This window comes from Gymnoscopelus microlampas (assembly GCF_963454915.1).
Source record: "Gymnoscopelus microlampas genome assembly, chromosome: 18".
Classification (NCBI taxonomy): Eukaryota; Metazoa; Chordata; class Actinopteri; order Myctophiformes; family Myctophidae; genus Gymnoscopelus; species Gymnoscopelus microlampas.
The window spans coordinates 39779998-39850963 of NC_139955.1; the positions used below are offsets into that span (position 1 = coordinate 39779998).

Consider the following 70966-nt stretch of genomic DNA (forward strand, 5'->3'; position numbering starts at 1 on the left):
CCAAAATTAGCTGCTCACTGTCAGACAGACAGTTAGACAGACAGACAGACAGACAGACAGACAGACAGACAGACAGACAGACAGACCTTTATTGATCCCCATTGGAAAATAAAGGTGTCCTAGTAGCAGCATCATGGAAGACCAATACACAAGACATATAAAGCCAAGAGTAAAGTTATACATAAAACAAAACAAAAAGTAAAGATGTAGTGATTTGACTGTGATTGACTGTGATTAACAGCTCTTGGAGTCTGGCTCTTTTGGCTCATGGTTGTTTTCTCTCATCTAATCTTCTATGACCTGATAATGAATGTTGTTGTTGTGACAGAGGAGCCTGTGGTCCTTAATGGAGTGGATGCATTTGTTTGCACAACTTCCTCCTTTGCTCTGCTCTGCGGTGTCAAATTATAAAGTCTTCTCTCTGCCGTTAATTTCACCCACATAAATGAATTAGACGAGAGCTGAAACTCCTGTAGGGACACTCATTATAATATATGCCATTCCCCAAGTCTTTGATCAAAATGTACGTGTTTTTTCTTAAACCTTTTCAGCTGAGACCCAGAAGATAAATGGGCCATTTCCCCAGGACCTGAATGAATTAACCACTTAAGCACTATTTAATAGTGAAAACACATTAGCAGATTTTTTGCTCTTAAATGATTTAATTTTTGATAAAAATTACAAAAATAATTGTCTCAGCCCACTGTTTAGGAACCACTGGTGGTACATAGCCTACTGTACAGCAGGTGTACATGTATTTGTGTTCCTGAGTCTGCATATTTATAAATACAAACTTGACCTTGACGGCAAGACATTTAAACGACGACCATTTCCCTGGACATGGATGCTCATCCAATTTCCATCAAAATGTTACAGCGACCCGTTCAATCCTCGTTTCTTGACAAAGTGACAAGGCTGACTGTGGAGCCAGTGAATCTAACAGAATAGCCTGCAGGTACACAGAGCAGTGTGGAGATGAGAGATCTGCCCAGGGCCGCAGAGCTGTTCCTGCAGGGAACTAGCTGTTCAAATCCTCCCCCTGGAGGAACAACCTGTCACAAACCTTTGAAAAGATGAGCTGTCAGCATCGGACGCCCCAGCTGGGACCAGATTAACCCACAATGCAGCAGAAAGAGAAGGAACACGGCTTTTCCAATGCTGCTGGAGAACAAACTGAAAATACTATATAGTATGTCGTTGCTGTCGGGCAGAAACCTCCTATCGCCATATTTTAACTTTACGTCACACAAAAGCATCAAAAGTAGAAGATCTACAAGTTCAAAACAGTTTTGAGCTTGTTGATCTGCTAATTTTGCCATTTTTTTATTTGAATCCTGGTTCCTGAAAAGTAACAGTTTTGGACATATGAGGTTTCCACCCGACAGAGATGACAATATTGTGTTGCTCATGATGAGGCATTTTAGAAGCAGCATCATCATATCAGTACATGGTGTAAAAAGTATTATATCATGTACAGTACTGCATGTGTTTGTTGCTGTAGTATTTAGCCTATGCTACTCCAGGAACTCCCACTGACACTGATACACTCAAAATATGAACATAATGTTCATACTGTTATGAACATAATGTTCATACTGTGCTTTAGTACTATACCATTTGTCTTGATAAAAAAAAGGGACAAACAATATTGAGAACATACGGGAGACAATACATCTTGAGTTGCATGTCAAGATATCTATGTGAAAAACATGTCAGGCTAACCAGTAACATTTGCAAGATTACAAAATTGAGGTAAAACGATAAATGACAGAATCATTGATGGAAAGCATAAGCACATACAGTAAGTGGACAACTTCCCAGGTACATACTGTATAACGAACCAAACTAAATAAAAAGGGTACATGGTCATATTTTGAGAATTTAGAGACATATTTGTTGTTCTTTTTTCACCACCTCTACCTTTATTTAGATCAGGGGTGTCAAACACCCATGTGGGCCTAATGCAGCCCTTGAATCGCCGCGCTTCGAGCTCGTAGATAATTTTCGAAAAACACAAACATTTAGAATATTATAGAATATGGATGTTTCTGCCCGACAGCAACGATATGTATTTTTTTTTCTAAGGACTTAAGTCGGCAGGTGTAAGCGGGGCTTAAAAGTCAGTACAGGTGTTGTCGTGGGACATGTCGACTAGATCCCGAGGCAGTGGCGACCGGGTGAACGCTCCTCCTCGGACGGAGCGGAAGACGTAGTACTGACCCACGGCGAACGCAACCTCCAGCAGGATCTTGAAGAGCAGCTGCGCCAGGTAGCAGCGGAGGAGGACGCCTTTGATCTTCACCTTCCCCCTGTCATCCGTGTACTTGGGTTTCTTCAGGTTTCTTCCGTCTGTCAGAGGTGGAAAGCAATTTACTGAAGTACTGTAATTAAGTAACATTGTTAGGTACATTTACTTGATTGTTTTCTTTAAACTTGTACTCCACTGCATTTCGGAGGCAAATATTGTACCTTACTCTACAACAATGATTTGAAAATGTTAGTTACCAGTTACTATATTTAGATTATGTAACCACATCAAAAACGTAAGCCCTAATTTATACTTAATCTATTCAAAAATAGGACCATTCATAACGAGTACTTTTACTTTCGTACTGTCTGTAAGTATGCCAATTCTACTTTCTCTCAGTACATTTTTGAATAAATCAAATAAATAAATGGTGCATTTATATAGCGCCTTACATTCACCCATTCACAGCGGAGGAAACCATGCAAGGCACCAACCTGCTCATCGGGAGCAATTAGGGGTTCAGTGTCTTGCTCAAGGACACTTCGACACCGACTCTGGGGGAGCTGACATCATTCACGGGGGCCAGTTCAGTGTGTAGGGGATAGTTTAACACTGAAATGTAACTCTGGAAGTATCAAAATGGTCCTGTGAATCTGGAATGTTAATTTAACGCTCTCCTTTTTAAAAGGAGTAATAAGTAGTAAGAGTGACTTATTACACTTACAGAGAAAGTTGCCCAACACTGGTTAAATGCCTATTCTGTAACAACCTTTGTGTTGTGTCTGGTGAAGGGAAAATAGACTAACATGTAAAATGGTATCCCTATTAGGTTTTGCTGGGCTGGAACGGAGAGCTCAGACTCATGGAGAATGACAAGCAGCCGTCTGGCTAGCCCTCTCCCCAGGATTATACAGTAACAACAAACTGAAATGACTTCAAAGGAGAAAGCATCTTCTTAGTGTGCACTTTCTGACACTTCTGCTAAAGGATACGATATTGTATCTGCAATTGTATCTGATATTGTATCTTTTTACATTTTAAAATGTCTTTACATTTTTGTTTTGAATTTCCATGCCTGCTAAGCAGCAAACTATACAGTACATTATGCTTACATGATTTTGTTCATGATCAGAGCTTTCGTGCTCCAGACTGTATGATCGGAAGCATTTGAAAATTGTGGGAGGCAACAGTCTGGCCACGCGAGACAAGATATCTTGTAACATACATCTGACCCACCATAATCAAAAGGATAACGCAAAAAAAGCGTACAGCTTGTTTCCAAGCTGTACTGTGTCCTTAGTATGAGGTGTGTATGAGGTCATGTGGCGTGGTGCTGGTGAGTGCATGAATGAATGTATAGAGTTCATGATGTGCTAATGTGTCTCTGGGCAGTCTCTGTGTGGATGCAAAAATCCAACAACCTGCAAAAATCACTCACTCATTCAATCAGCCAAGCACACCTGCAGCCTGTCATGGTCACCAAATGTTTACCTATTGGTCAGTTTAATGTCTGTCTGGGTCGTTAAAGACAAAAAGGTTGTGTGTTCTGTGTGTGTGTGTGTGTGTGTGTGTGTGTGTGTGTGTGTGTGTGTGTGTGTGTGCGTGCGTGTGCGTGTGCGTGTGCGTGTGCGTGTGCGTGTGCGCATGTGCGTGTGTGTGTGTGTGTGTGCGCCCGCGCATGCGTTCGTGTAATTGATCTAGCCGAACAGCTTAAAGTTTCTACCTCCTTTTGTGCCTCTAAATAAAGCACTTTATTCTAAAAAGAATGTTGTGCCGACAGATATAGGCTGCTGAACGCAGTCATCACAGTACAGTAATTCTCACCTCCACTGTACAAGCAATGTGTGTGTATGTTTTTTGTCGTTTTATTTTTGTTCATCCTTGGTCATGATAAGATCGAGCAGAACTATTGTGTCACAATCCCGTGGGTGTCGGTTCGCTGGTATTATGAGCTGTTTGTGTAGCGGGCTGCAGAATGGTCAGACAGTTATCCACTTCAACCCTCTAGACTAAATAAACTGGACCTGGGTTGTCCCTGCTGTACTCGGACCGCTTTTTTCTGTCTACACAGAATTTCTTTGCCAAAAATAGCCAAGCTCACAACACGTCACAACACGTCACAACCTGTCCCGTTGTGAGCTTGTAGATCAGCTATTTCTGGCAAAGAAATTTGGAGTAGAGATAAATTGTGAGTGTGTGTTTATTGTATAGATGCTTTTATTTAATTTTTCCATTATTGTTGTTTAACATAATCATCCATTATTGATTAAAGTACAGAGCCGACTCCAGTCAACTAATTAAGTATGGAGGGTTTAAGTGGTTAACCCTTATTTCACCGGACAAGTTTAGTAAAGTGCATACTGATCAGAGGTAATAAGGAAGGCACTGCCTTTTTTATTAAGGTGCAAGGTACAATGAACTGTCTGAGACAACTTTTAGATGTAGGTCACATCGTCTTCGGGTCATCATGACCTGACCTCGAAATACATCAAAACATTGTCCCAGTTTAGTGTACAGTATATGCACCGTAACCCTTCTATTGTGTTAGACTCTCATTTGACCTGTTTTCCAGTTATGTTTCATTTTCGCTTTCTTATCCTCAGAAACAGCTTTTTTTAAATAACAAAATAAATGGTCAGAATTTGTGGAAATTCTAAAGCTCTCCCTTTCTCAAAAAACAAAAACAAAGTTACATAATGTGGTGTTACGGGTCAAATATGACCCGGAAGATAACATTGCCTGCATCGTTAAGGAATTGTGGGTTACCATGTGGATCAAAATGGGTTGAAATTTCCCCCCACCACACGCTAGTGTTGAGATAAAGTTATTTTGTCAGGTAAGCTGGTGTGGTTTATGCTAAACCTGAAATACAATGCAAGCTAATGAAACCACTACTGACTGATTAGAGATGTAAATAGAGTTGCTTATCTTAGTTTATTCATTCAAAGATTGATTGACACGATGAATGAATGTAAAGTTTCACTGTCATCATACACACACACACACACACACACACACACACACACACACACACACACACACACACACACACACACACACACACACACACACACACACACACACACAGAGAGAGAGAGCACTATAAAATCTTTGAACATTTAATTGACATGTCTTTCAGGAAGAGGGCCCATGAGCCAACACACCCACCCATCGTTAGCCTAGAAGCTTATCTAAATGGATCAGCCAGGCCCAGGGGGTTGGCTCGGTACGAGAAAGTCATTCATTTGTCTTCTTCTGGGACAATCCCTATAAATAGACCCATACCTGAGCAACTTGATGCTATCGCAACAAAATGAAGAAATTTACAGAGCTTATTATCAGGAATTCTGCTGCTGTTGAGCAGGTGAGACAAACACAATATTTGTTGCTGTCGGGCAGAAGCCTCTTATCTCCCTATTCTAACTTTGTGTGATGTTTCGTAAAAATGAAAGTTCAGGTGGTGGGCAGCTTTGATGATGGAGAGGGCCACTGTATTTCCAAACTCATTCCAGGGGGGCCACATTGCATAGTGTTGCATACTGTCAGGCAGGAACCTCTTATCTCCATTATCTTTACTTTTTTCGAAAATGAATGCCCTACTGTACTTAGTCATTCTAGTATGTCACACAAAAGTAGCAAAAAATAGCAGATCTACAAGTTCAATACACGTCACCTTGCATATGTTTTGAGCTTGTAGCTCTGTTATTTGTGTTACTTTTGAATTGGAATCCTGAATTATTTTTTGCATTTTTTTTATTAGAATCCTGAAAAGCAACATTTTTATTTAATTTAAAATGCATTTAGTAATATGTATGTTCACTTAATGAATGTAAATAAAAAATACAATGGCAGACAATATAATTCTAATACTAGTCATTAAACTACTAATATACTGTAGACTGAAGTAATTAGTAATAGTGGGTAATGTTTGCGCATTTGTAATTGGAACAGCTGAAATCAATAATATATCAGTATTCCAATATTAACCTGTGGGCTGCATTAAGTGAAGGTGGGGGCCGCATGTGGCCCCTGGGCTGCCATTTGCCCATGTATGCCCTACTTGATCATACTACAGCGTCACACAAAAGCATCAAAAGTAGCAGATCCACAAGCTCAAAACGCGGCGCTAAGCGGTGCGTTTTGAGCTTGTAGATCTGCTACTTTTGCCATTTTTGAACTTGAATCCTGAAAAGTAACAGTTTTGGACATAATGAGGTTTCCACCTGACATGTTGATGACATGTTAGTGTCTTAAGACGATACTATGTAGCTAATTGTTATTATAGGCTGGAGCCAAAATCGTCTTTTCCGATTAAACAGAGTTCTGTACTGTTGCACGAAAGTTTTAATTGTATGTCCTGCCTGCATAATAAGATGTAAAGAAACAGGAAAATGACAACAATTTAAGCATTAATAGCCAACACAATCCTAAATATATTGATATAGATAGCCGGTCTAGTGGGGTGAGTCTGGATGAGTGGTAGTGGTTTGTGGATTCAAATGTCGCCTAGGAGGATATAAAACGTACAGATTGCAGCTTTGTCTTGTGGTATGAGACATAAATATGGTTCTCGTGACTTTGCTATCTCTGCCAGGCCAAAACAGACGTACACATGCACACACACACGCGCGCTAGTGCACGCACGCACGGCGCACGCACACCTGTGTTTGAGTGGCCTTGGCTAATACTACACAGACAATTCCAAAGTCCAGCCTGGGGGCCAATCGTGGAACGAGGGAAGATTTTATATGGCCCGCCTGTTAAGGGTGATGTAATTATTGACGTAACCTCCGTGCTTACTCATGTCTTTTCGCTTCCCAATCATTCTGGGTCTGATTGTTAAACTTGTGATTCAAAGAACTAGGCCAGTCGTTCTCTTTTTCATGTCAAGGACCCCTAAAATGATATACATCTATTTGCCCCCCCCCCCCCGCCTCATCTGAAAATGTTGTTTTTCAAATATGGAAAATTCATACCCTGAAGAAGGCTTATTGGGTCGATACGTTGGTGTCTTTCTAAATAAAAAATAAGTTATTGCATCGTGCCTGCGAGCTGTGCGACCTCCTCTCTTTTAAACAGTTATATCTCCCGTGGTCAGCACCTCCTCACTACTGTTGTTTGCCCAGTCTGGTATAAAACATAATTGACACAAGGCATTAACAACCAGCATCCTTAGCCTTCTGAAATGCCAAAACGATGTCATCACAAACACCACACTCACCTGCCTCCACTGTGCACCCCTGTCTAGTTTGAAGTGATTTGATTGGCTGTAGTTCTTGACACTTGTTTTGATTCACTGAGAGACCTCTTCATTATTATTTTTTTCTCACACTGCTGGTGGAACATAATTGTTTAATCCCCATCAGATGTGTTACTGGGGTGTCGTGTGGCCCGCACAGCAGTGCCTGCATGTGTCCCACTGTTATTGTTGACCTTGAAGCATCACAAAACCTCCTCTAAATCAGTAGTTCTCAAACTTTTTCGTACCAAGGACCCCCACATTGATATGTATTTGGCCGCGGACCCCCCATCTGAAAATGTTTTGTGCCAGGGACCCCCAGAAGAAGATTTGGGTTTAAAAATAGCAAAATTGTTAAAATAAACACTTTCAAGATTTTTCAATAGCAGATGCACAAGAACGCAGCGTGGCACAAAGTGACGTGCTGTGAACATTTTGCTGGTGACCACCTGGAACCCCTGGGGGTCCCCGGATTAGACCTGGAGGCAGGCTTGTAGAAAAAACAAGATTTTAATTGGATTCAGCCAGGACAACACAAACTGCAGCAAATATACATCTGAAGAAAATAGAACTCAAACAACGGAAAGTAGTAGAGAGGCAAGTGTCAACCTCTCACCATCACGGCATAGCATTACTGAGCTGTTTCCTTTAAATACTCTGCAGACTCCACCCTTCCATTAACAATAACCAACCACAGTACAATAACAATCCACCCAAGATACCCCATGTTCTAATCAATCAGCTAATAGGATTAACAGGCACCTCCTCAATCAGATCTTCAGGCACCAATCACCCAACTACACAGCTAGGCCACTCCCCCATAACAGCATCTTCCTATGCAGATAAACAGAAAGATATTTACCCATTAAAACCTACAAATGTCTTCTAAATCAGAAAGAAATTCTGAAAAACATATGTTGCTAAAAAGTTGTTCTCAAACTTTTTCATGTCAAGGACCCCCAAAATTATATGTTTGGCTGCCGACACCCAATCTCAAAATATTTTCTTCCAGAGACCCTCAGAAGCAAAGATTTGAGTTAAAAAATGTTCGCTTAAAAACAATTTATACATTCACAGATTTGCAAAAATGTTCACGATTTAAAAAAAATCACACCCTGTGTGAAGGAAGCGGTGCCTTTGGGGCGGGCCTTAACTCATTTCAATGCGTCCCTATTGGTGGTCTGAGTCCACTTACCAAATTTGTACTTGTTGTGCTGCAAACTGGAATGATGGCTGTTTAAAGCCCAGCCAATGGGCAGACAGAGGGGGCGGGGCTTAAGTAATGACAGTTAGTCCCTATTGCTGGCTTTAGTCCATGTACAAAATTTGTACTCCATAGCATGCTGCGAACTTGAGTTATGGCTGTTTGAAGGCCAGCCAATGGGAAGACAGAGGGGGCGGGGCTTCAGCAATTCATGCTGGTCCCTATTGGTGGTCTAAGTCCACATACCAAATGTGGACTTGGTGGCATGCTGCAAACTGGAGTTATAGCTGTTTAAAATCCCGGGCTCATCCCGTGCTCATACGGGCGCGGGGGGTCCCTGGACCCCTCTTTGATAACTTCATCAATTCATGCTCGTGCCTATTGGTGGTCTAAGTCCACATACCAAATGTCGACTTGGTGGCATGCTGCAAACTGGAGTTATAGCTGTTTAAAATCCCGTGCTCATCCCGTGCTCATACGGGCGCGGGGGGTCCCTGGACCCCTCTTTGATAACTTCATCAATTCATGCTCGTGCCTATTGGTGGTCTAAGTCCACATACCAAATGTGGATTTGGTGGCATGCTGCAAACTGGAGTTATAGCTGTTTAAAATCCCGTGCTCATCCCGTGCTCATACGGGCGCTGGGGGTCCCTGGACCCCTTTTTGATAACGTCATCAATTCATGCTCGTCCCTATTGGTGGTCTAAGTCCACATACCAAATTTGGACTTGGTGGCATGCTGCAAACTGAAGTTATAGCTGTTTGCTTCTTTGCCGTGCTCATCCCGTGCTGAAACCGCCGGTCGGACGGACGGACGGACGGACGGACGGACATACAAAAGTCAAAAGCCACGTATAGAGCGGTTGGCACCGCTAAAAATAGCAGATCGATCTACAAGATCATAGTGTGGCACAAAGTGAAGCGTTATGAGTTTGTATATCTGTTATTTTTGAATAGCCAAAGTCTAAAAATGACACAGATGCTTTCCCGGTTTTAATGGGTTAAAGAGATTCCAGTCACAACAAAATGTGACAAGTGACAAGCATAAAATACATGTCAATGTGAATGTGTACTCCTGAACTTAAACATATGGGTACTCTACAAGAGGCTGCTCTGTGACCCTTTTTCCCCAATTCCCTCAGGACCCCCATGTTGAAAAACAGCGTGAAAACTGGACCAATAAAAGGGAGTACATTCTCTCCATGATTGGCTATGCTGTTGGCCTTGGCAACGTGTGGCGCTTCCCCTATCTGTGCTACAAGAATGGCGGGGGTGAGTACATGATCTAACTCAGTTTCCCAAACAGTTGGTGGTACTTCAAAATATTATAATACATATATATAGTACATGTCGGAAAGCTTGTAGATCGGCTATTTTACTAGTGGGTCCCGGTCTTAAGATAGAAAAGTTTAGGAACCACTGATCTAACGCAGTGTTTCATCCCTAGGTGCCTTTCTCATCCCCTATACTGTGATGTTGGTGGTGGCTGGAATTCCTCTGTTCTTCCTGGAGAGTGCCATTGGACAGTTCTGCAGTCAAGGCCCCATTGGCATGTGGAGTGCGGTGCCATTGTTCCAAGGTGGGCGTAAACACAATGCTGTAGTGTGATCGAGTAGGGCGTTAATTTACAAAAAAACACAAAAAGTTAGAATATGGAGATAATGGACTCTATTTCTGTGATCTCTCTCTCTCCGTTTCCTCTCTATAGGTGTTGGAGTTGCCATGGTGCTGGTGACCGCATTAGTGTCCATTTATTACAACGTGATCATCGCCTACAGCCTGTACTACATGTTTGCTTCCTTCCAGTATCCTCTTCCATGGAGCGAGTGCTTCAGCCCCTGGGCTGATGCTTACTGCGGTACCACACCTATAGGTTAGACTCCAGTCTTATCATTCTAACCCTGCGGTACCACACCTATAGGTTAGACTCCAGTCTTATCATTCTAACCCTGCGGTACCTACAGTATAGCTTCAACTCCAGTCTTATCATTCTAACCCTGCGGTACCTACAGTATAGCTTCAACCCCAGGCTTATCATTTGAACCCATTAAGATCTGAGGCCGATGCTACAAATGCCTTCTAAATCAGCGGTTCTCAAACGTTTTCGTGCCAAGGACCCCCAAAATGATGTGTTGGCCACGGACCACCATCTCAAAATTATTCAAGATTTAAAAAAAAAAATGCAAAAAAAAATTAGCAGATGTAGGCCTACAAGTTTGCTTGTATATCTGCTATTTTTGAGAACCACTGTTCTAAACCACTGATCTAAATCCTAAAAGTTTTCTGAAAACCTATGTTGCTATAGCTACATGTATAGCTCAAATCTGAAATCACACGGATGCTTTTCTGGTTTTAATGGGTTTTATTTTCATGTCAATGAAGACCAAACAAGTATTTGGCAGCAGACCTGCAGGTTAGAATTGTGCGTAGTACAAAAAACAAACTTTTAGTTTTATGATGCTTCCAGCACTGTCCCAATATTTTCTGCAGAAATAGTGGCTTCACAAGAACATTTTAAATGCATGGCTTTGTACACACTTGATCAGAATCTTTGGTAACTTTGCTGTTGTCCCCCCCCCCCCCTTTTTCTTTTTTAGAGGTGTGCAATATAACTGGTCAGCCAGTGACCAACGGGACTCTGGAAAATAGCACCTGTCCGGCGGAGAACATTTTCAGCGTTTCAGCTCAGAGTCCCAGCGAGCAATACTGGGAGTAAGTAAAAACTGTGCATTACATGCAAGAAAGAGTACAGTATATGTACAGTATATGCACCGAATAACTCTTAATTACTTTCATTTCTAACTCTAGGAGTTTACAAATGTAACCAACTGAACCCTACCAGTCCATATGGTTCATTTTTTTTGTACACTCTCAGAATTAAATGAACACTGAGGAAAGTATTGTTCGCTCAACTTCGCTGCCCTTTTGACCATAGCAGTCAAGTCTCTCTCTCTCCAAAAATAATAAAGTCTGCACACTGGGTCATGCTCCAAAGCCCAAAGATTTATCGATTACACCATCATTGGATGTGACGTTTTGAGTCTACCGGCTGATGAGGAGCTGGTAGGTCAAAACCAACCCGATCGCCAGAGGAAACGTTCTCATTGAACGTTTTTCAGCGTTTCTCAAAATCTGTGCATAGACTACTGGAAAACCACAAATTCCGTGCATAGCCGCCTCGCATCTCCCCCATTGTGACTAAACCATTTCGGAGCCGCGCAGTCTCAAGGGAATTGTCGCTTTGTGAAGGACCACCGAGCGCGCTAAAGCGCGCGAGTTGCCGTCCTGAACATAGCGACATTCCCTTGAGCCTACTCAGCGGCGTTTGAGTTACGTACCGATAGGCACAGAATCGTAAATTTTGTTGTGGGGACTGCTCTACTTCCTGGTTTTTCCGGGTTGCGACTGGTTACGCCCACCGTGGGACTCCCCGTACATATGCACGGAATTTGGGGGTTTCTAGGCGACTATGCACGGAATGACGTGCACAAATCCGTGCAATGTATACTAATTCTCTGGCGATCAGGCTGGTCAAAACGTCACGTCCAATGATGGTGTAAAGGAAAGGAACTGAAAAGACTTTATTATTTTTGGATTCTGACCCTTATAGTGAGTGGATGTGTGTTTTTACAGTTTGTTTATGTCTCTCTCTCTCTCTCTCTCTCTCTCTCTCTCTCTCTCTCTCTCTCTCTCTCTCTCTCTCTCTCTCTCTCTCTCTCTCTCTCTCTCTCTCTCTCTCCAGTCGCGTGTCACTGCAACGATCCAGTGGTCTCGATGACACCGGGCCGATAGTCTGGCACCTTGCCCTTTGTCTCCTGCTGGGTTGGATCCTGATCGCAGCGAGCCTCTTCAAAGGCATCAAGTCATCAGGCAAAGTACAGTACATAATGCTTTCTGTACCCATGGCTTACTATGCTACCTTATGTCAAACATTATGTCCTATTAGGAGGTCAAAAGTCCACACAGCAGCTTGCTGCTCCTACACTGTTACTGTGGAAAAACACATAACAACAACATTTCAGCCATTACTTGTGGTTGAAATGTTATTTGTATGCGTTTTCATAGTAAAAGTACAGGAGCAGGCTAGCAGCAAGCTGCTTAAGTTTTGATGTTTGATGTAACTTATTTTGTCCTGCCCCAATGCAAAAATGTATGAATATAACATTGAATGGGTTCCCCAGATTGCCACAGTCAACTCAACATATATTGTATATTGTTTTTCCTTAGTTTTTGCCTCTGGTGGAACCACCTCCTTTTTTTGTGTAGAAACAGGAACTCAGTTTGGCACCTCCCCTTTCTTAATCCACGTCCTCCCAGGTGCTTCTGTTTTTATTCCTACTAACAACAACATTCCACGTTTAAGGCAGTGGTGTTGACAGATTCTGCTGTTTGCAGAAAATGTCTTGAGAGATGGCCTCACAAATGTACTTTATCACTCTGGCCCTGCATGGCAATTGTCCTGCTATGAAAATTAATCAGACCACTTTCTCTGTGTGAAATCAGCCACGGCCCCCACTCTCTCCAGACATTATAGATGGGTAGGCAAACTCATAATTTTCTTACAATTCCACAGCGTGTGAGTTTGACGTGTAAAGTGGAGATAATGGTAGAATAGGTGCTGAGTTCATTCACTAGTCTCGCGTAGCCAGACAAACATTCCACAATCTCTGAATGCTATATAGAGTCTGGAACTACAACTCCCGAAATCCGATTGAGGAAACTGGCACTTCCGTTCACGAAAATATATTTTAAAATATCTTTACATTTTAGTTTTTAATTTCCATTTCTGCTAAGCAGCAAGCTAAATATACTTAGATGATTTTGATTTATATTAGGATAAATGTGCGCGACTGTAAAGACGAAACGGAAGTGGGTCGCAGGCTTCACATCCGGTTTGTATTCTAATCATGATCAGAGGAGAGCTTCCGAGTCCCAGACTGTATGACCGGAAACATTTGAAAATTGTGGGAGGCAACAGTCTGGTAACGCGAGACTATTCATTCACCTACTTTTTACTCATTGCAAGTAACTTCCTTGTGCTGAACTCACATGACTTCACCGAGATGTGTTCCATTCTTTCATTAAGGCAATTTAGTTAGAGATAGTTCTTTCTTTCTTTCTTTCTTTCTTTCTTTCTTTCTTTCTTTCTTTCTTTCTTTCTTTCTTTCCCTCTTTCTTTCAAACATCTCACACCACAGATATTAACAGTTTCAGTTATAACCTGGTTAGCCTATAAAGCATGCTGTTCACAAAAAGCAAGAGGGGACACACATATTTCCAGAAGCAATTTATAAAAATGTGCTACATATAGAAAAAATCACACCCAGTGTGAAGAGAGTGGTGCCTTTGAAAGTGTAACTGGTTGCATCCGCAACAATCAGCAAGAATATGTTGTCACGTGACACGTGACAACATATTGTCACGTGTCACGTGAAGCTTGACCAATCAGCCGTGCTCAAACATGTATACGGACGGACATACGGACGGACGGACATACGGCCACACGGACAAAGTCAAATGTAGGAGTGGTTGGCACCACTCAAAAACATCAACAAAAAAAGAATCCCTTGTTTTGATGTAGGTCAATATATTTGTGTCAGTTTCTCTTATCTGCAAGGCAGTGACACAAATTATTCAAAGTGAGTTTGGAACCTCTGTGCTAGATGAGAGAACATCCATCTTCACTGCATCCAGTGGGTATGATGTTTGAGGATTTCTTGTATAGTACAGTATGTCTATGTCTTGATGAATTGAATACATAGGACCACAATGGAAACAAGCCCTCAGGGATTTTTGTGTTATCCAAACTGTTAATGAAGTATTCAATCAATCAATCAATCAATCAATGCGTGTGCTTCTCTTCTCCACTAGGTGGTGTACTTCACAGCCACATTCCCTTACGTGGTGCTGCTCATCCTGCTGATCAAAGGTGTGACACTAGAGGGCGCCAGAGATGGGATCGAGTACTACATTGGTTCTCAGTCCAACATGACAAAACTTGGCGAAGCAGAGGTAATATACAGTAGGCTTCAATGTATTGCACTTGTTCAAAAGTTGTCACTGTGAAAATAGTGTTTAAAACCCCTGCGAAAACCTGCTGAAAACCCACCTCTTCAGGAAACACTACCCTGACCCTTCCTCTTAGCCTTGCCTACTTGTTGTCAATTATTTGTACGAAGCGTCTGCTAAATGACTGTAGTGTAATGTAATGTGATGTAATGTAATGTAGTGGAATGTAATGTTTTCTCTGTATTTTAGGTGTGGAAAGATGCAGCGACTCAGATCTTCTATTCTCTGTCCATTGCATGGGGCGGAGTCACAGCCCTGTCCTCCTACAATAAGTTCCATAACAACATGTTTCAGGACACTCTCGTTGTAACTCTCACCAACTGTGGTAAGTACTTTGCAATACAGCTAAATAAAAAGGTGTTGTGAGCTTTTGTCTTTGCATTCTTTAGTATACATCTGTGCCACTGTGCTTTGTTTTTGCAAACTGTTAATAAAGTATTCAATCAATCAACCATGCTAGCGCATCCCTATTGATGCTAGTGTTAAATGCTAAAAACAAAAAAAAGCTCTGAAGACCCCCTAGGGGTACCGGACCCCCTGTTGAAGACTTCTGCACGGCAAGGCCACAATCTGCAGACTTCCAAAATGGTCTTCCTCATTATAGCCAATACATAGAAGGTATGAAATAAATAGGATGTAGCAGATCATTACAAGTTATCCAAGGTGGTTCATTCATGGGTTTTATCAGTAAAGATGTTGGTCAATCACTAGTACCATATATATAATCCCTGATTGTTTTTTTTTTGTTTCATCTCCTCCAAGGAACCAGTGTGTTTGCTGGCTTTGCCATCTTTTCTATTTTGGGCCACATGGCTCACGTCTCTGGGAAGCATGTTTCTGAGGTTGCCCAAGCAGGTGAGAGAACACTCATGGCAAATAATAATGTATAAATGATTCCACCAAAGTGGTCAGAACATTCTGTTATACATACTGCTGCAACCACAACACATTATTTTGTGAGTCCTTGGCACGAAAAATTTGGAGAACAACTGATTTAGAAGGCGTTTGCAGAATCGGCCTCAGGTCTTAATGGGATAAGTGATGTCCTCCTCATTCCAGCTGTATTTGTGTGCAGGATTTGGTCTGACATTCATTGCCTATCCAGAGGCTCTGGCCCAGTTGCCCATCTCTCCCCTGTGGTCCATTCTCTTCTTCTTCATGCTGTTAACTCTTGGTCTGGACTCCCAGTTTGCCGGGATTGGTGAGTTTCACATTGTCCAATGGCTGCCAGTGGATATTTACAGAGTACAGAACACTGATGTTGGCCTAAAAAGCAAGGTATGACACCCCCATATCTTCAAAGCCTGATCCAACCCCACGTCCCAGACACTTCTCCCTTCTGGCTTACAAACTGTGGAATGAACTCCCCATTGCAGTTAGAACTGCAGACTCACTCCCAATCTTCTGCCATAGTCCGTAGTCTTGCCGTAGCACTTGCCCCAGCCTTAACGACCTTGCAGGCTTATATACAAAATATTTATTTATACAATAGCATGTTATGTAGACATATGCCAGGTAATTTGTAGACCTAGCATCCTGTAGTGTGGATAGTTTCAATGTACAGTTTCTAGATTAAAAAACATATATATATACTGTTTAGACTGATGATAGGTTCTTGGTTTACCTACTGTATGATCCTAGATGACTATTTATTTGATGTATTGCCTCGTATTTTCCTTGCTTACTGTAAATCGCTCTGGATTAAGAGCGTCTGCTAAATGCCTAAATTGTAAATTGTTGTAAACCAATCAAGCCCTACATAATCGTATGGCGAATTGCAAAAATAGCTGATCTACAAGCTCCCAGTGTGTTGTGACGATTACGGCGGAAGATGGGGAGTGAGTTCAAAAGCAGTTCAACATCTTAGTGTGTAGAGTCATTATGAATTCCTTCCTGTGTCATCAGAGGTCATCGGCACCTGCCTCCAAGATGCCTACCCGGAATTCTTCAGATCCAGGCGTCCCCTAGTGTCTGTGGTGACATGTACCATTCTCTTCTTTCTCGGCCTGCCGTGTGTCACAAGGGTATGTGTCAGCTTCTTATAAGTCCCATTTCATGTCACCTCATATTGTCATTTTACCCAATACTAAGGCTGTCATAATAACAACATTTAAGTTGACGATTAATTGTCATACAAATAATTGTGATTAACTATTTAATTGTGTTTATGGCATTGAACATTGGAACGTAGCCTAATAGAACATTTATATCCGTTTGCCTTTTAGGCTTCGTAATCAAAAATTGCACAGGGTAGATATGACAAATAACTTAAGTATACAAAGAAATGAAAATGAAAATGTAATGCATTGTAAGCTTGTACATTTCTATTTACGCTATTTTTTGAAAATGTATGAACATTTTTCAACATGGAAACGATTATGGCAATTATGCAAAATAATTGCAATTATCTCCAAATAATTGCAATTAGACGATTATGTAATAATAAAAATAATGTGTGTGTGTGTGTGTGTGTGTGTGTGTGTGTGTGTGTGTGTGTGTGTGTGTGTGTGTGTGTGTGTGTGTGTGTGTGTGTGTGTGTGTGTGTGTGTGTGTGTGTGTGTGTGTGTGTGTGTGTGTGTGTGTGTGTGTGTGTGTCTCTGCCAGGCAGGGATATACTGGGTGACTCTCATGGACACTTTTGTTGCTACCTGGGTTCTTCTAATAGCTGGTCTCTTGGAGATCATTGGCTTCTTCTACATATATGGTACTGTACAATGTGAACAGAGGTGAAGAGCCTCTTTTTTTCTAGCCTGGCATTATTGCCAGACTAATCACGTGGGATTGGAGGAACTTGTGAGTGAATCCCATGTGATCAGTCTGGCAATGCCAGGTTAGAATGTCTCTGCTGCTGGGCAGGAAACCAACCATGTCCAAAATAATGTCTATATTAAATGTTTTTAATATGCTGTCCAGGTGGTAACCGTTTGATTGAAGACATAGAAATGATGATTGGGAAGAAAAGCTTCTGGTTCTGGCTGTGGTGGAGAGCTTGCTGGTTTGTCATCACACCCTGCATCATCCTGGTGAGTGCACAGTCTCAAACACTCTTTACATTACTTTGTCGCGCTGTCGGGCAGAAACCTCATATCTCCATATTTTAACTTAAAGGGATAGTTCACCCCCGAAATGACTAGTCACCCCATGGAGACTTGAATTCGTGGATATTGTTTTGGGGGTTTTTTCTCGCATTCCTAAGCCAATAATTTGATGGCCAGCGGACCGGTATAGCCAGCGGTTACGGTAGCAGACACAAAGGAGATTCTTTGTGTCTCGTGAAGGTTTAAAAAAAGAAAGAAAGAAAGAAATAGGGGGTCCTCAGAGCTACTATAGGGGGTCCGCCAAATCTTTGTGTGATAGGATTTTATTTTTTTACATTAACCACTTGAACCCTATAATTCCTTTTCTGAGGGAAACATTAGCCGAAAATAGCAGATCTACAAGCTCTCAACACCTCGCAGCGCGATCGGCTATTTTTGGCAAAGAAGCTATAGGTGTAGAGGGAAAAAATAGCAGACTAAGTAAAAAAATATATATATATCTGAAACACAATTTTATACAATATAGAATAGGGGGTCCCTGCTTCTCTCTCTTAGCTAGGGGGTGCTTGGCCTGAAAACGTTGAAGACCCCTGGTTTGATGGTTAAATGAACACTGCTATGCCTTTTCGCTCTGTCCACAGGTCATCCTGATTTGGTCTCTGGCACCGTTCGTTCCTCCTACGTATGGGGACGTGGCGTTCCCTGCCTGGGGCCTGGTGCTGGGCTGGTGCATGGCTTTGTTCTGCATCGTCTGGATCCCCATCGTCGCTGTATATAAACTGGTGAAAGCAGAGGGCAGCCTGTGGAAGGTGAGCCGGACTGTCGTCTGTGATCTGTTTCTGTGGGATATTCAAGTGATGTACTTTACTGCAGTGGTTCTCAAAGTGCTTGGAGGGGTCCTTGGAGGGGAGGGGTACCAGAGGGTCCCGTGCTAAATTAGTTAATAAGGTGTCACAACTCGTAGATCTGCTATTTTTTTTAATCGTGAAAATGTGTGCAAGTCTTTGAATATATATTTTTTTTTTAAAGTGAGCATTTTTAACTCAAATCTTTGCTTCATGTCCCTGGCACAACATATTTTTCAGATGGGTCGGCAAACCAAATACATATCATTTTGGGGGTCCTTGACACAAAGTTTGAGAACCACGTAGCCCGGTGGTTCTCAACCTTTTCAGGCCACGACCCCCCAAAATAATCATTTGACCTGGGGTCAAATGATCATTGACCTGGGGACCCCCCACCCCTGACAAGCACTTGGAATTATAGGAGTTGAGGCCTTACATTTAGTTTGACTCGGTTTCACAGAAATATTGTGAAAATAGCCGATCTACAAGCTTCACTTTAATGTCATCTGGGGACACCCCCCCCCCCCCAAACAAAATCATGACCCCCCACAGGTTGAGAACCACTCTGTATCTGCCAAAAAAAGAGAAAAAAAGGAATCTAATTTGACCAATAAAGAGCATTGCTTCGATCTTGTCCATGACCTCTGGCTTGTGTCATCCATCCCACAGCGTGTGAAGTGTCTGTGCTCTCCGTCTGAGGACTGGCATCCCTACCTGGCCGTCCATCGCGGGGAACGCTACTCGGAACATGGTCGTCGTCACAGTCCGCCACAACCTGACACAGTAGTCATCGCGAACACAAGTTTCTGATGTGTGTGTGGTGGAAATTAACTAAGTACATTAAGTGCTGTTCTCACAAGTACAATTGTGAGGTATGTTTTTTTTTACTGTACTGGAGTATTTCCAACTTTCAATAATTTTACTTCTACGCCACTACATCTCAAAGGCAAATATTGTACTTTTCCTCCACTACAATTATTTGAAAACTTTAGTTACTTGTTACAGATTTTGATTATTATTACAAAACCACTTCAGACCTATATAATGTACTGTATATACTTTGGTAATTTGAAAATAGACGATCTACAAGCTCACAGTGAGCTTTTAGATCTGCCATTTTCAAAGGATTTTTATACATTTCAAAACTTGTGAAATGGGACCTCTGCATAATGAGTGTTTTTACTTTTGATACTTTAAGTATATTTTTATGCCAATACTTTTGTGCTTTTACTCAAGGAAATGAGTGCGTTGAACTCAAAATATTTTATACAAGTTTTATATGTTGATGTCTTTGTGTCCTTCACATTTTATGATTTATGTTGGAAAGAAAATCAATTGTATAGATTTAAATTTTGGTTTATTGTTTATGATGATCAACACTAAAATGGAATCAGAGCCCCTTTATCATTACGGTCAAATGTATGCTACAATGCAAGACTATGACTGCTTTGGCCCATGTGGGAACCGCTCCATAACAGTTCTATGTAGCGATCACTGGTGGAAATAAAACTATGGTATTCAAAGCAACTGTGACTAAGTTATTTTTCTATTTTGCCTTGCTCTCTTGAGAGTTGCTCAATTCCAAAAATTGCAGTAGAACACTGAGTACCACAGATAGGGAACAGAGGAATCATCATCATCTTACATATCGTTGCTGTCGGGCAGAAACCTCTTATCTCCATAGCTTTGTGGAGGTTGGTGGAAGACAGCAGGTCTGTCCTCTATGTATCTCTAGAGTGAATGAACAACATGAGCTGAACCTGGAGGCTCCTGGAGGCACTGGGCCCAGGTGCCTTTCAATGAGCTATTTAATTAAGCAGGAATGTAGGACCGCACCACACTGCTCACCTAGGAAGAGCATTTCACTAGTAAGAGACCACACCTCTACTTAAGTTTAACGATTTATTGAAACGAAATGAGATGAACATGGAACGGGATGAGGAACCCAAGGTGGGGCGACACTGAGGGCTTATTGGGGAAGTGTCTCGGGAGCTGACGGCCATCGTAGCTCTACTAGGGGAGCGGTCGGTCGTCTAGGCTCCGTCACCCCCCCCCCGAACTTGAAAGCAATGAAAGGCAGAAAGAGACGATCTACAAGCGCAGTACACACGACGCATGTTTGGTCTGTTGTGGAGCAGAACAAACAGGGGTTGAGAGATCGCAGGTGTATTTATACTGTGGTGATTGCAACAAGGATTGGCTGAGGTGGAGGCAGGTGTAGTGGATACGGGTGCTTATGAGTGGGGAGTGGCTAATGAGTGAAGGTAGGTGTGGTAGACAGGGAAGCGATTGTGGAGTGGCTGTGATAAGCAGAGGGTGGTCTCCACTCCTGAACCTACGTTGTATACAACTACATTAGTAGACATGACAACTCCAGAATACATCACACAGTTTTCACAGCGACGATCAGATCAGGGGTGTCAGACTGCTGCCGGCCTGCAGGCCGATTGTGGGGGAAATTTGTTTGTTATAACTTACATAACAGGCACAGATATAGAGGAATAATGAGAGAAGAAAAATTGGGGTTAAAAGCTGACAGCGGTGGAATAGAGTTACGTGTGAATACCAGGTAATGTGAGAGGGAATTGATAACTGCAGAACTAGACGCCAGCGTAGCTTTATTCAATCCTTGAAACTGAGTTGCAAAACAGATATTTAGCATCATTTGATGACATTTTTTTCCGACTTAGGGGATGGAAAGAAAGAAAGAAAGTATGTCCTTTGTTGGTCGATACAGTCACATAATACTGTCTGTATGCTGCACCATGGCTTCCCAAACAGATGTGTAAAGTAACTAAGTACATGTACTCAAGTACTATACTTAAGTAAAAGTTTGAGGTATGTTTTACTTTACTGGAGTATTTCCAATTATCAACAGCTTTACTTCTAAAACAGCTTTACTTCACACAGACACACACACACGCGCGCGCACACGCACATAATGACCGTATCATTCCTGGTGACACAGTGTGTTTGTGTTGGAACTCCATGGTAGCTCAGTGTGCATCCTCTACTCCTCTTTGGAAGGTCTCACTAACCAACGATCTGGAACACAAAACACATTGACAAAAAAAAAGTCTCTCCAACAGACTGCAAATGGCTTCACAGACTATTAAACTGTCAACCAAGCCTTTCTAAAGTCATTATCATTATAGCATCTGTGCCGATCATAACACTGTCATGACATGTAAAAATGATAAAGCACTTGTCCGTACTGCCTCCTCCTTTGTACCAGAGGTTAAATGTTGATAGCATGATCACAGAGAAGTATGTCCACAATCTGTACCATAGGACATTGGTTCTCAAAGTGGGGTCCGGGGACCCCCAGGGGTACTTGAGGTGGTTCCAGGGGGTCCGCAGCTAAATGATGGACAGGAACCAAATGGACCCTTATGGGTCTGTAACTCAGAGAGTGTACAAATGGAACCAAATGGTTCCATTTGTACACTCTCAGAGTTAAATTAACATTGATTTTACAATGTGAATTGGGGTCCCAGAGGTATAAATGCCATTAAATGGGGGTCCGTAGCCTAATGCATGTCAAACTGGGGGTCCTTGAAATTAAAATGGTTGTAAATCACTGCTAGAGAGCTGTAAAAACCTTCTCTTATTGGGGTCCCTGGCTTATCTTTTCAAATGAGGGTCCGCGGGGTAATAAGTGTCAATTAGGGGGTCCTTGACATGAAAAAGTTTGAGAACCACTGCCATAGGAGTCAGGACACATTTCAGGGAAAAGACAGAAGGGAAATGGAGTGTAAGACCAAATACATTGATGTTTAGAGGTCCTCAGTGATGACAGAACAAGACAAGAACACTGAAAGGCTTCTGCCAGTTGACGTTAATGTTTGTGGATTAAAACAAGAACAAAATGACACGGTCATAATTTACACCAGCTTGCGGCAAGCTAAACCCCTTACTAGGTTTGTAATAAAAAACGCAGTTTTAAATAACATATGCAAACACTGTTTCAGAGACATAGCGAATTTCATTCTTATTAATCTATGAATTTTTATGTTTCAACTTTAAAATCTGTAGTTTATTTCTTTGGCCACCAGATGGAGTCCCGACCTTGACCTAACCAGAGCTTGTAGATCGGTTATTTCCGGTATTCGCCACACAACAACGTATATAGGACTTGGATACGAGAGTCAAGTCTGTCTTAATCTTTGTTTGCTGGTCAAAATGGACGCCGTTGGTTGTCCAGTTTGACACTCTAAACTAAGTGTTTTCTCATTGCCTGGTAGCATACTATAGACCATTGGTTCTCAAAGTGGGGTCCGGGGACCCCCAGGGGTACTTGAGGGGGTTCCAGGGGGTCCCCAGCTAAATGATGGTCAGGAACCAAATGGACCCTTATGGGTCTGTAACTCTGAGAGTGTCTGTAACTCTCAGAGTTAAATTAACATTGATTTTACAATATAAATTGTGGTCCCAGCGGTATAAATGCCATTAAATGGGGGTCCGTAGCCTAATGCATGTCAAACTGCAGGGTCCTTGAAATTAAAATGGTTGAGAATCACTGCTAGAGAGCCGTAAAAACCTTCTCTTATGGGGGTCCCTGGCATATCTTTTCAAATGGGGGTCCGCGGGGTAATAAGTGTACATTTGGGGGTCCTTGACATGAAAAAGTTTGAGAACCACTGCTATAGACAATCAATAGAGAGACTTAGATCTGGAGGCACAGCTTTTGATTCCAGTGGCAAAAGAAACAAAGCCTTGCAGAAATAGGTGTAAACCAGGAGCAGACATGAATGTTTCATGAGCACAAGCTCCGGTCGATTCCAATCACCTCCTATGAATTATAAATACAAGCAAGTATTACCTATATACAATACATGTTGTTAGCAGATCTACAAGCTCACACGTGTTGCATTGCGACGCGTTGTGAGCTTGTAGATCAGCTAATTTCAAATAGCCAAAGAGTTTAAATAATATTTGTTGTATAACTGTAGTAACTGAGTTTTCAAATAATTGTGGTGGAGTAAAAAGTACAATATTTTCTCTGAGATGTAGTGGAGTAGAAGTAAAAGTATTGAAATTTGGACGTACTCCAGTAAAGTGAAAGTACTTCACAATTGTACTTACAGTAAGCACAGCACTTGAGTAAATGTACTTAGTTACTTTCCACCAATAGCAAGATCTAACTGTTTGAGCGTTTGGGCTTATGCCTCTGCAGTGTTCAAGGGAACTGTCTTGGCCTGTTTTATTTATGGAGATAAATAAACCGGTGCTTTCTTACAGCTGCTGTAAGGCTGTTTGACTGACGTGTAGCTTGTCGTTGGTGACAGTTGGTTTCTTGCCCAAAAAAAGAGGGAAAAAAAACTTTCCTGGACAGTTCACACCTGTCATTGTGTTTGTAAATGTGTCCACCAGATGGTGTTGACAGAGCCAAAACAAACTAAACAGCCTTGCAGCCCAACTACACATACCTCTAGAGTAAAAGTATCAATACCGTGTAGAAATACTCTGTTAAAAGTCCGGAATTAAAAATGTACTTGAGTAAAAGTACTCATTATGCAGAATGTCCCATTTCACAAGTTTTCAAATGTATGAAAATCTTTTGAAAATAGCAGATATACAAGCTCACATTGTGTCGGATCGCGACGCATTGTGAGCTTGTAGATCGGCTGGTTTCAAATGGCGGAAATGTATATAGGGCTGAAGTGGTTCATGTGTGTTTTGTAATGATAATCAAAATCTACAAAGTAACTAGTAGCTAACCATTGAAACTGATGTTTACAAAAATCTCAGTTTTAGTGTCCAGAAACACCGTTTTCGTGTGGATGAGAGGCCCTTAACGTACATGAACATGTGTGTTTTCGAAAAATATCCATATACTGTACATGTATAGCCTGGACCATATAGTCTAAAAAACATGAAATAGCTGCAACAGAGAGATACGTTGAGTTTAATCCTATTATGACACACAATCCAAAATAGCATTTTGCATTTGGTTCTCTGTTGTTTTCCATCAGCTTGTTATTTGGGCTTGTCCGGCTGGTTGGACATAATCAGGTCTGCTAAAACCAGGACGCTGCTCAGCTCAGATTGTCTGCCTGGCCTGTCACCGTGCCAACGACATCCGCCAATCATAAACACACATGCCTTTGGCTCGGTCCTGTATAGTGCCCTGCCTAACAGAACAAACGCATTGGTGTGTGTCTGAGTTGTGTTTCGCAATGAAACAATGATTATAGCAAACAAACAAACTAACAAACAAACATTATAAAAATTACTACAATTTGCTACTTCATGCTTAAGTGGAATTTCCCAACAACTTAAAATCAAAGTGCAGCTATCAGAGAATAATGTTATTAGATGTATGTCTTATTAATCCTCCCAGGACACTTATGGGACAGTTAGAAATGAAGGAATTTGGATCATTACCTGTTGAAGATTGAATTAAACATCCAAAACTGAATCATTGTGTATGATACAATTGCACACAAATGTTATACACACAAACTATATAGAATTTGCCTATAGAGGGCTCGGTTGACCGTGGACTTGTGAGGTGCTGCACTGTTGCTCCGATCTGCACCGAACTTGGCACAAACACTGTTCAGGGGTCTGCCGTGACAATAGTCACACCAGGGGCCACTTGCGCACGTGCGCACGCGTGTGTGTGTGTGTGTGTGTGCACACGCTCACTTGCTAGGAGACGAAGGCTCTATGCCCTCCTGGTGGGGGCTCCTCACTGGCAGGTGAGTCCGTAGGATACAGCAGCAGTGACAGCACAGAAATGTTTGGGGAGGATTCAATTGGAATGAGGAAATTGGGGAGAAAAGGGAGGTAAACAATTATTGGCTACTCTAAATGATACTAATATTTAAAAAAATCACACCCAGTGTGAAGTGAGCGGTGTTATTTAGCAACAACAGTGGTCATCACAGTGATGGAAGCTCACTTAAAAATAAAACTAATTTTTTTGAAGTGCGTGGTGCTATTTATAGGTTATTAATTTCATCATGCGTCTCGCTAGCCAATCACAGTACTGAGCAAAGGGTGTGAATAGAGTCAGCCAATCACAGTCCAATTTTCACGACGGTCTTTTCACGACGGTGAAACCCACTTATAGGAGCGGCTACACCGCTCAAAAATAGCTGATCTACATGAGAGGTTGTGATGTTGTGTGTCTGTTGGTTGGTGTTTTGTCTGTTGTCTCAGTCAGGTCAGGTCCTCCAGCTCTCTGACTCTTTGATGGAGCACCAACTCATTAGCAGACATGTGGATGTAGCCTCGTTAAAGGAACCATAATGGATGCATTCATCTCATTACACCTGACACCTTACACAGGACACACACCCTCATGAAATGTATCTGCTGGTACAGTACACACACTCACACACATGTTCCCACACACGTACTAAAAATGGATAATTATCAAAGCTGTCACTTCATATATTGTGTAAGATGTACTGTAGTCAGTAGAAAACTCTCTCATACACAAATACCGTAATGAACATTTTTCCAATTAATGTAGGAGCTGACATCTTTACTAATGGGAATAATAAAGTGCAGTATCATGCAGTAATGCACAATATTAAAATGAAATCCTTGCTCCATTGGCTTTCTGTCATATAGTTGGATGTGCACTAAAGGCAATGCAGAGTATAGTACAGTATAGATAGGTCTGACTTTGGCCTGGTAAAAATGGAGGCGCTTAATAAAACATGTTTGTTTTGCATTCACTGCGTCTAATGCCTCTGGGCTTTATAGAGATGAAGCAGAGACCCTCACTACACACTGTGTAAGATTGTGTTGCAGATTAAACCTCTTCATAGATTTCATGGATAGCTTCAAACTGGTTTGACAGCATTGTGTGTTATATCTCTGCTCCATTCCGGCCTTGCCGTGTGTCTCTGCACACATTATAAACAAACTGGCTTCTATTAGCTTGGAATCTCCATCGATGATGTCATTGGTACTGCAGGAAAACAAATAAGCAACATATGCATACGGACACACACAGATAAAAATAACAATTATCCCAACACTACAATCAGAGAGCCGTGCGCCTTTGGAACCTCAACCACTTAGGAACAACTCACGGCCAAAGCACTGCTCCATTTTTCTCCCAACTTGCTACAGAAATCGCTCATGCAAACCTTCACATGTCTCTCCTTTTATAATATTCATAAAGTGCTATATATTTCCAGCTCGCAATTTACTTCCGCCTGGTCTGTTTTAAACAGCCAATCATCATCTGCAACACAGTGAGCACCCTTTGACGGGAGGGAGAGAGAGAGAGGGGTGAGAGAGAGAACGAGGGAGGGAGGGGGAGAGAGAGAGAGAGCGAGAGAGTGGGAGGGAGGGGGAGAGAGAGAGAGAGAGAGAGAGAGAGAGAGAGAGAGAGAGAGGAGAGGGGAAAGAGAGAGAGAGGGGAAAGACAGAGGGGGACGTGTTGACTCTCCAAAAATCTGTACAAGCTAACGATGCGGCCGTTTCACAATCTCGCCCCTAAATACGGTCGCCCCGGATCGCACCGAACGGTCTGGAGTGAGCAATCTGCGCCTAATTGTCTCGCCCCTAAACACGGTCGCCCCCCATCGCAACGAACGGTCTGTGGTGGGCGATCTGCTTCTAAACAGGTGGACAGCGTTTATTTGTTAAGGACGCCCATGCATTCTCCACTGTTGAACGTGCACCCTTTAAGTGCATATCTGCTTGCACATAATTATTTATTATATTGTTGTTGTTAAGTTGAAATAATAGTTGTACAATATAGTTGTACAATATATATATATATATATATATATATATATATATATATACACACACACACACACACACACACACACACACACACACACGCACACACACACACACACACACACACAAACCGTTAACATCCTAACGAGAATCGGTGGGAGAAGAGATATTGTGTGTTTTGGACAAACAGCAGCGTAGTGCTCATGTTCGTTGTGTGAAGCTTAATGTCACAGTGTTTGTGTTGGAGCGCCTCAGTGCGGCTGCAGAGTTCATGTGCAACCTCTTGCAGAACCTCTGTGGCTTCACAGTTTCCCGTTTTCCTTCACCGTGTCTGTGTCTGCCTGGGTGCGCGAGCGACATGTTCGCTGTTCGCCATGTGTTGTCTGCCTCAGCCCAGGGTTGCCAGGTTGCGCGACAACAAGCAATGCACACACACAATTGGTTTGCATCTTTCCCTTTCGTTTTTTCTCCCTTTGTACTCCATTAATCTCAGAGCTAGACCACACTAGGTCTCCAGGGACCCCCAAGGGTCTCCAGGGGTGATGTTTTGCAGGGGTCAGAAGGGGTCCGCGATGTTTCGTGGGGCTCCCAAGACTCCCAGGGGGTCTATGTGGGACCGAGGTGGGTCCCCACTGGGTTGCCCATGTGGGCTTTAGGTGGGTTCTACCTGGGCCCTAGGTGGGCCCCAACTAGACAAGTCTATGTGGGACCGAGGTGGGTCCCAACTGGGACTGGGCCCTAGGTGGAACCCAACTAGGCTATTCTATGTGGGACCGAACCTTATTCGACAGACAGGGGGACAGACACACAGGGACAGAGAAAGAGAGGCGCACAGGACACTCAGCGTTGCCATGTCGTCTGATTATAAGCAATTTTGCCTTACTTTTCACCAGTGTTGCCATGTCCGAATATTATAAGCGACTTCAGCCTACTTTCACACAATACTATCGCTCACACTGTGAGGTGGTTGTAAGTTGGATCTGCGATGCGCAGTGTGCGACGCGTCACGCTAGATGTGAGGGCCGCGCAGCGGCCCGAACTTCTAGTGATAGCAATGCAGAGCATGCATGTGGAAAAAGGCTGAATTGTTATAGTTTTGTTCACAGCACAGATACATATGCTAGTGCTACATGTTGCACTGTAGTTCAATAAGATTGTTGTGATACGATGCATTTGTATGTGACTTTGTTATGGTCCAAAGGTACAGTATGACAAGGAGATACTGTCGGCCTTAAGCTATTATTTCATACTAGAGTTTCGGGGGGCTACGCCCCCCTCAACCCCAGCCGCGCACGGGGCCCAGCCGTGTGTATATTGGGGGACCCAAATCGCCGGAGTGAAACTGTGGAAATTTTTTTTTGAAAAAGGAAAAAATTTGAAGAAATAATATTTGTTATGTTTCAGGGGGTCCACAGGGGGTCCGCGGACCCCCTGATGGTCCACTGACCCCCTGTGGAGTGTTGGGACGCGCGGGGACACCCCTGGAACATTGCGGACCATTTCGGTGTTTTTTTTTTTTTCATGAAGGTGGTTGCTTGTTTCTGGCGCAGGCTGTGCAAACCTGGCAACCCAGCGCATGCTGCCGCACGTTTAAGTGGCGTAGCGTCATGAGGGTCAGTGGGGCCGTGGCTCGGTCAGTGAAGACCCTGTAGTGCGGATGATATGTGGCATAGAGGGGCAGATTGTAAATCCACAGAGGAAACATCCGTGGGCTACCATTGGTTCAGCGATGTGTGCGGTCGCCCTGCGGCCCCTCCTCCTCCACCAATGTGCAGTATTGAGAGCCCTGACGTCACAACAATTGGAGCGATGGGCACTGCACTGTGGTTGGTTAGGGTACACCTAGGGCCCAGGTAGAACCCAGTTAAAGCCTGCATGGGCAAACCCAGTTAGGACCCGCCTTGGTCCCACATAAACATGGCTAGTTGGGGCCCACCTAAGGGCCAGGTAGAAGCTACTTATAGCCTGCATGGGCATCGCAGTTGGGACTGAAGTGGATGCCGCTGACATTGCTGACATGGGGTCCATATGGTTTAGCCCACCTTGAAACCATATGGGAACTACGCTGGCATGCTGGCTGTAATGCAAACGCTGCATCATACCTGCAGTGTGTAGTTTGATGTTGTGTGTGTAGCAGATATACCTGCAGTGTGTAGATCAATGTCCATAGGAAAGTCAATGCCCAGCAGTGTTTTTTTTCCCCAGCAGAGTTTCTAGTGTCTCTGTGTCTCTCTGGAAGAGGTTGCACATGAACTCTGCAGCCGCACTGAGGCGCTCCAACACAAACACTCTGACATTAAGCTGCTTCACACAACAAACATCAGCACCACGCTGCTGTTTGTCCAAAAGACACAATATCTGCTCTCCCACCAACGTTCATTTATCGACAGCCGTACAGACTCCTTTTGACACATTTTACGTCGTTTATCCAGCTCTCACTGACTCTCCACATCGGGCTGTTATTTTGCTGCGATCAAGTCAACGATGTGAGAGATTAGCTATCACAGACGGACGGACAGGGGGTGAAACATAGTGTTGCGCCATGCCTTTCGGCCTGGCGGAGACAATAAAAAACCGAAAGTAAAGGAAATGGCCATTTCTGCAACAGAAGTAGTCAATAAACTATGCTATGAAAACATGGGGCACATTGGCAAAGAATGTAAGAAAGAGGCAATCATGTAGAAAATAGCCGATCTCCAAGCTTACAAAGCCTCTGAACGTGAGGCGTTTCGAGCTTGTAGATCGGCTATTTTCACAATATTTACTTGTGCAACGGAGTCAAACAGAATGGGGGGGTCCCAGATCAAGTACGTGTATTTGGGGGGGGGGGGGGGGGGGGGGCGGCGGCGTGAAAGGGTTGATAAACACTGCTCTAATCGGAGCGAAATTATCTGAAATTACTACATGACCATAATGCAGCCTAACATCTGTTGCACGGGGCGGTCCTGCCATTACGTTAGTTACTGTAGTTGCTGTGGAGCGACATAGTTCTCCAGAAGACACACACAAACATACACCATCTACAATGGACGAACTGAGCAGCAATATAGACATTCACCACACGAACGTGCATTGTTGACAAAGTGATTGCACAGCCGCTGCAGGCATGACAACCAGGTTAGCGTTAGCGACATGGCAGCTATCACAGCGCCCTGTCCGTCGTGCTGCAACTGCCTGTGATGGCTACAGCAGTAACAGCAAGCTGTCTGCGATGCCATTGTCTGGAGACTGCTCTTAGCGTGACACGACCAATGAGAGTGAGCGCTGTAGTTGTTGCTAAGATACGGTGGCGTCTCTGCCCCATAGCTTGTAGATCTCTCACACATGATTGGCGTAGGCTGCGTTGCCAGGTCTGACTTTGTGTCTAAGCAATGGTCGGCTGATTTTGGCGCGCCTTTGGGCTCGTTTGCATTGTGCGCACGGCAGCGCTTGTTTAGCGTACGTCAGCGCGACGTGGCAACGGACGTGGCAACGTGAAAGGTGATTGGCTGGTGAAAAGAAACACCCGACGTTACACCAGAAATGGTGCCTGGAGAAAATGGTGACCAAAAAAAAAGTTTGGAAAAAAAGGAAAAAAACCCCGCAGCGGCTGCGTGCAGTTGTGGTGATGAGGTCGTGCGCACGGTAAACGGTACGAAGCTGCCTCCCCTTCCGTTTTGTCCGACATTTGGTGAGTAGAATTAATTATGTTGCGCGGTGGAAAAGGTGTATTGAGCAGTGAGATGTCCCCTACGCGAGGCGTAAATTCAGCGCGGCCGGCGTGGCGAGTCAGTTGGCGACATGTGGTCTGGCGGTGCGTTGTTTAGTCGATAACAGAGCTGTGGGGTGTGGACACCGAGGGTGCGGAAGTTGGTCGCCATTTATATAGTTAGATGATACTTTGAAAAAAGTGAGAGTATTCTGTCTGTGTGACTCTCTAGTCTTAATGTGGTGAATCCATCCATCCATCCATCCATCCATCTTCATCCACTTATCCAGAGGGTCATGGAGGTAACAGTTCCAGCAGAGAATCCATCTTCCCACATCAGCCACTTACCTCTGGGTATAATCTCTACTGGTCTACACATGTCACTGTGAACCACATTGTGTTTTGTTTTGTTTTAAACTAGGGTTGTCCGATATTGGCTTTTTTTACCGATAACCGATATACCGATATTGTCAAACTCTTAATTACCGATACCGATATCAACCGATACCGATATATGCGGGGATTACTGTGATTAGGGTAAGCTCAAATTTCATATCACACACACCATAAAGTAAGAACTCCTGTAAATTATTAAAAAAAAAATATATAAAAAAAATATCGGTATCGGTTTTCAAACCGATACCGATATTTTCCGATACCGATTTTTATGTTAATATCGGACGATAATATCGGGAGGCCGATAATTTTAAACATTTTATCCCACGATTTTTGTAACTTAATTTCTTCACTCAGTGCCAATTGCCTAAGCTGTAATCCTGGGCGCTACTCTCCCTCTGCCAGCCCACATTATGTTTTTATGTTTCTTTTTCATCTGCATCTTTCTCTTAATCATCATGTCATAATATTCTTATATTATGCTTGGACCCCGTTGTTTATTTATTTATTCATGCATTTGTTTATTTGATTATTTATTTATAGTGGGATCACCGTTTGTATCTTTTTTGTTGGCAGTCATGACAGCCAGTTCCCACCTGATGTCATGTGGGAGTTCAGACTGCTCCAAACCGTACTGAATAACTGCTAGCTTGCATAGTGTCTTCAGCGTTGGACTTAAATCTAAGATATACAGGTCATCAGGTGTGTCGTATCCTCCAAAGAGGATGATACGATCTCCCACCTTACAACAATCCATGAAATATGGGCACAGGGCTTTCCCTTTTGGCTCGATCTTCCTCCATGAGCAGGTCTGTGGATTGAATGTCCACGCATCATTGAAGGGCTGGTTTGAGTTGTTGTATCCACCCAATATGTACAGCTCTCCATTGTAGGTAAAGGCTGAATGACCCCAGCGTCCTTCTGTAAGAAGCTGTGCAAAAGGCCTGCTCAGCCAGCAGTTGGTCTCTGTGTCAAACACTCTGATGTTGTTGTTGTGGTCCAGATAGGCCCCACATACAAACATCTTTGTCCCAATGATGGTGGCAGAGTGATGTGATGAAACACGTGGAGTACCTGTGGTGTTAATTAAAGACCAGACCATTGTGGTGGTGTCCAACTTGTAGATGTCATTAGTGCGTCCAGTCAGCTGGGTGTCTCCTCCATAGATATACATGACCTTCTTCAAGACACAGGCTGAGTGGTTGATCCTCCCCCCTGGAACAGTACCAGAAATATTAGGTTTGGACCATCTGTGGTTGTCAACATCAAATGAATAAAGCATGTTGCAGTAAGGATATCCTCCCCCCCAGATGTAGACAATATCTTCTACCAGAACAGCTGTGTGGCCCAAGCGCACGCAGGGAACCTCAAGGTCATGTTCTCCTCTTCCATCTGTCCATGGGGGCAACTTCCTCCATTGTAGAGACACTGAGTTGAAAATGTGGACTTCAATCTGACCACTGGTGTTCTCGTTATCGTATCCTTCAAATGAGTACAGCTTGTGTCCGACTACCACAGCGGCTGGGTAGGAATGCCTATGTCCTCCTTTCAGATGTATTGTCCAGTGAAACATTTCACACACCAGCACCACTTTGTGAATCAGTGAAACTAATTCACAGAAGGTGGCTAGAAGGTAAGGCAATTAGTTTCCAGAAGTTGCTGAATGGTGTTGTGTTAGAAAATACAATAATGACATTTAAAAGGACAATTACATCTGATGTAACGTCACGTCAGCACTATGACATCATATTGATGACATCTGGGTCCTCCTTATATGGGCAAAAAAGGGACACAGACAGACATGCAGACGTCATATTAATAACGTCAGTTATCTCAATAGGGAGTTTGTTTGGATTTAAAGATATTTTTGAAGAACTGATACAACGCCCGACACCCTCGAGTCGAGTATAGCTGTTGCACCCGTTGTACCAGTTGTCAGAGTATAGGCTACTGTGCAGGGCATTCAAGGGACAGACAGACAGACGGGCAGACAGACGTCCCTCTCGAAACATCATTTCCTCGGCGATAGCCTACACACACCAAGTTGATCGGTCAGACAAGTCAATTAACCTGGGAAGATAGGCATTTCTTCAGAAGAATTTGTAAGGATTCCAAGGAACTGCTTGTTCCTTGTGTTGTTTTCATTCTCAATTTTATCACATTTCATTTAGATTCTTGTAGAGAGACACTTTTTCCACACCTGGTTGCATTTGGCTACGCCTACACTATACCATTTGAACAAAAGACAATTTATTGATATAATATAATAGCAATGCAGAGCATGCATGTGAAAAAAGTCTGAATTGTTATAGTTTTGTTCACAGCATAGATATATATGCTAGTTTAGGCAATTAGCAGACACTCTTACCCAGAGCAACTTACAATAAGCAAGGCTATCACATATACAGTACATAGAATGCAAAGAGACAGTGTAGTGCCTCAGGAAACTATATCAAAGAAGAACCAAAAACCTAGCGTCAGTCTAAACGATATACTATCAAAACAATTGGTATTATTATGGGGTATATACAAAGGTCCCTGGTTAAAGTCCCAGGGGGTCCAATTCAAACTTGCCAACTATGTGGCAATGTATGCATGTGAAATGATTTCATATTCTTCTGAAGGTCATTTCATAATTGACCTCACTTTACCTTCATTAATATACCATTGTGTTATCTCTGCTCTATTCCTGCCTTGCTCAGCTCATGCCGTCAGCTACACATATGCATCCACAGCATATCTGTGTGTCACTATAATTATTGTCCGTGCACTCCACCGCCTGATATTCCACAGAGCATGCAGGCGTACAGTATGTTTAGACATGCATAACGACAGTAAAATGCGAGCCTTTGAGGCAGAACATTTAAAAAGATTATTTCAAAGTGCCCGAGTTCCTTGATGAATCATTTCATCCCTAAAACAGATGAATAAGTGATGTGTTAATTATTATTGCATCATCAACTAATAGCTTTAAATTACTTATAAGTAACCATTTTTATTATTTGTACACAATATCTCTCTTTTCTTAATATTAATGTACAGTTTGGGTTCATTTAAGGCAAGGGGTGTGGGACATATGCTGCTGGAGATAACACAGTGTATGAATAGTGTATGTTTCTATATATAGTAATACAATGCTGTGGAAACACTGTGAAACTGTTGTGAAAAAAACTGCCATTTGAAAACATTTACTGCCAAATAATTCAATTTTCCATTAAATAGGGTTTGAAAAAAACGAAACATACTGTATGTCTGCTTTTTAGTTTTGACTAATAGGCCTGCGGAAAGCTACTACAGTGCAATATAAGCTATTGCAGGAGGCCACAGTTGTCTTTGCTCCAATGACACATTAAATCATTGCAGATATTAGTTACCAGACCTGTCAAATCATTAAAGATTAAAGTAGGATATAAAAACAGGCTTAACTCTGAGTCCAAGTAAGCCGATGTATGCCGATATAACTTGACTAATTATCGGAAACTTATCTGTCCTGTCAATTATCAGAAGATCAACAGTCCACAGTGTACTTAGAGTGATGGATGTAGACCAAAATAAATATTCTAATAACTACTTGAAGCTTCTAGAAATGCAGAGACTAATCAGAGACCTTTCATCTCCAACCTATCACAACCTGTCTTCTCGTTTTAAGGCCGACGACATTTCAGGTATATATAGAGCAGAAGGGCCCTAGCTACTGTACAGTAGACCTGCATTTCTTCTGAGACTAAAGGAAATCACCACAAAGCAACCATGGTTGACTGGACAGATGAAGAACGTACTTTAATTCAATATATCTTCACCAATCTGAAATATGAAGAAGTCGGACCCGAGGCTCTGAGCAGGTATGGAGTTCCTCTCTAACAAAGTCAGATCTTAATCAGTTGTTATGTTTTGTCTGATCATTCCCTGCACTAAAATGTCAACGTAATCATTATGTGTTTCCCCAGGTGTCTGATCGTGTACCCCTGGTGTCTGCGGTACTTCGGAGCCTTTGGTAACTTGTACAGCGCACAGGACATCATCCTTAACCCAATGATCGCAGCCCACGGTACCAAGATTGTGCACGGCCTGGACAGAGCTATGCAGAACATGGACAACATCAAGGAGACTTATAAGGAGTTGAGTACTCTGCACTCCGAGAAGCTGCACGTCGACCCCGACAACTTCAGGGTAAGTTTTATAATAAGAACTAATACAAACTTTATTAATGTAGCACCTTTTTTTTCAAAACAAAAATACTGCAGTGTTTTAAATACACATGATGAAGAATAACATAGGAATAATACCAATAGAAATACCAATGGCATTTATTCTAGTCTATAACTTTATTAACATAGCACCTTTCATCAAAACAAAGACACACAGCAAGCAATTAAGTTAAACCATAACAAATAAAATAGAACAAATAGTAAAATAAATGGCCAAACAGGGCATGCATTTATTGATACTCAACCGTAGAAGTAATGTTACTTTATCTGCTAAAGATGAGTTTTCGGTATTTTCTTAACCTATTTAGACCAATTTAACCTATCCGTGACAGCATCTGTGTCATTTTAGATTTTGATCTATTTTCTTAATTTTTTTGAAAACTGTTAGGATTTAGAAGCCGTTTTTAGAATCGGCCTCAGGTCTAAAAAGTGTATTAAAATTCACCTCCAGCACAGGTATCTAACAGTGTTAATTCTCTGCCCCACAGCTGTTTTCTGACTGTCTCTCCATCGTCATTGCCGGCAAGCTGGGCATCCAAACCTTCACTCCTGAAATGCAGAGAGCCTGGCAGAAGTTCTTGTTGGTGGTGTGCTCCGCTCTGGGCCAGCAGTACCACTAGAAGTCCATGGGCCTCCAGGCCTGGAGAACGAGAGGTCTAATGGAGCTCATCGAATTCACAGCATTTGAAAATACGCAAATAAAAAATGCTGTATGATACTGAAATAACTTCTCAAAGATCATCATTTCATTTGTCATCTACAAACCTAAAGGGCTGAAATAGAAAAGACATAAAACATAGACGGGAACGGGAAGCAGGATTGAAAATGTGAGTGACAAAATTTGAAGTGAAGCTATAGACTATTTTGACACTTACAGTATATATTTTTGTCTCACCAGAAAATATAAATAGCCTACTAATATTAATTATTTGGCCTATCTGCATCACACAACTAAACTACTGCTATTGGCTGCAACCACAGTGAGGGCGGGTCTTCACTCTGTAGAATCAGTAGAAGCCACAGAAACATACCCTACTTAAAGTAATACTAGGTAACTTTTTCAAAAGAACTAAAGTAAAATGTTATATCTTTTGAGTGTCAAATGTTTCACAACACCCATTCCATGAATTTCACCCCCGAAAGCCTATTATAAACATATTTTCTATTGAAAGTGGACAGGGGTGTCTTTCCCCACGAAAATTACGTCATACGACCGGAAAACGGAAATGTACCGGTTTCCTGTTTGTCCCGGAACTACCACACTAGTAACACAAAGGAATTTCACGCTATTTTTATGGCATTGTAGGATTTGAAGATGGAAAAGGTATTAAGAAAAGCATCAAAAGTGGCAGGTCCACAGGCTTGTTTCGAGCTTGTAGATCTGTTACTTTAACAGTTTTTTTTAAAATCCAGAAAAGTAACATTTTTGGACGTGTGAGGTTTCCAACCAACAGAGACGATGTGAAGATATGGTTGAAATAAGTGAAGAGATCCTTTCTGATTTAATGATATTGCCACAAAGTTTACCAAAATCATCCGACTCTCTAGAAACTTTGAGGACGTTCTGAAGTAGAGAGAAAGGCTCCTTCAGTACTTCCATCATTTACTACTTGGCCAGAGAGTGGAGGCCTGTGAGTTATTTTCACCCTGAAGACACATAACAGCTCTGGGAGGAAGATAAATAATTAGTTATGAGATGTTTCTCTCTTCATTCATCAGCCTGAGGACCATGGCTGACATTGGAGAAAATCCAAGCTGAAAGAGGGTAATTTTTCTGCAGCATTTTTCTTTTATTCATCTGAAATAAAAACCATTTATTTGTTTTAGACCCCTCTCCGCAGTGGTGTAAAGTACATTTACTCAAGTACTGTACTTAACTTTAGTGGAGTATTTCCAATTTTCAATGCTTTTACTTCTACTCCGCTCTACATCTCTGAGGAAAATATTGTACTTTTACTGAAAACTTTACTTACAAGTTACTTTTTATATTTAGATGTTTATCACTAAACATACATTAACCACATATATTTCGGCATTCTGCATAATGAGTACTTTTGGTACTTTACTAAAGTAAACTCTGAATACCAGACTGTTACTTGTAACAGAGTATTTCTACATTGTGGTATTGATGCTTTTACTGAAGTAAACAATGTGAATACTTGTTTTACTGCCCCTCCGTAATAAGTCAAAGGCTTTTGGAGAGAGTGCCATCTTTTTTTTTTTACAAAGACTAAATGCAGGTTTTCACAGTTCTGGCCCAAGCAGCATTTTGTTTGCGTCATAAAAAGACAGTGAAAGTAGGTTACACGTCTTCTCTCTTTTCTCCTAAATAGCCTGAAGCAGAGCAGATAATATTCTGAGCTGGTTGGATAGCAATTCACAGTACAGCGAGTTTGAAGCAATTAATGCTGTCTGGATATGTTGCTGTAATTATTTATATGTTCTTACCCTGAACCTAACTTCACATCTACTGTACGTTGTCACTGTTTACTTTTTTTTAAACGAGAAGAGATTATGAAACTTGGAATCGTAGAGTAGCTATATACGGTAAGTAGGCTATTGTACGTCAAAGTTACAATTAAGGCGCTAGACCAGGGAACTAGATCAGTGGTTCCCAAACGTTTTAGATATGAGACTTTTGCCCGGGACCCAAACTAGGAAAAATAGCAGATCTACAAGCTCACAACGCGTCGCTTCGTTGCGAGCTTGTGGATCTGCTATTCACTACTTCTTAAGCGTTCTTTTTTATTTATTTATGGAAATTATTTGATTTTTGTAATATTTATGAAAAACTTTTCCTGACAAGGACCCCCAAAATGATATGTATTTGGCCGCGGACTCCAGTGTATTTACAGTGTATTTATACTGTGGTGATTGCAACAAGGATTGGCTGATGTGAGTGGAGGCAGGTGTAGTGGATAGGGGTGATTATGAATGGGGAGTGGCTAATGAGTGAAGGTAGGTGTGGTAGACGGGGAGTGGCTGTGATAAGCAGAGGGTGGTCTCCACTCCTGAACCTACGTTGTATACAACTCCATGTTTGAGAACCACTGTTCTAAATCCTAAGAGTTTTCTGAAAAACCTATATAGCTAAAACATTTAAATGACACAGATGCTTTCCCGGTTTTAATGGGTTAAATGTCTTTGTGCGACAAACACATTTAATAGACATGTTATTAAGTTATTAACATGGAAACCTCTTTGTGTATTGATAAACGATCAGGCCCCTCTTATGTTGTCCTTTGAGTCATATTTGTATTGGTGATGAATGAGGAATAAAAAGCGTAATAAATCACCACATTAACAGTGTGATCCATAGCGCTGGGGAGAAAGAGAGTTAGATCATTTTTAACTACGCATCAGTCCCCTCTTTTCTTTAGGGTTTTTGGTAAATGTGTTCTATAATTGATTTCAGACGGGGGGAGAGAGCCAATAGAGTTTAGCACTATAGGCTGTAGAAGTTTAAAGTGGATTTCTCTGTGACCGTGGTCAATGTTGGCATTTCATTATCTCTACTCTGCAGCAGAGAGCAGTGGGGCTGTTCAGATTCCACTGGTGGAAAGTCCTGTAATTATTGTCTGACATAGTCATATAGAAATAAACACAGCACAATTTTGCATTTTAAAACTATTGATTTCCACATTGACCTGGTTAGCTAAGTGGTTCCTATTCTCTTTCGAGATTCAAGACTGTTTTATTATCCACATCCTCATACAAGTGTGTGTGCAGTGAAACGTTGTTGTGGCACACTCTGCCAGAGTATGCTAATAATGTCCGACATAATGAAAACGAGGTATAATACAAGTAATCCAGCTCAATCCACTTTATTTAAAGTATATCGCTGCTGTCGGGCAGAAACCTCTTATCCCCATATTTTAACCTTTTTCGCAGATTAACCGCCTACTTGATCATACTACAGCCTCACACAAAAGCATCTGCAAGCTCTAAAACGAGCTTTGAGCTTGTCGATCTGCTGCTTTTGCATTTTTCGAATTTGAATCGTGAAAAGTAACAGTTTGGGCAGTGCTGGAAAAAGTACTCAAATGTTTTACTTAAGTAAAAGTATCAATACTGCAATGTAGAAGTACCCTGTTACAAGTAAGAGTCCGGAAATCAAAATTTGCTTGAGTAAAAGTACAAAAGTATTGGTAACAAAATGTACTTAAAGTACCAAAAGTAAAAGTACTAAAATGTTTGAAAATAGCAGATCTACAAGCCCGATCTTGTAGCACAAGCTTGTAGATCAGCTATTTTCAAATAGCCTAGGTATAAAATAGGGCTTATAATGTAATAATTTATATCTGCAAAGTAACTAGTCACGAAAGTTTTCAAATAATTGTATAGTGGAGACGTACAAAAGTACAATATTTGCCCCCTGAAATGTAGAGAAGCAGAAGTAAAAGTATAGATAATTGGAAATACTCCAGTAAACTAAAAGTACCTCAAAATTGTACTTAAGTACAGTACTTGAGTAAATGTAGTTATACTTTACACCACTGAGTTTGGGACATAATGAGGTTTCCAACTGACAGAGACGATATAGCATTTTTTTTACAGAGGGGTTACCAAAGTGCTGCAAAAAGATTCAAGTGACCCAAAATCCGAAGGTATATGAACCGAACGGTGGTATTTACTGAGCCGTCACATTCCCTACTGGAAAAACATTCATCAGCTGCTACAAATACAAATAGAACATTATATTTCACAGAAGCAGCTTTCTGTCGAGACGCGTTTGGTTGTCTGATCGATGAAATGCAGAAAATCCTCTGACTCGTCTCCCCCTTACCTCTATACAGTAGTAGGCAGGCCTATGACTTTCTCATAATCACAGACTGTCTCTCCTTGAATATCCTAAGAAGGACAGATATCCATCATGCTGCTGGGAAAATGCAATCACCTGCTTGGCAAAGCACTCATGTTTCATAAGAGCCTCCTCACCTCCAGTAGATGTCTTAACGCAGAGCACAGAAGGTAGTTTGTGTGACAAAGAATCATCATACCAGCTCTTGTGCCATATTTAACCCATTGAAACCGGGAACGCATCTGTGTAACCACTTTAAACATCATTTTATACTTTGGCTATTCAAAAATAGCAGATATACAAGCTCATAGCGCGGCACCGAGTGCCGAAAAAAAAAAAAAAAAAAAACGTGAAACTTTGTGCAAATCTTTGAATATATATATGTTTTTTAAAGCGAACATTTTTTAACTCAAATCTGCTTCTGGGGCGTCCCTGGAGCAACATATTTTGAGATGGGGGTCCGCGGCCAAATACATATAATTTTGTAAAAAAGCTGTTTGTACATTTGTAGAATCCCCAGAAGCAAAGATTTGAGTTACAAATGTTCACTTTAAAAAATATGTATTCAAAGATTTGCACACATTTTCATGATTTAAAAAGAAAATAGCAGATCTACAAGCTCATAGCGCGGCACTCGGTGCCGCGATATGAGCTTGTATATCTGCTATTTTTGAATAGTCAAAGTATAAGATAATGGTTATATTGGTTAAAATCTAAAATGCTTTCCCGGTCCTAATGGGTTAAATATCTTTGGTCTCTGAAGTACCCTATATACCCAGGCACTAGTTTTGACTGGCTTATAGAGATAAACAACTACTTTCCCACCGTGATATACAGACACATAAAACAGAGTAATGCAAAATCGACAGCGAACACTGCCGACGCGATATACCTAAATTAGCATCCAGTCCATGACTTACGAGCTAATTAATTCAGTCAAATTGGATACAACCTCGTGGAGTGTGCATGCATACGGCAAACAGTGAATCGTTTTTTTTTATTATTTACGCCGAGCTCTGATCATATTTTTAATTAAAATTCTTCAATGACATGTGAGCTAATTAAAATGAGCTAATGAGCATTGTCCGCTGTTAGATAGATATGCTGATCTAGCCCATTAAAACCTGGAAAGCATCGGTGTCATTTTTTATACGATTTTTATACGTTGGGCTATTCAAAAACAGCAGATATACAAGCTTGCAGCGCGTCACTTGTACATCTGGTATTTTTTTTTAACGTTTTTAAAACACTTGAAAACGTGAAACTGCTGCTATAGAAGGTTAGAAGAACAGTGTTTTGAAAAAACTTACGGTATGTTGCTGTAATATCAGTGGTTCTCAAACTTTTTTCATGTCAAGGACCCCCAAAATTATATGTATTTGGCCGCGGACTTCCATCTCAAAATATGTTGTTCCAGGGACCCCCAGAAGCAAGGATTTGAGTTAAAAATGTTCACTTTAAAAAACTCTCTATATATATTCAAAGATTTGCACAAATCTTCCACGATTAAAAAAAATAAATAGCCGATCTACAAGCTCATATCGTGGCACCCGGTGCCGCGCTATGAGCTTGTATATCTGCTATTTTTGAATAGCCAAAGAAATCTTTGACACTGATGCGTTCTCTGTCTTAATGGGTTAATGGGCTAGACGCAGTTCCTCAGTCCAGTACAGCATGCAGCAGCTTGGCGATGACAACAACCCTGTCTCTTTGAAGTGTCAGTTCATATATATTGTGAAGGCCGCAGGGTATTCTAACATGAGGATGTTTGTATCAACACAGCAGTGGCTTTGTTAACAGCCTTTTAACATGCATTCCCCTGCAACAACGTGAGGAATTGAGTTCCCCCTCAGGTGTATTATTGGTAATAAGGATGTCTAATTCCTTCATTATGGAAGTCAAATAGTCAGGAAGTGAATGTCGTCAAATGGTGACAGCCAGCTTCTTGCTTTGAGCCCAGTAAACGTGCTGCTTAAAGGGATCGTTTTTTTTTCCAATCAATTAGTCACCCCATGGAGACTTCAATTCATGGATATTTTTTTTTGTTTTGGTCGCATTCCTAAGCCAATAATTGGATGACCAGCGGATCGGTAGGCAGGAGACACAAAGGCGACTCTTTGTGTCTCCTACCGGAACCGCTGCCGGTCATCACATTATTGGCTTAGGAATGCGACACAAACAAAACGATATCCATGAATTCAAGTCTCCATGGGGTCGATTCGATAGAAAGGGGGTGAACTATCCCTTTAACTATGAAAATGAAAGCAGCACACGTCACCCCCAACGCGTTTCATCCGAATACGGCCCTGAGAGAAAAGGAGATAGCCTGTACGCTCCATGTTGGGCTTCTTCAAATCCCTTCCCCTCATAACACATTCTCCATAGTGCCTCTTTCTCTGCTTTTTTCTTTTTTTTTTGCTGTCTTTTATGTCACCAGGTCTCTTTCTGTCAGAACTCTACTGAACCACTTAATGATGAGGAGAAAGGCTGAGTATTAAAAGAATGACCTCCACAAGGACTTTAATGGATAAAGTAGCTGACCGTCTCACTGCACTTATTCCTGTCACTGAAGTGTCCCGGCGCGTCAGTCTGACTGTAATGGACTTCTGAAGGACAACCGTGGGTTGATATTGCGCACTTTGGAGGTGAAACGTCTGACAGTCTTCCAGAACATTGGTTCTCAAAGTGGGGTCCGGGGACCCCCCAGGGGGCTTAACCACTTTGTCCATGTATATGTTGGCTGTTCAAAAATAGCAGATCTACAAGATTTCAGCGTGTCACTTAGTGCCGTGCTGCAAGCTTGCACATCAAGCAGGGACCCCTTACTCTATATTGTATAAAATTGTGTTTCAGATTAAAGTTTTTTTTTTTTACTTAAGTCTGCTCTTTTTTCCCTCGACACCTACAGTATAGCCTCTTTGCCAAAAATAGCTGATCTAAAAGCTCTCAACGCCTCGCGCTGCGAGGCGTTGAGAGCTTGTAGATCAGCTATTTTCGGCTAATGTTCCCCTCAGAAAAGGAATTCTAGGGTTTAAGTGGTTAATGTAAAAAAACTAAATCCTATCACACAAAGATTTGGCGGACCCCCTATAGTAGCTCTGAGGACCCCCTAGGGGTCCCGGACGCCCTGTTGAAGACCCCTGGTGTAGAGAAACACTGCATGATCCAAAGGTCCTGGGTTCAAATCCTACAAATAGCTGATCTACATTTTGAAGAATCTTACAATTTCTTAATACTTTTCAGTTTTAAACACATTATAGGAAGGGGGAAAACAATACATTACAAATTCCACTTTAGCCCCATTTCAAATATAATGAACATAGTAGATCTAATATAGTGACAATAGCTCATCTACAAGCTCACAACATGCCGCATTTAGACGTGCTGTGAGCTTGTAGATTAGCTTAGTTTTAGTTTTTTCCCCGCTGTATATGAATCAGATTTGGATCACATTCCTAAGTGGTTTGAAATGAGATTCTAATGAAATTTCTGAACACTCGTACACTGAAGCTTGATTCATACTTTGTCAGTACAACGGTGTCACTTAGAAAATAGCAGATCTACAAGCATCAGTTTTTACGCGTATGTAAATTTGGTTAAATTTCACATCCACAGACAAACGTAAACATTTCCATACTCCTTTGTTGCCTCTTTTGCTGGACAATATATAGAGGATGAAATGCATAATGTATTAAATAATATAAAGGTTACGTCAAATTTGTATTTGATGCAACCTGCATTTTTCAATTGATTGCTATAGCACCACCCTTTGGGCAATGGCTGTGCGCTTCGTGTCTTCGCCATTTCACATATATCCTCTACAGTACCATAACACTAAGTGCTTGGCCCCCTAATGAAGACTAGATACAGTACCATAGCACTAAGTGCTTGGCCCCCTAATGAAGACTAGATACAGTACCATAGCATTAAGTGCTTGGCCCCCTAATGAAGACTAGATACAGTACCATAGCATTAAGTGTTTGGTCCCCTAATGAAGACTAGATACAGTACCATAGCATTAAGTGTTTGGTCCCCTAATGAAGACTAGATACAGTACCATAGCATTAAGTGTGTGGCCCCCTAATGAAGACTAGATACAGTACCATAGCATTAAGTGCTTGGCCCCCTAATGAAGACTAGATACAGTACCATAGCATTAAGTGTTTGGTCCCCTAATGAAGACTAGATACAGTACCATAGCATTAAGTGTTTGGTCCCCTAATGAAGACTAGATACAGTACCATAGCATTAAGTGTGTGGCCCCCTAATGAAGACTAGATACAGTACCATAGCATTAAGTGCTTGGCCCCCTAATGAAGACTAGATACAGTACCATAGCATTAAGTGCTTGGCCCCCTAATGAAGACTAGATACAGTACCATAGCACTAAGTGCTTGGCCCCCTAATGAAGACTAGATACAGTACCATAGCATTAAGTGCTTGGTCCCCTAATGAAGACTAGATACAGTACCATAGCATTAAGTGCTTGGCCCCCTAATGAAGACTAGATACAGTACCATAGCACTAAGTGCTTGGCCCCCTAATGAAGACTAGATAAAGTAACTTGCCAAGTGTTTCCAAGTTGCCAAGAACAAAACATTTTGAGATGGGGGTCCGCGGCCAAATACATGTATAAAAATGTTTTCTAAAGCCTAACAGTGTGTTGCTATATCAGTGGTGCTCCAACTTTTCCATGTCAAGGACCCCCAAAATGATATGCATTTGGACCCCATCTCAAAACATGTTGTTTCAGGGACCCCCAGAAGCACAGATCGGAGTTAAACATGTTCGCTTTAAAACATACATAGGCCTGATATATTCAAAGATTTGCAAAAATGTTCAACGATTTTTCAAAAAATAGCAGATCTATCTATGAGCTTGTATATCTGCTATTTTTGAATGGCCAAAGAAATCTTAAAATGACAAAGATGTGTTCCCGGTCTTAATGGATTAAGAGCCATGTTTCTATGTTCTTGATAATCAGTGTGCCATACCAACATAACATTCAATCATGTCACACCATATCAAAATGAAAATATTTCCAACATATTTTAATTTTACATGTGTGACCAGATGGACACTGATAATACTTTTGGATAAATCAATGTGACTACGCCACTCTCTTTAAGGGGAGAGACCCTGAACCAACTATACATTTACTGTTACTGTTGTGACCAAATATCCCCACTCAAGGTTAACAAGACAGACAGAGGCTTTTGTGCTTACAATCATTGGACACTTTATTTAAATATCAGCAGAGGGTTTATAGAGAATACTGTGGGCAGGTACTAACACATGCATTGACCGGGGGCAATAATAAGACTTTGATAATAATAACACAGCACACTGATAAAACTAATAGAATCAACACTACAAAAAGGTTAAGATCAACTGCGACTTAATTTGCGCACACACTAATGCAATTTCACTCTTGTTAAAACACTGCACACTAAACAGGGGGGAAGGGAACAGCACGGTCATCATTGTGAAGGCACACTGATCTGAGGACTCTTCATATAAACTGAATCTAAGGTGAGGCACTTGAGCTGAGCAACTACTACAAAATAAACCAAAAGGGAGAAAAAGAGCAGCGGCTGCCTGCTGACCACAAGTAAATGTAACCATCAGGACACCTCAGGGACTTGAACCCCGTCCTAGTGAACCAGGAGTGCCATACCAGTGTCTTTTACCTCTTTGACTCATTTACAGGCAGTGGTGGAAACATTACTCAATTGCTTTACTTAAGTAAAAGTATCAATACTGCAATGTAGAAGTACTCTGTTGAAAGTAAAAGTCCGGAATTCAAAATGTACTAAAGTACCAAAAGTAGAAAGTACTCATTTTGCAGAATGTCCCATTTCACAAAGTTTTCGAATGTATAAAATGCATAAAAATCTTTTTGAAAATAGCAAATCTACAAGCTCACAATGCGTCGCATCACGACGTCCATATAAATTATATCACAACTAGACCATACCCGGTCGACGCATCCGTGGGGGGATATGCGCACATGATCTGGCAACCCGGGAGGCAGTTCGTCCCATAGCTGGGCAGCCCCGTAACCATGGCGACAGTGTTTGACACAAAAACGCTAATAAGAAGCTGAGATTTGGTGAAATTGAAAAACGGGCTTCACAGTTAAGTTCAGATGGTAATGGTCAATGGCTGTGTGCAAAATCAGAGCAATTGCTCCAGCCACTGAGGAGAACCGGGTATCTTCACGTACTCACCACCGTACTCACCACCGTACTCACCACTACGCCCTTACTAGAATTATAGTATGATATACTAAAGGTCATTTGTACAACGTTTTTCCGATGTACGGCATTCAGCTTTTGGAAGCAGAGTTTAAATCAGTGGTTCTGGGACTTTTTCGTGCAAAGGATCCCCAAATTGATACAAATATATATATATATATTTGGCCACTGACCACCCTCCCCCCCCCCCCCCCCTCTGAAAATGTTTTTTCAAAATCTATAATCAAAGTGACACAGATGCTTTCCCGGTTTTAATGGGTTAAATGGCCTGTCTTGGTTTAAAGCCCACTCACCACGACAAGGTGCAGGCCGAGAGTGGGGACACCCCCACCTCCCCCCTCTGTGGGGGGGGGTGGGGATTGGGGGTTGGGGGTTGGGGGTGGTGGGGGGATTGCAAACAGACGTACAGGGATGCCACATAGATTGCAAACAGACGTATTACATATATTACAATACATTACAAACAGAAGTAAATAGATATTACATATATTACAATATAATACAAACAGAAGTAAATACATATTACATATATTACAATATATTACAAACATAAGTGAGACTCAGGCTTCTTCTTCTTTCGTTTATCATCATTAGATGTCCAGCTCAATAACGTGCAGCCACGCCCTCATCTCGGGTCCCACATCAAAGCGGCCGGCCTACGATGGTGGTCTGTACAGGACACAGAGGTGATTATATTAAAAACAGAAGTAAATAGATATTATATATTACATTACAAACAGAAGTAAATAGATATTACATATATTACAATATATAAAAACAAAAATAAATATTTATTACACTTATTACAATATATTAAAAACATAAGTGAGACTCAGGCTTCTTCTTTCGTTTATCATCATTAGATGTCCAGCTCAATGTCGTGCAGCCACGCCCTCATCTCTGGTCCCCCATCAAAGAGGCCGGCCTACGATGGTGGTCTGTACAAGACTAAGAGGTGATGATGTGATCGGCAGGGTTCTGGATACGGGGCTGCAGGCTCTGGATACAAAGTTATGGATACAGGGTTCTGGATACGGGGCTGCAGGCTCTGGATACAACGTTATGGATCCAGGGTTCTGGATACGGGGTTGCAGGCTCTGGATACAAAGTTATGGATACAGGGTTCTGGATACAGGACTGCAGGCTCTGGATACAAAGTTATGGATACAGGGTTCTGGATACGGGGCTGCAGGCTCTGGCTACAAAGTTATGGATACAGGGTTCTGGATACGGGGCTGCAGGCTCTGGATACAAAGTTATGGATACAGGGTTCTGGATACAAGGCTGCAGGCTCTGGATACAAAGTTATGGATACAGGGTTCTGGATACGGGGCTGCAGGCTCTGGATACAAAGTTATGGATACAGGGTTCTGGATACAAGGCTGCAGGCTCTGGATACAAAGTTATGGATACAGGGTTCTGGATACGGGGCTGCAGGCTCTGGATACAAAGTTATGGATACAGGGTTCTGGATACGGGGCTGCAGAGGACGCTGCAGAGACCAATCAGTCATCCAGGCTCTGGATAAATTGCTAACAGACCTACACGGACGTCACATAGATTGCAAACAGACGTAAACAGATATTACATATTACATTACAAAGAGAAGTAAATACATATTACATATATTACATATAATACAAACATAAGTGAGACTCAGGCTTCTTCTTTCGTTTATCATCATTAGATGTCCAGCTCAATGACGTGCAGCCACGCCCTCATCTCGGGTCCCACATCAAAGAGGCCGGCCTCCGATGGTGGTCTGTACAGGACACAGAGGTGATTATGTGATCGACAGATCGGCAGGGTTCTGGATACAAAGTTATGGATACAGGGTTCTGGATACGGGGCTGCAGAGGACGTTGCAGAGACCAATCAGTCATCATTCCCACCAACTGGTAGTTCCTCATCATTGCTGCCACTTGTAATGTCTTCCCTGTCTCATACATGGTTCTCACGTTCCACGGATGGATGGATAGGACACTTACATAGACGGGGTGGATGGATGGATAGGACACTTCGACCGACGGGATGGATGGATGAATAGGACACTTACATAGACGGGATGGATGGATGGATAGGACACTTCGACAGACGGGGTGGATGGATGGATGGATAGGACACTTCGACCGACGGAATGGATGGATGGATAGGACACTTCGACAGACGGGATGGATGGATGGATAGGACACTTATACAGGCGGGATGGATGGATGGATAGGACACTTCGACAGATGGGATGGATGGATAGGACACTTTGACAGACAGGATGATGGATGGATAGGACACTTCAACAGACGGGATGGATGGATGGATAGGACACTTCAACCGACGGGATGGATGGATGGATAGGACACTTCAACCGACGGGATGGATGGATGGATGGATAGGACACTTCGACAGACGGGATGGATGGATGGATGGATAGGACACTTCGACAGACGGGATGGATGGATAGGACACTTCGACAGACGGGATGGATGGATAGGACACTTCGACAGACGGGATGGATGGATAGGACACTTCGACAGACGGGATGGATGGATAGGACACTTCGACAGACGGGATGGATGGATAGGACACTTCGACCGACGGGATGGATAGATAGGACACTTCGACAGACGGGATGGATGGATGGATAGGACACTTCGACCGAAGGGATGGATAGGACACTTCGACAGACGGGATGGATGGATGGATAGGACACTTCAACCGACGGGATGGATGGATAGGACACTTCGTCCGACGGGATAGATGGATGGATAGGACACTTCGACCGATGGGATGGATGGATAGGACACTTTGACCGACGGGATGGATGGATGGATAGGAAACTTCGACCGACGGGATGGTTGGATGGATAGGACACTTCGATAGACGGGATGGATGGATGGATAGGACACTTCGACAGACGGGATGGATAGGACACTTCGACCGACGGGATGGATGGATGGATATGACACTTCGACAGACGGGATGGATGGATAGGACACTTCCACAGACGGGATGGATGGATAGGACACTTCGACAGACGGGATGGATGGATAGGACACTTCGACAGACGGGATGGATGGATAGGACACTTCGACCGAAGGGATCGATAGATAGGACACTTCGACAGACGGGATGGATGGATGGATAGGACACTTCGACCGACGGGATGGATGGATGGATAGGACACTTCGACAGACGGGATGGATGGATGGATAGGACACTTCAACCGACGGGATGGATGGATAGGACACTTCGTCCGACGGGATAGATGGATGGATAGAACATTTCGACCGACGGGATGGATGGATAGGACACTTCGACAGCCGGGGTGGATGGATGGACAGATCACTTCGACAGACGGGATGGATGGATGGATAGGACACTTCGACCGACGGGATGGATGGATGGATAGGACACTTCGACAGACGGGATGGATGGATAGGACACTTCGACAGACGGGAGGGATGGATGGACAGGACACTTCGACAGCCGGGGTGGATGGATGGATAGAACACTTCGACAGACGGGATGGATGGATGGATAGAACACTTCGACAGACGGGATGGATGGATGGATAGGACACTTCGACCGACGGGATGGATGGATGGATAGGACACTTCGACCGACGGGATGGATGGATGGATAGGACACTTCGACAGACGGGATGGATGGATGGATAGGACACTTCGACAGACGGGATGGATGCATAGGACACTTCGACCGACGGGATGGATGGATGGATAGGAAACTTTGACCAACGGGATGGATGGATGGATAGGACACTTCGACTGACGGGATGGATGAATGGATAGGACACTTCGACCGACGGGATGGATGGATGGATAGGACACTTCGACCGACAGGATGGATGGATAGGACACTTCGACAGACGGGATGGATGGATGGATAGGACACTTCGACAGACGGGATGGATGGATAGGACACTTCGACCGACGGGATGGATGGATAGGACACTTCGACAGACGGGATGGATGGATAGGACACTTCGACCGACGGGATGGATGGATGGATAGGACACTTCGACAGACGGGATGGATGGATGGACACTTCGACCGACGGGATGGATGGATGGAAAGGACACTTCGACAGACGGGATGGATGGATAGGACACTTCGACCGACGGGATGGATGGATGGATGGATAGGACACTTCGACAGACGGGATGGATGGATGGATAGGACACTTCAACCGACGGGATGGATGGATGGATAGGACACTTCGACAGACGGGATGGATGGATGATAGGACACTTCGACAGACGGGATGGATGGATGATAGGACACTTCGACAGACGGGATGGATGGATAGGACACTTCGACAGACGGGATGGATGGATAGGACACTTCGACAGACGGGATGGATGGAGAGGACACTTCGACAGACGGGATGATTGGATAGGACACTTCGACAGACGGGATGATTGGATAGGACACTTCGACAGACGGGATGGATGGATAGGACACTTCGACAGACGGGATGGATGGATGGATAGGACACTTCGACAGACGGGATGATGGATGGATAGGACACTTCGACAGACGGGATGGATGGATGGATAGGACACTTCGACAGACGGGATGGATGGATGGATAGGACACTTCGACAGACGGGATGGATGGATAGGACACTTCGACAGACGGGATGGATCGATAGATGGATGGATGGATGGATGGATAGGACACTTCGACCGACGGGATGGATAGATAGGACACTTCGACCGACGGGATGGATGGATGGATAGGACACTTCGACCGACGGGATGGATGGATGGATAGGACACTTCGACAGACGGGATGGATGGATGGATAGGACACTTCAACCGACGGGATGGATAGATAGGACACTTCAACCGACGGGATGGATGGATGGATAGGACACTTCGACAGACGGGATGGATGGATGGATAGGACACTTCAACCGACGGGATGGATGGATAGGACACTTCGACAGACGGGATGGATGGATGGATAGGACACTTCGACAGACGGGATGGATGGATAGGACACTTCGACAGACGGGATGGATGGATAGGACACTTCGACAGACGGGATGATTGGATAGGACACTTCGACAGACGGGATGGATGGATAGGACACTTCGACAGACGGGGTGGATGGATGGATAGGACACTTCGACAGACGGGATGGATGGATAGGACACTTCGACAGACGGGATGGATGGATGGATAGGACACTTCGACAGACGGGGTGGATGGATAGGACACTTCGACAGACGGGAGGGATGGATGGATAGGACACTTCAACCGACGGGATGGATGGATGGATAGGACACTTCAACCGACGGGATGGATGGATGGATAGGACACTTCGACAGACGGGATGGATGGATAAGACACTTCGACAGACGGGGTGGATGGATGGATAGGACACTTCGACAGACGGGGTGGATGGATGGATAGGACACTTCGACAGATGGGAGGGATGGATGGATAGAACACTTCAACCGACGGGATGGATGGATGGATAGGACACTTCGACAGACGGGATGCATGGATGGATAGGACACTTCAACCGACGGGATGGATGGATGGATAGGACACTTCGACCGACGGGATGGATGGATGGATGGATAGGACACTTCGACCGACGGGATGGATGGATGGATGGATAGGACACTTCGACAGACGGGATGGATGGATGGATAGGACACTTCAACCGACGGGATTGATGGATGGATGGATAGGACACTTCGACCGACGGGATGGATAGGACACTTCGACCGACGGGATGGATGGATGATAGGACACTTCGACCGACGGGATGGATGGATGGATGGATAGGACACTTCGACAGACGGGATGGATGGATGATAGGACACTTCGACAGACGGGATGGATGGAAGATAGGACACTTCGACAGACGGGATGGATGGATAGGACACTTCGACAGATGGGATGGATGGATAGGACACTTCGACAGACGGGATGGATGGATAGCACACTTCGACAGACGGGATGGATGGATGGATAGGACACTTCGACAGACGGGGTGGATGGATGGATAGGACACTTCGACAGATGGGAGGGATGGATGGATAGGACACTTCAACCGACGGGATGGATGGATGGATAGGACACTTCGACAGACGGGATGGATGGATGGATAGGACACTTCAACCGACGGGATGGATGGATGGATAGGACACTTCGACCGACGGGATGGATGGATGGATGGATAGGACACTTCGACAGACGGGATGGATGGATGGATAGGACATTTCAACCGACGGGATGGATGGATGGATAGGACACTTCGACAGACGGGATGGATGGATGGATAGGACATTTCAACCGACGGGATGGATGGATGGATAGGACACTTCGACCGACGGGATGGATGGATGGATGATAGGACACTTCGACCGACGGGATGGATGGATAGGACACTTCGACAGACGGGATGGATGGATGGATAGGACACTTCGACAGACGGGATGGATGGATGATAGGACACTTCGACAGACGGGATGGATGGAAGATAGGACACTTCGACAGACGGGATGGATGGATAGGACACTTCGACAGACGGGATGGATGGATAGGACACTTCGACAGACGGGATGATTGGATAGGACACTTCGACAGACGGGATGGATGGATAGGACACATCTACAGAGAAACCTTGAAACACTGGAGAATATCTCAAACAAACAGTTTGGCACATAAAAGACCTCCAACATGGTTTGTATATAATGGTATAGCCTAGGTCATTGCTAGTAATGTCTCTTTAGTGTGTTAAGTCCTATCCGGGGTGGATGGATGGATAGGACACTTATATAGACAGGACGGATAGGACACTTACACAGACAGGACGGACGGATAGGACACTTACACAGACCGGACGGACGGATAGGACACTTACACAGACAGGGCGGACGGATAGGACACTTACACAGACAGGGCGGATAGGACAGACAGGGCGGATAGGACACTTAGGCAGACGGGGCGGATAGGACACTTAGACAGACGGGGCGGATAGGACACTTAGACAGACGGGGCGGATAGGACACTTAGACAGACGGGGCGGATAGGACACTTAGACAGACGGGGCGGATAGGACACTTACACAGACAGGGCGGATAGGACACTTACACAGACAGGGCGGATAGGACACTTAGACAGGGCGGATAGGACACTTAGACAGGGCGGATAGGACACTTAGACAGGACGGATAGGACACTTAGACAGACAGGACGGATAGGACACTTAGACAGACAGGGCGGATAGGACACTTACACAGACAGGGCGGATAGGACACTTAGACAGACAGGGCGGATAGGACACTTAGACAGACAGGGCGGATAGGACACTTAGACAGACAGGGCGGATAGGACACTTAGACAGACAGGGCGGATAGGACACTTAGACAGACAGGGCGGATAGGACACTTAGACAGACAGGGCGGATAGGACACTTAGACAGACAGGGCGGATAGGACACTTAGACAGACAGGGCGGATAGGACACTTAGACAGACAGGGCGGATAGGACACTTAGACAGACAGGACGGATAGGACACTTAGACAGACAGGACGGATAGGACACTTACACAGACAGGACGGATAGGACACTTAGACAGACAGGACGGATAGGACACTTACACAGACAGGACGGATAGGACACTTACACAGACAGGACGGATAGAACCCTTACACAGACAGGACGGATAGGACACTTACACAGACAGGACGGATAGGACACTTACACAGACAGGACGGATAGGACACTTACACAGACAGGACGGATAGGACACTTACACACACAGGACGGATAGGACACTTACACAGACAGGACGGATAGGACACTTACACACACAGGATGGATAGGACACTTACATAGACAGGACGGATAGGACACTTACACAGACAGGACACTTATACAGACAGGACGGATAGGACACTTAGACAGGACAGATGGATAGGACACTTATATAGACAGGACGGATAGGACACTTACACAGACAAGACGGATAGATAGGACACTTATATAGACAGGATGTTTAAAAAAAAAAAAAAAAAAATTCAAACATGTTTTTTTTGGGGGGGGGGGTAGTGAAAGTTACAGGTATGGTGTGTGCGATAGGAAATGTGAGTTTACCATAATCACAGTATTCCTTATTCATATTCCATCAAGGGCTTTTGGAGAGGAATGAGACAGACTGCATTCACTTTAGAGCACTGCAGAGGGGAGGTGTGTGTGTCTAGTATTACTATTAGTACTAGTAGGTGTTAAAACAGGAAAAATAATTGCTGTCTGTGGTTTAATATGGCTGTGGCAATATCTTTTACAAATAGCTCGCAGCAACGTATTGAAAAATAAGAACAATAAATGAACTAAATAGTTCATTTTTGGAACCATGAACTTTAGTTCAAAATGTGTAATTATGAACTGAACTAGTTCATGTGGAAAGTGAACTTTCCCAACACTGGCTACACTTGGTTGGTACAGATGATAAGATTATGACTATGGCATTAGTGGCATTCATCTTTATGGGTCAGTATTTATATTGTATTTGTTATTAGTGTCTTATGTCTTCTGAAACAATGTGGTTTATAGTGAGAACTTACTCCACTTGTTTATATACTTTTAAACTGAAGATGATGGTCAATGTTGATGATAATTTGGGGGAAATTACAATAGTATATTGTGTTGTTATCAACTATTAATTAATTTCCCAGTCCCCATTGCGCTGGAGGAGTGACACATGCTTAATTGATTTGACTAATTCATTATTGGAAGCAGTTGTATTCCAGAATATTTGGGGACGATCCTCCACTCTGTGTCAGGAAATGTATTCCTACTGCTGTAGATCTGCCATGCTGCATTATCATGCATAGTACATAATTACCTCAGTTATCAAACTGCAAGATTTTTGATTGAAGAAAACATTTGAATTCAGATCATAGTTTTAGTGCAAAACATGGTGTTATTCTGTGAAATGTTTTGAAAAGGAAATCCCACAGCCTTCAGGTCTATGTCAGCTTCTTGAAGTGCGCATGGTACTTTATTTCCCTGTGTTTAACTTAAGGCAGAATTGCAGTCTTATGTGGTTGCTGTGCATCTGCCTCCAGGCACCACTTTATGTCGGGGAGGGGGAGTGAATTTGCACTAACAATTAAATTTAAAATAAATATGAACCATTTAACAGTTACCGGTTAAACGGTTAACCATGAACATTTGGTTATTTTCTTTTGTTTTCATAGGCCTGTGGCCCCCGACCTCAATTCATTTAACAATTTTGGCCCCCTGTCTAATCTAGTTGAATGCCCCTGGCCTAGTATGTCGAGGCGATAATCTCTCATCGTCTTCAGCACCTGGTCCAATCTGGGTCAAGAAAGAAAGAAAAATGCTCATTAGATTGTTCATAAAATAATATGATCATAAGTACCACATTCTGATTTTGAATTGTATAGTTACCTTGCCATGATGTAACTCCAAATGTGGGCGAGCAATCACAAATAGTTGCTCCATTGGTTAGAAATGTTTCATTCAAAATGTGCATCTCGTTGTTGATCAAGATCACCATGTTGATGAAATACATCAACATGGTGATCTTGATCTTGTTCTTCTTCGGGCAAGAAATGAAACTTTTAAATGAAAAACGTAGATTGTCTTGATTAAAATGTAGCAGCGTCATGTGATTAGTGTGAACGGAACGAAATGACCAGGTCCAGGCCTGGATTTACAGAGGCTTATGTCTAAAAATATATTGAATGCAAATTCTCTCTCTCACAAACACACAAAATAACAGCCACAACACTACCAACATAGTCGTACTACAACCTGAAAGAAACGTGTTAGGGTTAGGGTTACACTACCAACATAGTCGTTCTACACCCTGAAAAAAACTACCTTCTAGATTCAACCTGAAAACAATAAATACATATACAATTGTCGATTCCACAACGTGGAAAAAAAAGCAGCAGAGAAACATCTTTAACCACATCAGCACACATACGACTCAATCAGCATCCAACATGCATACGCCACAAGCACCATCCAACAGACTGCAGCATGAAGCAACTGCAGCATCCAGCAAAGGAAAAGGAAACATTAGTTCCTAAAATTAGGTCCTACTATGAGGTGTCTTCAGAGGAAACCCCCGCCGGGCCGATATCTTTGGTGGAGACCACCTGTGGAGACCACCGTAGTCGACAGAAATCTGATCGAGCAGCAATCGAGCCACAGTGGAGGTCCACCTAAGACCAGGGTCAACCGCACGGAGGAATCCCCCCCAGGCAGACGAATCCATGGATAGAGAGATCTCCATCTCTAAGCGCATCCTCGGGTTGAGCCTTCCAGCAGCCTCTCCCGCCATCTCTGTGAGAACCTCAGTCTTCTGGGCATTTAGGGCACAAGAACAATCTCAGCACAGTCTGTGTCTCCACTCTGAGAAAGAAAGAAAGAAAAAAAGAAAGACAAAAACAATTAATTCAAGTGACCGAGAGCCAGATATATGTATATTGTATCCTGTCACAACATACTGTACACAGCCTAGTGTATCAAGTCAAACTTTATTTTTTGAGCACATTTAAGCTATTGTGCATTTAGAGGGCATTCAGATTCATCATAAGACTTTTTTTTTTAATTGTCTTAAACATTTGTATTACTGTAAATGATTCCATTTTATTACAAAACACAATAATAATGCATAGATTGAGCATTGAGTAGTAGAACAATGGTTCCCAAACTGGGGGTCAGGACTCCCAGGGGGGAACCCCCCAAATTATTTTGGGGGGTCTGGTTACCCCAGATGGTAAGCTTAATGTGCAACATTATGTTCTCACTCAACAGTAAACAAACCAACATACAGTATAAGTGTAAACAGGGTATTTGCACATTTATAAAGTAACAATTTAAGGACTTTTAAGACCTTTTTAATTCCTCTAAAATGACAGATAAAAATAAACTAATAATCACTGCGTCCAAAGTAACCAAATATACTATAAAAAGATTGTGATACATTGGCCAAATTGTCAAATATTACCTAAGAAAGGAAAACATTTTGTAAATAGCCGATCTACAAGCTCACAACGCCTCGTGAGCTTGTAGATGGGCTATTGTCATATTTATCTGTGGAACCGAGTCAAACTAAAAAACTAAGTTCAAATATGATTATGTTGGGGGGGTCCCCAGTTCATATGATTATTTGGGGGGTCCCCAGTTCAAATATGTTTTTTTTGGGGGGGTTCCCGGTTCATATTAGGGATGCAAATTATCGATCAATTCATTAATTGATAATTGATAACCTTATCGACCAATTAACCGGTTAACTGATAAGCAGCTTTTTTTTTTTTATCTGAGAATCTTAATTTCAGATTTTTTTAAAAAATGCTTAGAAGCCGAGATACAGCCTTTTTCAGTAAGTTAAACAAGAAGTGAATGGAGCAGAAAATCTTCAAATCATCATATCTTGGGTTCTGAACATTTAAAAAAAAAAAGAAAGAAATTCAATTAATTGTTAATTGTTTGATTTAATCGGATCATTTCTTAACGGTAGTTAATCGAAAATCGATTAATTGTTAACATCCCTAGTTCATATATGATTATTTGGGGTGGTCCCCAGTTCAAATATAATTAAATATAATTATTTGGGGTGGTCCCCAGTTCAAATATAATTAAATATAATTATTTGGGGGGGTCCCCAGTTCAAATATGATTATTTGGGGGGGTCCCCAGTTCAAATAAGATTATGTGGGGGGTGTCCTGTTCAAATAGGATTATTGGGGGGGGGGGGGTTAAGTATAAAATTAATAAAGATGTCAGTAATTTATTTGTATATTAAGGTCATAGCTGCCCTGTGCAACTTTTTGATTAGGAAGCCTGAAAGCAAACAGAAATGTGTTCAATGCCCAAAACACAAGGAAATCATATTAATCGCAATTCCAAATGGACCCTTAAAGATCTATAACTCAGAGTGTACAAATGCAAGTTATGGAACCAAATGAACCCTTAAAGATCTGTAACTCAGAGTGTACAAATGGAACCAAATGGAACCGTGATTTGCACACACAGTGTGTAGATCTTCTATTTATTTGTGTGCAATGTGTGCAAATCTTTGAAAAAAATAATAAATAAATTATATATATATATATATATATACACACACACACACACACACACACACACACACACACACACACACACACACACACACACACACACACACACACACACACACACACACACACACACACACACACACACACACGTTTTAAAGCAAAAATGTTTAACTTCAATCTGTGCTTCTGGGGGTCCCTGGAACAACATATTTTGAGATGGGGGTCCACGGCAAAATACATATCATTTTGGAGGTCCTTCACATGGAAAAGTTGAATCACCACTGTTATAGCAACATACGTTTTTCAAATATTTGCACAAATGTTTACGATTAAAAAAGAAAATAGTAGATCTACAAGCTCATAATGTGTCACTCAGTGCTGCGCTATGAGCTTGTATATCTGCTATTTTTAGCCAAAGATATATTAAAATGACACACGTGTCACCGGTCTTAATAGGTAGATTATATGTATTTGTACCCGCTAGATTATATGTATTTGGCCACGGACCCCCATCTCAAAACGTGTTGTTCCAGGGACCCCCCAGAAGCAAAGATTTGACTTTTCGCTTTTAAAAAATACACATAATCATTCATAGATTTGACAAATTTTCACAATGTCTTTTTCAAAAATAGCAGATCTGGGGACCCCCTGGAACCCCCCCAAGCTCCCCGAACCAACGCTCTACAGCCCTTTCCCAATCAACAGTATTACCCTACCAGCTCTGCAGAGGAGAGACACGTGACCCACATATCATTTAACTTCCTCACAGGGTCAACAGCCTCAATAAACACATTTAAAACCCTTTTAGTCCTTGTGTGTTGCTTTAAAAATGTCATTATGCACACAGAGGAAACATTGCAACACAATTGATCTGTCACTTCCAAACCAGCTGGTGATGTCAATCAGTCATTTGACTCAGCTGTGTGTGTGTGTGTGTGTGTGTGTGTGTGTGTGTGTGTGTGTGTGTGTGTGTGTGTGTGTGTGTGTGTGTGTGTGTGTGTGTCACACACCACAAGGTGTTGGCATCAAAATGTACTTTAAAACCTGGAACGCATCTGTACCATTTTTAGATTTGAGCTAAAAAGCTTTATTTTACACGAAAGAAGAAAGAAAGAAAGAAAGAAAGAAATATTTCACACCAAACTTCGTCTGCAATTTCAACCCCGAGATCTCTCAGTATCCAGGGTGTTAACAGTCGCATTGGATCTTAACAGGTCATAGAGAAGAATGCTAATAAAACCCCTTGTAAAATCCATTGTCAGTGCTCTTTCAATTGAAGAGGTACCTATGTTAGTTGATAGTGTTGTGAGTCTGAGAATGAAATCCCTCACCTGTAAAAATCTGATAAAATTGTTACGAGATAGACCATATTTTTGTTGTACGACATGAGTATAGGACCCTCAAACACATTTCCTAATGTTGTTATACCACCATCTCTACAAGAAGGTGATGTTATTTTGGCTCGGCCCTCCAGGAGCCTCGAATAGCCACTTTGGCTATTAAAAAAAAAGCAGATCTACAAGCTCATAGCACGGCACTGAGTGGCGCACTATGAGCTTGTAAATCTGCTATTTTTGAAAAATCGTGAAAATGCGTGCAAATCTTTGAATATATGTTTTTTTAAAGCGAACATTTTTAACTCAAATCTTTGCTTCTGGGACCCCCGGGAACAAAATATTTTGAGATGGGGGTCCGTGGCCAAATAGATATAATTTTGGGGGTCCTTGACATGAAACAGATTGAGCACCACTGATATAGAAACATACGTTTTTCAGAATATTATAGAATTGGGATTTAGGAGACATGTAGAATCGGCTTCAGGTCTTAATGGGTAAAGTCCCAAAAGTAGATTGTACTCATTATGCAGAATGTCCTGTTTCACAAGTTTTCAAATGGGGGGTCCCCAGCTAAATGATAGATTAGGAACAAATGGACACTTATGGGTCTGTAACTCTGAGAGTGTACAAATGTAACCAAATGGACCCTAACGGGTCCATTTGGTTCCATTTGTACACACTCAGAGTTACATTAACATAGATCATAGTCACCATTGCGTTATCGTGGTATTCCTATTCTTGCTATTATGTTGCAAATGATTGTGTGTGTGTGCGGGCGGGCGAAATAACATTGACAGCTATGGCAGGTGACGAAAGCTTGCCAGACCTATGCCAGGCTAACAACGGTTGCTAAGCTGGCATTGGACAATCGCTTTTGGGGTGGGGTTTAGCGAAGGGTCCATTGGAGAACAAAAAAATGTTGCAAGATAGACCATATTTTTGTTGTATTTGATCAAACGACATGAGTATAGGACCCTCAGACAAAATTCCCTAATGTTGTTATACCACCATCTTTACAAGAATTAAACCCAGGGTCATTAAGGCCAGGAGGGAAGTCTGGGTTCCCCTGAATTGAGGTGAGAGGTGATGTTATTTTGGCTCGGACCTCCAGGAGCCTCGCCACCCTCCACGCCCTAAGCGTGTACGAAACAATTGGGTTTTTACAAAATGTCTTCACTGTTTTAGGGTCTGTAAGAAACAAGAGATTCCGGAGAGGACAATCACACCGTGCATTTTCAATATCTAGCCAAATTGAAGGCTGGTCACCCTTTAACCAGGCCGCTACAAACCACAATAGGCTCTATGCACAGCAGCCATATTGGGAATGAATTGGGCCCCTTCCGTACTTCCTTCACAGGTGTTACCAATGATACTAATGAAGGCTCTGTTCCATTCTGGTCAGGGTGCTGATATTGTGCATGTTGGCTCACTAGAAACACTCCATTTTGGTTCCATTTTGGTTCCCAAATGGCCCCTTGTGTGTAACTCTGAGAGTGTAAAAATGTAACCAAATGGACCCGTAAGGGTCCATTTGGTTACATTTGTACACTCTGAGTTATGGGGGTCCTTGAAAATAAGACAACTACTGTGCCACACTAAATGGAACAGAGCCTTAATTAGTATTATTGGCAACACCTGTGAAGGAAGTAAGGAAAGGGCCCAATTCATTCCCAATATGGCTGCTGTGCATAGAGCGTATTGTGCAGCTGCCTGATACCACTTTATAAGATCTAGTCCACCCTCAGGGCCAGACAGAACATGTAATTTTGATAATTTTAACCTGGGCCGTCTCTTGCTCCAAATGAACGAGCTCAGCCAGCCTTCAATGATCTTAACCACCTTGCTTGAGAGACAAATAGGAACCAGCGGACCCCCCCATCTCAAAATGTGTTGTTCCAGGGACCCCCCAGAAGCAAAGATTTGACTTTTCGCTTTTCAAAAATATACATATTCAAAGATTTGACAAATTTTCACAATATCTTTTTCAAAAATAGCAGATCTACAAGGTCATAGTGGGGCACTCGGTGCCGCGCTATGACCTTGTACATCTGCTGTTTTTGAATAGCCAAAGAAATCTTAAAATGACACAGATGCGTTCCCGGATTGAATGGGTTAACTCAACTATTATGTTATCTACACAATGGCTCTTAATCATAAAGGAATTTCCAAACAGATTCCACTATATGTCACACACAGGCCCAGTTCATTCACACATTATAAAAAGACAAAACATGATACAAATATGAACATCCCTCCTCCTCCTCTACAGCAGTGGTTCTCAAACTTTTTCATGTCAAGGACCCCCAAAATGATATGTATTTGGCCGCGGACCCCCATATCAAAATATTTTGTTCCAGGGACCCCCAGAAGCAAAGATTTGAGTTACAAATGTTTGCTTTAAAAATTATTATATTCAAAGATTTGCACAAATATTCACGATTTTTCTAAAATAGCCAAAGTATACAAGGTTAAAGTGGTTACAAATAAAATTATTGTGATTCTATATTAACACATTTTGCTGGGGACCCCCTGGAACAACCCCCCCAAGGACCCCTGGGGGTCCCCGGACCCCACTTTGAGAACCAACGCTCTACAGCCCTTTCCCAATCAACAGTATTACCCTACCAGCTCTGCAGAGGAGAGACACGTGACCCACACATCATTTAACTTCCTCACAGGGTCAACAGCCTCAATAAACAAATTTAAAACCCTTTTAGTCCTTGTGTGTTGCTTTAAAAATGTCATTATGCACACAGAGGAAACATTGCAACTAGGGCTGGGACTTTAACTGATTAATTTCGATTAATTAATTACAGAAAATTAACGCGATTAAAAAGAATTAATCACATTTTAATCGCGCTTAGTTTATGCTTAGTTCTCACTGGACGAGTTTCAGGCGTACCGATCATACCAGCGCACCAACCAACGGCCAATACACCCCAGTGCACGCAAGCCGATGAGACTGCTTTGCTTGACCCATTGGATGGGAAATTTAGATTTAAAAAACTCTCTGATGGAAGCGTGGATAAAAACACAGTTGTGTGCAGAACTATTTTTTGTTGCTTAAACTTATGTATTCACTCATTGATTCACTCATACCAAAATCTGTTTTAACTGAAAAGAAATTGCTTCTCAGGTCAAATATTGTTATGCGATTAAACATGCGATTAATTTCGATTAATTAATTACAAAGCCTCTAATTAATTAGATTATTTTTTTAATCGAGTCCCAGCCCTAATTGCAACACAATTGATCTGTCACTTCCAAAGCAGCTGGTGATGTCAATCAGTCATTTGACTCAGCTGTGTGTGTGTGTGTGTGTGTGTGTGTGTGTGTGTGTGTGTGTGTGTGTGTGTGTGTGTGTGTGTGTGTGTGTGTGTGTGTGTGTGTGTGTCACACACCACAAGGTGTTGGCATCAAAATGTACTTTAAAACCCTTTAAAACCTGGAACGCATCTGTACCATTTTTAGATTTGAGCTAAAAAGCTTTATTTTACACGAAAGAAGAAAGAAAGAAAGAAAGAAAGAAAGATTTCACACCAAACTTCGTCTGCAATTTCAACCCCGAGATCTCTCTCCCATTTCCTCTTAGTATCCAGGGTGTTAACAGTCGCATTGGATCTTAACAGGTCATAGAGAAGAATGCTAATAAAACCCTTTGTAAAATCCATTGTCAGTGCTCTTTCAATTGAAGAGGTACCTATGTTAGTTGATAGTGTTGTGAGTCTGAGAATGAAATCCCTCACCTGTAAAAATCTGAAAAAATTGTTACGAGATAGACCATATTTTTGTTGTACGACATGAGTATAGGACCCTCAAACACATTTCCTAATGCTGTTATACCACCATCTCTACAAGAAGGTGATGTTATTTTGGCTCGGCCCTCCAGGAGCCTCGAATAGCCACTTTGGCTATTCAAAAAAAGCAGATCTACAAGCTCATAGCACGGCACTGAGTGGCGCACTATGAGCTTGTAAATCTGCTATTTTTGAAAAATCTTGAAAATGTGTGCAAATCTTTGAATATATGTTTTTTTAAAGCGAACATTTTTAACTCAAATCTTTGCTTCTGGGACCCCCGGGAACAAAATATTTTGAGATGGGGGTCCGTGGCCAAATAGATATAATTTTGGGGGTCCTTGACATGAAACAGATTGAGCACCACTGATATAGAAACATACGTTTTTCAGAATATTATAGAATTGGGATTTAGGAGACATGTAGAATCGGCTTCAGGTCTTAATGGGTAAAGTCCCAAAAGTAGATTGTACTCATTATGCAGAATGTCCTGTTTCACAAGTTTTCAAATGGGGGGTCCCCAGCTAAATGATAGATTAGGAACAAATGGACACTTATGGGTCTGTAACTCTGAGAGTGTACAAATGTAACCAAATGGACCCTAACGGGTCCATTTGGTTCCATTTGTACACACTCAGAGTTACATTAACATAGATCATAGTCACCATTGCGTTATCGTGGTATTCCTATTCTTGCTATTATGTTGCAAATGATTGTGTGTGTGTGCGGGCGGGCGAAATAACATTGACAGCTATGGCAGGTGACGAAAGCTTGCCAGACCTATGCCAGGCTAACAACGGTTGCTAAGCTGGCATTGGACAATCGCTTTTGGGGTGGGGTTTAGCGAAGGGTCCATTGGAGAACAAAAAAATGTTGCAAGATAGACCATATTTTTGTTGTATTTGATCAAACGACATGAGTATAGGACCCTCAGACAAAATTCCCTAATGTTGTTATACCACCATCTTTACAAGAATTAAACCCAGGGTCATTAAGGCCAGGAGGGAAGTCTGGGTTCCCCTGAATTGAGGTGAGAGGTGATGTTATTTTGGCTCGGACCTCCAGGAGCCTCGCCACCCTCCACGCCCTAAGCGTGTACGAAACAATTGGGTTTTTACAAAATGTCTTCACTGTTTTAGGGTCTGTAAGAAACAAGAGATTCCGGAGAGGACAATCACACCGTGCATTTTCAATATCTAGCCAAATTGAAGGCTGGTCACCCTTTAACCAGGCCGCTACAAACCGCAATAGGCTCTATGCACAGCAGCCATATTGGGAATGAATTGGGCCCCTTCCGTACTTCCTTCACAGGTGTTACCAATGATACTAATGAAGGCTCCGTTCCATTCTGGTCAGGGTGCTGATATTGTGCATGTTGGCTCACTAGAAACACTCCATTTTGGTTCCCAAATGGCCCCTTGTGTGTAACTCTGAGAGTGTAAAAATGTAACCAAATGGACCCGTAAGGGTCCATTTGGTTACATTTGTACACTCTCAGAGTTATGGGGGTCCTTGAAAATAAGACAACTACTGTGCCACACTAAATGGAACAGAGCCTTAATTAGTATTATTGGCAACACCTGTGAAGGAAGTAAGGAAAGGGCCCAATTCATTCCCAATATGGCTGCTGTGCATAGAGCGTATTGTGCAGCTGCCTGATACCACTTTATAAGATCTAGTCCACCCTCAGGGCCAGACAGAACATGTAATTTTGATAATTTTAACCTGGGCCGTCTCTTGCTCCAAATGAACGAGCTCAGCCAGCCTTCAATGATCTTAACCACAAATAGGAACCAGCGGACCCCCCCCCCCCCCATCTCAAAATGTGTTGTTCCAGGGACCCCCCAAAAGCAAAGATTTTACTTTTCGCTTTTCAAAAATATACATATTCAAAGATTTGACAAATTTTCACAATATCTTTTCAAAAATAGCAGATCTACAAGCTCATAGCGCTATGAGCTTGTAGATCTGCTGTTTTTGAATAGCCAAAGAAATCTTAAAATGACACAGATGCATTCCCGGATTGAATGGGTTAACTCAACTATTATGTTATCTACACAATGACTCTTAATCATAAAGGAAAGGTGTGACTATATGTCACACACAGGCCCAATTCATTCACACATAAAAAGACAAAACATGATACAAATATGAACATCCCTCCTCCTCCTCTACAGCAGTGGTTCTCAAACTTTTTCATGTCAAGGACCCCCAAAATGATATGTATTTGGCCGCGGACCCCCATCTCAAAATATTTTGTTCCAGGGACCCCCAGAAGCAAAGATTTGAGTTACAAATGTTTGCTTTAAAAAATATTATATTCAAAGATTTGCACAAATATTCACGATTTTTCTAAAATAGCCAAAGTATAAAAGGTTAAAGTGGTTACAAATAAAATTATTGTGATTCTATATTAACACATTTTGCTGGGGACCCCCTGGAACCCCCCCAAGGACCCCTGGGGGTCCCCGGACCCAACTTTGAGAACCAACACTCTACAGCCCTTTCCCAATCAACAGGATTACCCCTACCAGCTCTGCAGAGGAGAGACACGTGACCCACACATCATTTAACTTCCTCACAGGGTCAACAGCCTCAATAAACATATTTAAAACCCTTTTAGTCCTTGTGTGTTACTTTAACAACACATTGGCTGCCAGAATTATTTATTTATTTTTCTACAGTAGACTGCCAGAATTTTTCAATGAAAAAACAAAAGTACTCAGGAGCCGAGATACAGAATTTTTAAGTTTTAAGTTAACAAGGAAATGGATGGGAGTCTAAATCTTCGAAAAATCATATCTCCTTGGTCTTTGGGTCAAATTCTTTTTTTTCTTTCTTTTTTAAATAGAATGCAGATCTGCGTCTTTGGCAGCGTACGTTCTAAGGACTCAATAGAACGCAGATCTGCGTTTTTGGCAGCCAATGTGTAACAAGGGAACCAGGAGACCTGGTACTGCCAGACCCCTAGTGGTTGAGATCTGGATGAGGAAAAGAGGGACAGACCGACCGACCGACCGACAAAGCCTCATGTAGGCCTACCCCCTGGGTCTGGCAAAAATGTCATTATGCACACAGAGGAAACATTGCAACACAATTGATCTGTCACTTCCAAACCAGCTGGTGATGTCAATCAGTTATTTGACTCAGCTGTGTGTTGGCATCAAAATGTACTTTAAAAGTAAAAGTACTGCAAATTGGAAATAGTATATGTATATGTATAAGTAAAGAAAAACTCACAGAGAATTCTCAGGTAGCTTCACCAGATAACCTCGGATGTTATACTGTGAGAACCTCAGTCTTCTGGGCATTTAGGGCACAAGAACGACCTCAGCACAGTCTGTGTCTCCACTCTGAGAAAGAAAGAGAGAAAGAAAGAAAGAAAGAAAGAAAGAATGAATTCAAGTGAGCGAGAGCCAGTCACAACATACACAGCCTAGTGTATTGGTTCTCAAAGTGGGGTCCGGGGACCCCCAGGGGTCCTTGAGGGAGTTCCAGGGGGTCCCCAGCTAAATGATAGATTAGGAACAAATGGACCCTTATGGGTCTAACTCTGAGAGTGTACAAATGGAACCAGGTGGACCCTTATGGGTCTGTAACTCTGAGAGTGTACAAATGTAACCAAATGGACCCTTATGGGTCTGTAACTGAGTGTACACATGTAACCAAATGGACCTTTATGGGTCTGTAACTCTGAGAGTGTACAAATGGAACCAAATGGACCCTTATGGGTCTGTAACTGAGTGTACACATGGAATCAAATGGACCCTTATGGGTCTGTAACTCTGAGAGGTAAAAATGGAACCAAATGGACCCTTATGGGTCCATTTGGTTCCATTTGTACACTCTCAGAGTTACATTAACATAGATTTTACAGTAGTGGGGTCCCAGAGATAGAAATGCCATTAAATGGGGGTCCGTAGCCTAATGCATGTCAAACTGGGGGTCCTTGAGATTAAAATGGTTGAGAATCACTGCTCACCTGTTTGTCTGGATGGAGAATTCATTCACTTGTGTTTTAAACAGCCTGCTCTTCACCAGCCAAATGAACACTGATATCTTTACTCATAACCATGTCCATGTGGACTAATGTTACATTAGGAGTTGTTAAAGTTCACTTTTAAACTGTCTTTTTACTGCCAAAAACAAATAAACGTCGTGTTAGCTGCTCTGTGTGTGTGTGTGTGTGTGTGTGTGTGTGTGTGTGTGTGTGTGTGTGTGTGTGTGTGAGAGAGAGAGAGAGAGAGAGAGAGCGTGAGCGAGCGAGCCGGCAAACACCTGCTGTCCCTTTGATCTTCACCGCCAAGCGGGCTGCTACTGTATGAGCAGATCTACAAGCTCACAATGCCTCGCACCACCACGCATTGTGAGCTTGTAGATCTGCTATTTGCAAATGGCCAAAATATATATATATAGGGCTGAAGTGGTTACTGTAGGTTTTGTAATAATAATCAAAACCTACAAAGTAACCAGTAACTAAAGTTTTCAAATAATTGTCGTGTGGTAAAAGTACAATATTTCTTTCTGAGATGTAGTGGAGTAGAAGTAAACGTACTGCAAATTGGAAATACTCGAGTAAAAAAAAACTCAAAATTGTACTCAAAGTAGCCTACAGTACTTGAGTACATGTACTTTGTTACTTTCCAGCACTGACCTAGGCCTGTCATGAAATGAATACCAAGGACCTCAATGGAAACAAGGCCTTTTAGACAAAGTATTATAATTGTGATGTTTTACATTGTTTTGCCTAATAAAACGCTGCTCAATAAAACACATATATTATATATTCACTTCACACATCCTACTAGTTGCAATTGTGAAATTACTTGCAATTCCATTAAAAAAAAACTCACCTCCTTGGAGACAATTGTCTTGTTTTAGGTTTTAACAGTTGTTCCACCTCCCTCCCTGGTTAACATTGTGAACTCTACTCGAGTCAACTCGACGTCCATGTGGAATAATGTTACATTATGACTTGTTTAGTTAACGTTTTAACAGTCATTTTTACTTAAACAGAGCTGCGTCACAAACGCTCGTTCGTGTTTCCCGCTGTGTGTTTGTGAGGCGGGGCTGGTCGCTGCGCGCGCTGTCGCTTTGATCTCGCGGCCTGCAATGGGCGCGCCGGCGCGGTGATGCGTGCGGTGACGTCACGAAGAGTGCCACTGAACATAGCAGATCTACAAGCTCACAATGCATCGCGTGGCAACTCATTGTGAGCTTGTAGATCTGCTACGGAAATGGCGGAAATATTTATAGGGCTGAAGTGGTTAATGTATGTTTAGTAATAATAATAAAAATCTGCAAAGTAGGCCTAACCAGTATAACGTTTTCAAATAATTGTGGTGGAGTAAAATTATAATATTTGCCTCTGAGATGTAATGGAGTAGAAGTAAAAGTACTAAAAATTGCAAATACTCCAGTAAAGTAAAAAAATACCTACATATTTTTGACATATACAATATTTTACTGAGAATAAAGGGTGAAAATGTGAATTACATTAATAAATATGATTGACAGATTCATGGTAGAATAATAAAATTATTATTATTTTAAATCAGACAAGGCACATAGGAGATAGCTGCCTAAAATCAAATAAAATGGAATGCATCTATTATTCACAGACTGTCTCACACAGGCTGACATTGTGCTTAAATTCACAGACTGTTAATTCTGCACAATCACCAATGATACACAAATCAGTCTTTTTAAAATAACTTTTAATTGTTTCCAATATTTCTTAGTATATGGTTTGTCTAATATGCTTGTTTAATATGACTGATGTAATCTACACTATTTACAGTTGGGTATAAAATAAACAATCTCTTTCTTTCGCATTTATCTTATGACAGCTTTAACTTAAATGTCCATCAATGCTGTCGGTAGAAAAACATACATGGTTTGGCAGATAATATTTACATTTAATGCAACGATATTACAATTTAATAGTTTACATTGTATGCAACAATATTTTGTCATCATGAAAAATGTTGTCATCCTGAAACAAGAGGACATTTTGACCATAGAATACAATAAAACAATAAAATAAAAATACCATAGAATAGAACAGCGGTGGGCAACTTTGATGATGCAGAGGGCCACTACATTTCCACACTCACTCCAGAGGGACACATTGCATATACTGTTGGCCCATTCTATGTCATACAAAAGTAGCAAAAAATAGCCTAATATAATACTGATATATTATTGATTTCAGCTGTTACAATTCCAATCATATATATCTATATTAGTAGCTTAATGACTAGTACTACAATTCTGTTGTCTTTTTTATTTCCAATGTATTTGTATTTAAGTTCATACAGTATAAGTATAACTAAAATCATTTGTAATTAAATAAAAATGTTACTTTTCAGGATTCCAATTCAAAAATAGCAAAGAAAAAAAATAGCAGATCTACAAGCTCAAAACGAGTCGCTCTGCGACGCGTTTTGAACTTAAATACAAATACATTGGAAACTAGAAAAAGTGCTCCTCGGAGCACAGGTCTCCGCCAGGTCAGGTAAGCTATTGTGGCCTCCTGGTGGCGCTATAATAGGCCAATGTGAAAAGGGTTCCATTTCTTCCTCGGGCTAGTGGGAATGTGCTTACAAATTTTCACGGAAATCGCACGCCGCATTCATGATTTGAGACATTTTGTTCAAAACGGACCAATCCTGCAAACTTTGGAAGTCAACCTTAGCCAATCAGGATGGAATATGAAATATCGGACAGATGCGTCTTGATCACATGACTATAGAGATACTGTGTACCGATTTGCGTGATGTTTGGATAAAATCTGAAGGATTAATATCCAAAAATGTATTGTACATAAGTCGGCCTCCTGGTGGCGCTGTAAAAAGCAGAGGTGAAAAATGCAGTGCAGATGTTTTTCCTTGGCCTCTAGGGAGTGTGCGTGCAAAGTTTCACGCAGATCGGTGCAGTTATAGTTAAAAATGCAAATCGGCCTGTTATAGCGCCACCATGAGGCTGATTTGAAACATTTCAAGTGGCATTTCTTCCTCGGCCTAGTGGGAA

At 42.2% G+C, this 70966-nt stretch overlaps 2 protein-coding genes across 2 annotated transcripts; both read left to right on the top strand.

The window, feature by feature from the left end:
* Nucleotides 1-9851: 9851 nt before the first annotated feature.
* Nucleotides 9852-20111, top strand: LOC311065503 (sodium- and chloride-dependent neutral and basic amino acid transporter B(0+)-like). Its single transcript, XM_084085885.1, has 14 exons — nucleotides 9852-9963; nucleotides 10139-10270; nucleotides 10400-10564; nucleotides 11289-11403; nucleotides 12434-12566; nucleotides 14563-14703; nucleotides 14950-15085; nucleotides 15523-15615; nucleotides 15836-15961; nucleotides 16666-16784; nucleotides 17365-17464; nucleotides 17674-17783; nucleotides 18440-18607; nucleotides 19313-20111. The coding sequence occupies exons 1-14, from the start codon at nucleotides 9894-9896 to the stop codon at nucleotides 19451-19453; spliced, it is 1749 nt and encodes a 582-aa protein (XP_083942011.1). The 5' UTR covers nucleotides 9852-9893; the 3' UTR covers nucleotides 19454-20111.
* A 15078-nt stretch (nucleotides 20112-35189) lies between these two features.
* LOC311033639 (hemoglobin subunit beta-2-like) lies at nucleotides 35190-36267 on the top strand (the record flags this gene model as incomplete). Its single annotated transcript, XM_084041234.1, has 3 exons — nucleotides 35190-35281; nucleotides 35387-35609; nucleotides 36136-36267. The coding sequence occupies 3 exons, from the start codon at nucleotides 35190-35192 to the stop codon at nucleotides 36265-36267; spliced, it is 447 nt and encodes a 148-aa protein (XP_083897360.1).
* Nucleotides 36268-70966: the final 34699 nt, after the last annotated feature.

What these genes read in the sequence shown, in the direction of transcription:
- LOC311065503 (XM_084085885.1), top strand. Translation starts at nt 9,894, where the DNA reads ATGATTGGCTATGCTGTTGGCCTTGGCAACGTGTGGCGCTTCCCCTAT. An exon ending in GCATCAAGTCATCAGGCAAA is followed by an intron (nt 12,567 to 14,562) that starts GTACAGTACATA and finishes CTTCTCCACTAG; the next exon opens with GTGGTGTACTTCACAGCCAC. An exon ending in CAAAACTTGGCGAAGCAGAG is followed by an intron (nt 14,704 to 14,949) that starts GTAATATACAGT and finishes TCTGTATTTTAG; the next exon opens with GTGTGGAAAGATGCAGCGAC.